At 37.2% G+C, this 72,089-nt stretch overlaps 1 protein-coding gene across 2 annotated transcripts; it reads right to left on the bottom strand.

The window, feature by feature from the left end:
• Positions 1-28,979: 28,979 nt before the first annotated feature.
• Positions 28,980-59,606, bottom strand: LOC134848421 (uncharacterized). Of its 2 annotated transcripts, XM_063865862.1 has the most exons (8): positions 59,567-59,606; positions 58,547-58,949; positions 56,467-56,610; positions 55,646-55,924; positions 54,174-55,063; positions 48,634-48,774; positions 35,341-35,599; positions 28,980-30,483 (listed from the first exon to the last, which is right to left on the bottom strand). In XM_063865862.1, the coding sequence occupies exons 2-8, from the start codon at positions 58,830-58,832 to the stop codon at positions 30,251-30,253; spliced, it is 2,232 nt and encodes a 743-aa protein (XP_063721932.1). In that variant the 5' UTR covers positions 58,833-58,949; positions 59,567-59,606; the 3' UTR covers positions 28,980-30,250. The 2 variants fall into 2 exon arrangements, with proteins under 2 accessions (XP_063721932.1, XP_063721931.1); XM_063865861.1 differs by lacking the exon at positions 59,567-59,606 and having other exon boundaries at positions 58,547-58,968.
• Positions 59,607-72,089: the final 12,483 nt, after the last annotated feature.

Genomic DNA, 72,089 nt, shown 5'->3' with positions numbered 1-72,089 from the left:
GGAAGATTATCTAAATGCAGTCACAGCAAATTTAATCTTAAATATAGGACCTGAGCCAATCAATACGCCACTCCATCAAAGTTGGATACATAGACGCACAGCGTTAATACAAACGACACTAGATGGCGCAGCTCAAAAATGGTTTTCAGTACTACCCATAGAAATAAAATCAGATTGGAAAAGATTCACACAAGAATTCTCAAAAATGTTTGATCCTGAAAGAAACAAACAGCATCAAAGAGTTTTATGCAACGAAACTCGCAGATTACCAAATGAAACAATTAAACAATTGGCACTTAGAATCGAAACACTAGTTCGCAAAGCATATTCCACTCAATACACATGATAACAAAAACACAAAGATGACAGAAACTTTAATGATGACTTTAACATCTCAACTAAGGAAAATAGCTATGAAAAAGAGAGCATCTCATCCTTCTTCAATCCGAGAACCAGATTTAGATTTTAGAAAATTAGTAGATAAACTAGAACAGACAGAAATCACAATGAAACTTGAAGAAAAAGAAAATCTAAAACTACAGTATGTTAATCGGATCGAAACAAATACTACACATATAAATAACATACAAGAATCAGATATAGATCTGATAGAAAAAAATCACTGAAAGTCTAAACATCTGTGAAAAGAACCCAAACTTTAAAGGTAAACCATCTTTCAAAAAATTGTGTAATTATTGCCGAAGATACGGACACAATATTGCCGAATGTAGACAAAAACAACAAGATAATCAGAATAAACCTCAAAAGCACAGAACCAAATAAATCATTCTACCAGTACATGAAAAAAGATCAAAACCTACCAAACAAAAACATACACAGTAATAACAGCTCTGGAAAACCACTTCCAGGCAACTCGAATTACTCAAGAAACCAATCACCATTTAACTCAAGTTATAGAGGTAGATCACCAGAACAAAGAAATTCAAGAAATTCCTCACAAAATAGATTAGTCGATCAAATAGTTAAAACAATCAATATAGAAATAATTATTCACGATCGAATTCAACAGAAATGTTTCTGATACCAATTCCTAATCACACTGAAGGAATAGACACTATTCCAACAATAGATCACGAAATTCATCATACAATAAAAATAGAAACTATTCTAACAATAGGAATGGAAGTTAATCAAACAATCGAAATCAGAACTATCCAAACAACAGACCAAGAAACAATTCATACATTAGATCAAACTATCAAAGACCCAATGATAACTACCAAAACAGATCACGACATAATTCACAGAACCGAAACTCAAGCTATAACAATAGATACAGAAATTATTCCCAATCTTAACATAGGAATAATAGCCGTTACCCCCGATTCTCAACATAGATACAGAGGCAAAACACCAAAGCATCAAATACAAATTAATCAAGTACATTCAAATGAAGAACAACTTCAGAATCGCCAGGTATTGATAACACAGAAAATAACGAACTACAATTAAACCACATTAATTGTGAATCAACAGATACTAAAAGTGATTGATCCTGAAAGAAACAAACAGCATCAAAGAGTTTTATGCAACGAAATTCGCAGATTACCAAAGGAAACAATTAAACAATTGGCACTTAGAATCGAAACTTTAGTTCGAAAAGCATATTCACTCAATAAACATGATTACAAAAACACAAAGATGACAGAAATTTTAATGATGACTTTAACATCTCAACTAAGGAAAAAAGCTATAAAAAAGAGAGCATCTCATCCTTCTTCAATCCGAGAACCAGATTTAGATTTTAGAAAATTAGTAGATAAACTAGAACAGACAGAAATCACAATGAAACTTGAAGAAACAGAAAATCTAAAACTACAGTATGTTAATCGGATCGAAACAAATACTACACATATAAATAAACATACAAGAATCAGATATAGATCTGACAGAAAAAATCACTGAAATTCTAAACATCTGTGAAAAGAACCCAAACTTTAAAGGTAAAACATCTTTCAAAAAATGGTGTAATTATTGCCGAAGATACGGACACAGTATTGCCGAATGTAGACAAAAACAACAAGATAATCAGAATAAACCTCAAAAGCACAGAACCAAATAAATCATTCTACCAGTACATGAAAAAAGATCAAAACCTACCAAACAAAAACATACACAGTGATAACAGCTCTGGAAAACCACTTCCAGGCAACTCGAATTACTCAAGAAACCAGTCACCATATAACTCAAGTTATAGATGTAGATCACCAGAACAAATAAATTCAAGAAATTCCTCACAAAATAGATATAGTCGATCAAATAGTTATAATAATCAATATCGAAATAATTATTCACGATCGAATTCAAACAGAAATATTTCTGATACCAATTCCTAACCACACTGAAGGAATAGACACTATTCCAACAATAGATCACGAAATTCATCATACAATAGAAATAGAAACTATTCTAACAATAGGAATAGAAGTTCATCAAACAATCGAAATCAGAACTATCCAAACAACAGACCAAGAAACAATTCATACAATAGATCAAACTATCAAAGACCCAATGATAACTACCAAAACAGATCACGACATAATTCACAGAACCGAAACTCAAGCTATAACAATAGATACAGAAATTATTCCCAATCTTAACATAGGAATAATAGCCGTTACCCCGATTCTCAACATAGATACAGAAGCAAAACACCAAAGCATCAAAGACAAATTAATCAAGTACAATCAAATGAAGAAACAACTTCAGACCCCCCAGGTATTGATAACACAGAAAATAACGAACTACAATTAAACCACATTAATTGCAGAACATAAAGCAGAACATAAAGCAAAATCGGAGGAAGATTCAGATGAGGAACCACAAACTTACTTAATTTATGTAAGCAATCTACTACATTCTCTATTCTCCAACTGTGAAGTTTATTTTAACAATACAATGGTTTACAATGCCAATGGGTTATATCCTCATAAGGCACAGATATCGAACGAATTTAACTCGTCAGCAGTGAGTAATAAAGGAATTCTTGCTTGTCATGGATACAGTTTTGAAGAAAATCCTGATGCATTTGATATGTATCCATTCACTGATAGAGCAAATTCCTTAGGAACAGGGATTATTTTTTCACTCTATGGGAGGCTCGCCATTGATTTGTTTACTTGCGAAAAACTGTTGCTACCAAATACCAAAGTTCGAATTAAACTTATTCGAGCTAGACCTAATTTTTACATGTTATCTGATAATCCAAATGTCAGTCTGAAAATAGTTGACTGTTCACTGTTTACAAGAAGAATTTTAGTAGCTGAACCTAATCATCAATATTTGCAATGGAATCTGGAAAGGGAACCTGCTCATTACAATTACATGGAAACTATAGCAAGAACCTTTATCATTCCATCTCGTCAAAACCAGTTTATTCAGGAAAATGTTTTCAATAATGCCCCAATCAGAAGGATAGCTGTTGCAATGAATACAAATTCGGCTGTTGCCGGATCTTTTTATGAAAATCCTTTCAATTATCAACAATTTCATTTGAGAGAGCTTAGAATTATTCGGGGTGGAAGAGCAATTATTTCATTAGATACAAGTTCTCCTTGTCGACCCTATGTTACAACAATGAAAGCAATGCAGTTTAACGAAGATTTTCCAGCTCTTCCTATGGAAGATTTTCGAAATCACTATATTCTAGTTTTCGACTTGACTTCACTACAGGATGCCGCTGAACACTTGAATTATCCAGAACTTAGTGGAGAAAGCTTGAGATTAGAAATGGTTTTCCAATTTCCCTTGGAGCAAGTAATGGAAGTGATAGTCTTGGGAGAAAGACTATCAAATATTCAAATTGACAAATTCGGAACAGTCGCTAAAAATGTTTAATTTTTTTGAGTTTTCAGGTTCCAATAAAAAAAAATATTTAAACTTTTTTGGGACTTTTCTTTGTTATTATCTCTGTACTATCTATATTGTTTTTCTTCAGATCTAAAGCTCTAAAAAAAATTAGAGAAGGAATGCTGTTTAGTTGAAAACCCGAGACACTTCTTCAACCTAGACTGTAAAACAGTGTTCAATAAATTTTGCCCATTACATAAGGTTTGTGTATGGGACTTTGTTGATTCAATTCCTAAATGTGTGTAAGTCATTATTCTTTTTTTTCTTTTTTATCCTAAAGTACACTATCAAACTATCAATTTCTTTTTTAGTTGTAAATCAGCCTACAATTGCAAAGATGAATAATTTTTCTCTTTTGCAAATTATTGAAAGAATTCCAGAGCTCAGGTTCAAGTACATGGGATCATACCCTTCTGACACAGTACCTCAACTAACAAAATACTCTTTTGCAATTATTAACTCAGCCCCAAGCAATGATAGAGGAGAACACTGGATTATGATTCCTCGACTGGATAAAAGCTACTACTTTGCTGATTCTTTGGGAAGAAAGAGATCAACTTACTCTTTTTTGACAAAAAAGTTTCGACGAATGGTTCCTCGAAAGCTACAAAAAACTGATAATTTGTGTGGTTTTTACGCAATTTATTCAGCATTTCTCCTTTTTAAATTCTTCCAGAAGAACTTGAATAATGTTCATGATGTGTATGTTTTGAATTTTATCAGTAGTTTTATGTAAAAGTGATTTTTTTTGTAAGTGTAAATTTTTGCAGTAATTTTACTATACGATATAGTGAATTGTTTGATTATTTGTAATTTAACTTTTTAAACTCTTTAAATTTTTTTACAAAAAGCATCTTAGCAACTCACCCTTTGATGAAATACGGAGAATGATTATGGAATATGGATGCTGTAGTCCCCCAATTGAAAGAATTAACGATAGAGTAGATAAATTTACGAAAATTGTAACCAACTTCTAGTAAATTGTATAATTTTCTTAAAAGTTTACTCTGAGAAAGATGGAAAAATTATTATACAAAAATATCAGAACCAAAAAAAATATGATACTATGTTTTTCTCAGTGTAAACTTTAACCGTGGCAGAGCAATTGATAAATTTGGATGATAATTTTTTGGAAAATTTGGAAATTTCAAAGAATTTTTTAAAGATTAAAGACAAAGTGATGAAAGAGAACTGAAATGAATTGTAGCTAGATATATGACAGAATAAATAAACCAGTTGAGGTAAAAATAAATGAGATAATTAAGTGAAAAAAGATCAAATAAGTCATAAAATTAATAAGTGTAATGAACCTGTCATCCGTTCTCCAGATAACCTGGGGGAAAAAGATTAAGTGGGATATAAAAGTAATCAACCGTGAGGAGCTGTCAAGATTATCCTGATATCCCGTGGAACGGAATAACTAACCTGTCAAAGATAATTCCCTCTTGACATTTTTCCCCAGATAACCTGAGGGAAAATAAATAACATGAAATAAGAATTTAAAAGATTCTTTCGAGAAAAAAAATATTCTGTGATATATTAGTTTATGATCCCATACTCTAAATCGAAACTTAATTTTCGTCGAAACTTACCATCTGAAACTTACCATCCAAAAAATTTTTTTCAATTTTTTAATATAAAATTGTTTTTTCAAGATAAAAATGTATTTGCAAATAAAACTTAAAAAATTTTCAAAAAATTTTCTGAAACTTACCTTCTGAAACTTACCATACCGAATTTTTGTAAGAAAAGATAGTCCTTACATATCACAAATCGTAGAAGTCGGCTAAGAAACGCAAGTATTGGCAAAATCGAACTCGAAAAATTCGGGCGCCAAAAGATTTTCTGAAACTTACCATCTGAAACCTCGTATCTTAATACATTGGGAAACCTATTCCCTGTCCTAATACATTGGAAAATCTATAACCTATCTTAATACATAGACTGCGGACCGGATACTCTATAGCCTATGTTAATACATGGGAGTCCGCAAACCCCCCCCCCCCCCCCCCCCCCCCCTGATCAGCTCACTCATATACTACTCTCAACCATCCCAAAATGTGAAGATTTACCCACAAAACCAAGCAAATATACAGAGTCAACAACCAATGCATATACAGAACCCAATTAACACACAATCTTTTCAACCTATACAATCACAAATCCCAATGACTGTGCATTCTTATCAACCAACTCAAATGCAAAATGAAATACCGCAACCATATTATCAACAACATGAAATAACAAAAAATCAACTTACAAATTTCTCGCAAATACCAAACGCCGCAGAATCACTCCAAATGACGACGAATCCACACCTAAAGGGAGTATCGTCAATAACATCCAATAAACCATTAATGGTATTTACAGGAACAGACCCTGAATATTCAGTAGAAGATTATCTAAATGCAGTCACAGCAAATTTAATCTTAAATATAGGACCTGAGCCAATCAATACGCCACTCCATCAAAATTGGATACATAGACGCACAGCGTTAATACAAACGACACTAGATGGCGCAGCTCAAAAATGGTTTTCAGTACTACCCATATAAATAAAATCAGATTGGAAAAGATTCACACAAGAATTCTCAAAAATGTTTGATCCTGAAAGAAACAAACAGCATCAAAGAATTTTATGCAACGAAACTCGCAGATTACCAAATGAAACAATTAAACAATTGGCACTTAGAATCGAAACACTAGTTCGAAAAGCATATTCACTCAATACACATGATTACAAAAACACAAAGATGACAGAAACTTTAATGATGACTTTAACATCTCAACTAAGGAAAATAGCTATAAAAAAGAGAGCATCTCATCCTTCTTTAATCCGAGAACCAGATTTATAATTTAGAAAATTAGTAGATAAACTAGAACAGACAGAAATCACAATGAAACTTGAAGAAACAGAAAATCTAAAACTACAGTATGTTAATCGGATCGAAACAAATACTACACATATAAATAACATAAAAGAATCAGATATAGATCTGACAGAAAAAATCAGTGAAATTCTAAACATCTGTGAAAAGAACCCAAACTTTAAAGGTAAACCATCTTTCAAAAAATTGTGTAATTATTGCCGAAGATACGGACACAATATTGCCGAATGTAGACAAAAACAACAAGATAATCAGAATAAACCTCAAAAGCACAGAACCAAATAAATCATTCTACCAGTACATGAAAAAAGATCAAAACCTACCAAACAAAAACATACACAGTAATAACAGCTCTGGAAAACCACTTCCAGGCAACTCGAATTACTCAAGAAACCAATCACCATATAACTCAAGTTATAGAGGTAGATCACCAGAACAAAGAAATTCAAGAAATACCTCACAAAATAGATATAGTCGATCAAATAGTTATCATAATCAATATCGAAATAATTATTCACGATCGAATTGAAACAGAAATGTTTCTGATACCAATTCCTAATCACACTGAAGGAATCGACACTATTCCAACAATAGATCACGAAATTCATCATACAATAGAAATAGAAACAATTCTAACAATAGGAATAGAAGTTAATCAAACAATCGAAATCAGAACTATCCAAACAACAGACCAAGAAAAAATTCATACAATAGATCAAACTATCAAAGACCCAAATATAACTAGCAAAACAGATCACGACATAATTCACAGAACCGAAACTCAAGCTATAACAATAGATACAGAAACTATTCCCAATCTTAACATAGGAATAATAGCCGTTACCCCGATTCTCAACATAGATACAGAAGCAAAACACCAAAGCATCAAAGACAAATTAATCAAGTACAATCAAATGAAGAAACAACTTCAGACCCGCCAGGTATTGATAACACAGAAAATAACGAACTACAATTAAACCACATTAATTGTGAATCAACAGATACTGAAAGTGATTGATCCTGAAAGAAACAAACAGCATCAAAGAGTTTTATGCAACGAAATTCGCAGATTACCAAATGAAACAATTAAACAATTGGCACTTAGAATCGAAACATTAGTTCGAAAAGCATATTCACTCAATACACATGATTACAAAAACACAAAGATGACAGAAATTTTAATGATGACTTTTACATCTCAACTAAGGAAAAAAGCTATAAAAAAGAGAGCATCTCATCCTTCTTCAATCCGAGAACCAGATTTAGATTTTAGAAAATTAGTAGATAAACTAGAACAGACAGAAATCACAATGAAACTTGAAGAAACAGAAAATCTAAAACTACAGTATGTTAATCGGATCGAAACAAATACTACACATATAAATAACACACAAGAATCAGATATAGATCTGACAGAAAAAATCACTGAAATTCTAAACATCTGTGAAAAGAACCCAAACTTTAAAGGTAAACCATCTTTCAAAAATGGTGTAATTATTGCCGAAGATACGGACACAGTATTGCCGAATGTAGACAAAAACAACAAGATAATCAGAATAAACCTCAAAAGCACAGAACCAAATAAATCATTCTACCAGTACATGAAAAAAGATCAAAACCTGCCAAACAAAAACATACACAGTAATAACAGCTCTGGAAAACCACTTCCAGGCAACTCGAATTACTCAGGAAACCAATCACCATATAACTCAAGTTATAGAGGTAGATCACCAGAACAAAGAAATTCAAGAAATACCTCACAAAATAGATATAGTCGATCAAATAGTTATAATAATCAATATCGAAATAATTATTCACGATCGAATTCAAACAGAAATGTTTGATACCAATTCCTAATCACGCTGAAGGAATAGACACTATTCCAATAATAGATCACGAAATTCATCATACAATAGAAATAGAAACAATTCTAACAATAGGAATAGAAGTTAATCAAACAATCGAAATCAGAACTATCCAAACAACAGACCAAGAAAAAACTCATACAATAGATCAAACTATCAAAGACCCAATGATAACTACCAAAACAGATCACGACATAATTCACAGAACCGAAACTCAAGCTATAACAATAGATACAGAAACTATTCCCAATCATAACATAGGAATAATAGCCGTTACCCCGATTCTCAACATAGATACAGAAGCAAAACACCAAAGCATCAAAGACAAATTAATCAAGTACAATCAAATGAAGAAACAACTTCAGACCCGCCAGGTATTGATAACACAGAAAATAACGAACTACAATTAAACCACATTAATTGTGAATCAACAGATACTGAAAGTGATTGATCCTGAAAGAAACAAACAGCATCAAAGAGTTTTATGCAACGAAATTCGCAGATTACCAAATGAAACAATTAAACAATTGGCACTTAGAATCGAAACATTAGTTCGAAAAGCATATTCACTCAATACACATGATTACAAAAACACAAAGATGACAGAAATTTTAATGATGACTTTTACATCTCAACTAAGGAAAAAAGCTATAAAAAAGAGAGCATCTCATCCTTCTTCAATCCGAGAACCAGATTTAGATTTTAGAAAATTAGTAGATAAACTAGAACAGACAGAAATCACAATGAAACTTGAAGAAACAGAAAATCTAAAACTACAGTATGTTAATCGGATCGAAACAAATACTACACATATAAATAACACACAAGAATCAGATATAGATCTGACAGAAAAAATCACTGAAATTCTAAACATCTGTGAAAAGAACCCAAACTTTAAAGGTAAAACATCTTTCAAAAAATGGTGTAATTATTGCCAAGATACGGACACAGTATTGCCGAATGTAGACAAAAACAACAAGATAATCAGAATAAACCTCAAAAGCACAGAACCAAATAAATCATTCTACCAGTACATGAAAAAAGATCAAAACCTACCAAACAAAAACATACACAGTAATAACAGCTCTGGAAAACTACTTCCAGGCAACTCGAATTACTCAAGAAACCAATCACCATATAACTCAAGTTATAGAGGTAGATAACCAGAACAAAGAAATTCAAGAAATTCCTCACAAAATAGATATAGTCGATCAAATAGTTATAATAATCAATATCGAAATAATTATTCACGATCGAAGTCATACAGAAATGTTTCTGATACCAATTCCTAATCACACTGAAGGAATTGACACTATTCCAACAATAGATCACGAAATTCATCATACAATAGAAATAGAAACTATTCTAACAATAGGAATAGAAGTTAATCAAACAATCGAAATCAGAACTATCCAAACAACAGACCAAGAAACAATTCATACAATAGATCAAACTATCAAAGACCCAATGATAACTGCCAAAACAGATCACGACGTAATTCACAGAACCGAAACTCAAGCTATAACAATAGATACAGAAATTATTCCCAATCTTAACATAGGAATAATAGCCGTTACCCCGATTCTCAACATAGATACAGAAGCAAAACACCAAAGCGTCAAAGACAAATTAATCAAGTACAATCAAATGAAGAAACAACTTCAGACCCGCCAGGTATTGATAACACAGAAAATAACGAACTACAATTAAACCACATTAATTGTGAATCAACAGATACTGAAAAAGATATAGATAATACCATCTCAGTAAATATGATAAGTCGAAAACGACTATGAACCTATCATATATGAACAACCCTTCAGTTCACACATATACGAAAATCAATTGGAACTTCTTCATGATTATTACACTAGACCCATAAATAATAATTCACCAACTACACAAGAAGTAAACGAAATTAACACTGTAATTAAACCTGACAAAAACGACGAACTACAATGCTCAAACACAAAACATATGTATCAAAACATACAAAAACAACAACCAAGAATAAAAATTTGGACAATTCCATTTCTCTTAGAGAGCCCAAGAAGTAAAGAATTTCAACCACCAGATCTTGAAATTGATTTTTTAATCGACTCAGGAGCAGAATTAAATATCATTAATATTCACACATAGAATGAAATCAAAACACTGCATCCAAATTTAACACCTCTCAAAACAGCTAGTAAATTAGCAACAGCACAAGGATCAACTTTAGTAAATTATGGAAAAATCCAACTATCCCTTGTTCCCACAAGAACAATGGAACAAAATAAGAGTTCGAACAAATCATTTAAACAAACATTTCATATTACTGATATCAAGCACAATATCATTGGCATACCGTTTATAACTAAATATATACCAACGATAAACATCTTAAATAGTTAAATCCATATAAAAGACAAATATACAAGAATGAAAAACACAGCCCTAACATTCTTTCAAAGATTAAACAAACAACCACCATTTTTCTCAAAATTCTACCCTATTTATAATCAAGAACGGAAACACCTGAAACCGCTATCAGGTAATGTATAAAACTTTTCAATAAAACAAGTTCATCAGTATGACAAAAATCAAAACAAACAACAACTTTTCATGTCAGATTTCGAATTTAAACCCATTCACAAATTTTTCAGAATAACAATCTCATCCATAAAATACTTGAAAAACACAAATTCCGATATTATTTCACTACACGTGTATAATAAGACACCATATCAAATAACATTACCCTTAGGACTATTAGGATATTGTGAAACAAATGCTACAACTTCACCTATAAATGAAGTAGCATATCGAGTAAATAATATATTACAACTAATAAATATTTGTCACTCAACAATTCTTGACGAAGAATTATCCATAAATAATATAATAAGCAATGAAAAAAGAAATACAGATTACTTCACAAAAACACCATATTTTAAACCAACAGTTAATATAACAAATTATACAGAAGAACAGCAAAAATTTTTAACAATGTTTAATTTCCAACATTCTCAGATAACACAAAATGAATTTGACAACTTAGCTAAACTACTAAAGTACTCAATAGTTTATGCAGCATCAAAATTTGACGTTGGAAAAATTATTTCATCACTACATCTTCCATTAAAACTTGACGCAATTTTCAAAAAACAAAGCGCAAGTAAAGTACCGATTCACTTACACGATAAAGTAAATAGATTACTCAATATTTTAGAACAATACGAAACTATATCACCGGTAATAAGGAAGAACAACCCAAAAGCAACAACTTCACCAACCCAGTTATCATTCTAGCTAAAGGAGAATCATTAAAAAGACTTTAGACGCTAGATATCTCAATTCACTAATTGATGAATCAAAATGTAATTGGCCCATTGAACCAATCCAAGTCATCTTAACAAAGATAAATGGTGAGTACTTCACAACCGCAGATATGAACAGTGCTTACAATCAAATGCCACTAGATTAATGGTCACGACGATTAACACAATCCGTTACTGGAAATCAACAAAACGAATTTAATCGATTATTCTATGGAATATCCATAGGACCAGCAGCTTTTTCAGCCTTCATGAGTAAAATTTTTGGACCACTTATACTCAAGAAAAATGCAATCACATACTTAGACGATGTTTTCATGCATTCACAAACTAAAGATGAAATGTTTACAGTTTTACAACAATATCATCAAATACTCCAATGCGAAATTCTGAAAGCAGCCCCAGATAAATCACATTTCTTCTTAACACGAGTTAAATTTCTAGGACATATTATTGAACGAAACACTATCACTCCATTAAAATCACGCATTGATGCAATTCAAAAACTTCAACCACCTACAAATAAAAAGAAAATCCAAGAATTCCTTGGAATGTTGAATTTCTTAAGTAAATATGTTTACAAAACGCAATTATACTTAAGACCTTTCTATAACATCCTTATACAACAAAATAATTTTGAATGGACCACTGAACATCAAACACGATTTGAAGAAACTAAAAAACTTTTACCAGAACAAATTTCGAACACAATTCCAGATCCAAACCAACCATTCTATGCAATGTGCGATGCTTCAAATTTTGGCATCGGCGCAGCATTATTACAATCACATAGTGGAACAAATAAAATGAATCTCATATCAGCAAATTCACGATGATTCACGCAAGCCGAGCTACGACTCTCTACTCTCATGAGAGAATGTACAGCTATAAAATACACACTCACAGAATACGAATTTCTGATACTTGGATCAAAACAACCAACAATTATATTGACAGATCACAAACTAATTATACTTCTTTTTACGCAGAAATCAAACCATAATCAAAGAGTTTATAGTATTCAGTTTATCTTAATGAAATTCCCAAACTTACTTATAGTTAGGACAGCAGGAAAAAACCTTGCATTACCAGACACATTAAGTAGAAATACTCCACCTGACCTACTTACACGAAAAACTACAGTTGAAATACCACAAAATATCAAATTCTATTTTGCAAAAGATGAAACATCACCCCGATTAGAATGTAAATATGCAGTAAAAACTGACGTTGAGCAATCACAAATAGACAATCTACAACATTTTCCATTCTATTTAGATTGCCAAAATGATCACTATGAAGTTGATTTATTAGGTACATCTACATTTAAACCAATTCCATGCTCACAATGGATAAAAAATAATACTCAACAAAAGAAAATAAAACAACAACCACACAAAAAAGACCTTTTTCCCCTAATTGAAAAAGAAAGTTTGACTAATAAAATAAACTTATCAGGACCACAACCAAACGATTAAAAATACACAATAAATCAAATTTTTAACCGCCACGACCCACTTGACACAATTCCCCTGTCACAACTAGAAATTGATAATAATTTTCTCCCACCAAAAGAAAAAATTACACTTGAAATTTTAAAACAAAACCAAAAATTTGACCCAGTGATAAGACAACTTGAATCAGGGCACAAATATAAAACAAAACCAGCAAAAGCTGATAACACAATTTTAGGAAACAAAACACTCCTCCGATACTTCCGAAAATTCAATAAGACAACAATAAATGAAAATACAGATCTTCTAGAATATCACTTAGATGATTCTGAAGTCCCCTGTTTCCCCTTAAAAATGATGTTGATAGCATTCAAGATCTCCCATACACAAAATACCAAAGGACATTCAGGATCAGAAAAGACATACTCAAACTATACACAAAATTTTTATTTTCCAAACGCCCCAATTTGGATGAAAGTATTATGCAACGATTGTATAATATGTCAATTAACAAGCCTTATCCAAATCAAAAGCAAATAGCACAGAAACAAGATTTTAAAGGACAATGTCTATATTTCAACCATAGAATTTCATTGGACACAAAAGGACCAATTTCACCATCCTCTGAAGGAAATTCCTATATTATGGTCATTGTTGATGCATTCACACACTACGTAGCACTCAACCCAGCACCACACTGTAATGCCTTTTATGACTACACAACACTTTACGAACACTGCATAGCTAAATTCGGACTACCCGAAATCCTAGTCACAGACAACGGTACAGAATTTATAAATAACGAAATCAGCACACTATGCCACTTATCTAACATTAAACATAAACCACGTACATCTCATGAACCTTAGACAAACGGTTTAGTCGAAGGTATGAACCGTTCATTACAAGAATATCTTAGATGTATCATTAATGGAAATGATACACGATACACAGAATGGTCAGCAGATGTGAAACTATTTCCCTTATCATTTAATTCACAAATAACGACAACTTTAGGAATGTCACTATTTGAAATGGTTTTTAATCGAAACCAAGAGAACCGATTATGTTCACAGCAAACGCTCACAGCAAACGTAAGCCAAATAAAGATTCAATATGTTATAACCTACCATTACACACATATGATGAAGACCATATTCATCATCCACAAATTCTCAAATTAGCCTCCGGAACACATACCGAATGGAATTTAAATAGAGGTAAAAACACAATGAAATCTACCAAAAAGTAACAAAGAAATTGTTACAAAGGCAAAATATAAACAGCCAAATTAATTCACGTTTTATGCCAGCCACAGAATTAAAAATTGGAACATTTGTCTTAATACCAAATTTTAATACACAAAAAGAAATCTCTAAAAAATTACAACCACTTCGGAAAAAACCATACCAAATAACTGCCAAACCTACTGAAGTAACATACAAACTCACAGATTTAACTAAGAAAGAAATTGTTCAACATCGTAACAAATTATTACCTTATCACCCGAAAGACTACGCATTACGCGAATTAACTCAATTGTATTCTTTTACAGGTTTAAAAAATGTTCAAATCAATACACAAATAGAACAAAATACAACCGTACATGACGACATTCATCATGAACAAAATCAACAACAAAACGCAACCCATCAAAACACAAAAGAACCAAAATTATCTCAAAAAGAAAGAAAAAATAGAAAAATGATTGAAAAAATCTTACTACCAGAACAAAAAGAAAAATCAGTACATAGAGAATCATCACGACTTAGAAATCAACCACGTAAAAATTACAAAACATTCATCCTGCAATCTAAAATATTAAAGAAGTTGAATTTCAAAAACAACTTTAATTTTCAAATCAAAAATTTATTCAGCTTTCATTCATTTTGAACTTTCACATTTTCAAGATAACATGCTGAAACACACGCAATAATTCTACTTCAAATTCAGCCAATAAGGTTCACTCAAATCCATCACCATCAAATATCTCTAACACAAACTTATTAGCCGACAGATATTAACCTCCAGGCATATCTATAAATATAACTTTATAACCTCCAGGTTAAAAACAAGCAACTTGCTAAAACTTGACAACAAATAAACACCACCATAATATTACAACCCTCCCTTATCAAATAATGCAAAGATCAACTATATTTTCCCAACTCAGACCCCGCAAACCCTCCAACCAAAAATGGCAAATTGGCCTGAACTAAAAAAAAAGGACCATGATCATTTGGCCTAAATTACAAAAATTTCAAAAATACCCCAGATTACCCAACAAATAAAAACAAAGCAGAGAAGACCTCCCGAGCACCATAAAAATAGCCTCCAAAAGTTTTTCACAAAACTCAACACACTTGTCAAAAAATGAATAAATAATCCGACAACACTTGAATTCCGCCCCAGAAGTTCAAAAAATTTTCGACGAAAGAATCATTTCTTAAATGCTTCTTTCTTTAACAGTCCATACTCTCAAACATATAATCATAAATCTTTTTATAAAGTTTTTTATTCTATTTAAACTTTTGCTAATATTTTTTTGAAACTTTCGAAGCCCTAATAATCCTTTTGATAATTTGTTGCAATAATTTTTGAAGTTTCTACTCCCTATTTGAAATTTACCTACAACTTTCCCAAATCAACGACCACATTCACAGGTACGATAATTCAAAATGTATTTAAATGATTCGAACAATTTTTAGTAGAACATATCTTTTTACTGTTCGTAATTTTCATCACATATTTATCATCCCTAATCATGACAATGTGCAAATGTGTAAAAAAAGGCAATAGTCACATTCGCCTTAGCAACAATCCTTTTAATTCTTTTTATCGAAGAATATTACAACAAACAAACCTTCCCAATAAAAAATAAATTAATCAGACACATTTCCAAAATTGCTAGCCACCAAAACAGTCCCCACCAACATCTTCCCAAGAAAAGCCAATAATACCTACAACTACCCAAAACCCCCAAACATCAACACGCATTTCTTTTCAAGATAACCCGAATACATTTGAAGAACGACACGCCCGCTTATCCGAACCACTAGAACCAGTACATCGACAAGCACCTCTAAGTGAACCAACATATAATTTGTACCCCACCTTACAACAAGACTTAAATCGGACAAGACAGTCAAAAACAAAATACACTTGAGGTCAATAGACAAATTATACACCCAAGACGAAACAGAAACTTTCAAACTCCCAGAGTTCATTTTAGCATACCTCAATCACCAACACCATCAAGCTCAGAACTCTCTAGTAATACATTACCAGACACTCCTACGCTTACTTCACAACAAAGCACATCAAATATTACGTCAGACTATCTAGGTCCAACACCAACATCCGAACAAATCCGTGGAAATCCTTTTAACCAAGCCCCCCCCCCCCACCCCAACACCACCGAACGACTACCATGTTGGACAACACAACCATATTCACAAGGAAAACCAATATTGGTAAATGAACTAATATATATTTCTTAGATGATTCTAAAGTCCCCTGTCTCCCCTTAAAAATGATGTTGATAGCATTCAAGATCTCCCATACACAAAATACCAAAGGACAATCAGGATCAGAAAAGACATACTCAAACTATACACAAAATTTTTATTTTCCAAACGCCCCAATTTGGATGAAAGTATTATGCAACGATTGTATAATATGTCGATTAACAAGCCTTATCCAAATCAAAAGCAAATAGCACAGAAATAAGATTTTAAAGGACAAAGTCTATATTTCAACCATAGAATTTCATTGGACACAAAAGGAACAATTTCACCATCCTCTGAAGGAAATTCCTATATCATGGTCATTGTTGATGCATTCACGCACTACGTAGCACTCAACCCAGTACCACACTGTAATGCCTTTTATGCTTACACAACACATTACGAACACTGCATAGCTAAATTCGGACTAACCGAAATCCTAGTCACAGACAACGGTACAGAATTTATAAATAACGAAATCAGCACACTATGCCACTTATATAACATTAAACATAAACCACGTACATCTCATGAACCTTGGACAAACGGTTTAGTCGAAGGTATGAACCGTTCATTACAAGAATATCTTAGATGTATCATTAATGGAAATGATACACGATACACAAAATGGTCAGCAGATGTGAAACTATTTCCCTTATCATATAATTCACAAATAACGACAACTTTAGGAATGTCACCATTTGAAATGGTTTTTAATCGAAACCAAGAGAACCGATTATGTTCACAGCAAACGCTCACAGCAAACGTAAGCCAAATAAAGATTCAATATGTTATAACCTACCATTACACACATATGATGAAGACTATTTTCATCATCCACAAATTCTCAAATTAGCCTCCGGAACACATACCGAATGGAATTTAAATAGAGATAAAAACACAATGAAATCTACCAAAAAGTAACAAAGAAATTGTTACAAAGGCAAAATATAAACAGCTAAATTATGTTTTATGCCAGCCACAGAATTAAAAATTGGAACATTTGTCTTAATACCAAATTTTAATACACAAAAAGAAATCTCTAAAAAATTACAACCACTTCGGAAAGAACCATACCATATAATTGCCAAACCTACTGAAGTAACATACAAACTCACAGATTTAACTAAAAAAGAAATTGTTCAATATCGTAACAATTTATTACCTTATCACCCGAAAGAGTACCCATTACGCGAATTAACTCAATTGTATTCTTTTACAGGTTTAAAAACTGTTCAAAACAATACACAAATAGAACAAAATACAACCGTACATGACGACATTCATCATGAACAAAATCAACAACAAAACGCAACCAATCAAAACACAAGAGACCCAAAATTATCTCGAAAAGAAAGAAAAAATAGAAAAATGATTGAAAAAATCTTACTACAAGAGCAAAAAGAAAAATCAGAACATAGAGAATCATCACGACTTAGAAATCAACCACGTAAAAAATACAAAACATTCATCCTGCAATCTAAAATATTAAAGAAAGTTGAATTTCAAAAACAACTTTAATTTTCAAATCAATAATTTATTCAGCTTTCATTCATTTTGAACTTTCACATTTTCAAGATAACATGCTGAAACACACGCAATAATTCTACTTCAAATTCAGCCAATAAAATTCACTCAAATCCATCACCTTCAAATATCTCTAACACAAAATTATACCCGACAGATATTAATCTCCAGGCATATCTATAACTATAACTTTATAACCTCCAGGTCAAAAATAAGCAATTTGCTAAAACTTGACAACAAATAAGCACCACCATAATATTACAACCCTCCCCTATCAAACAGTGCAAAGATCAACAATATTTTCCCAATTTCCCAACTCAGACCCCAAAAACCCTCCAACCAAAAATGGCAAATTGGTTTAAACCAAAAAAAAGGACCATGATCATTTGGCCTAAAGTACAAAAATTTCAAAAATACCCCAGATTACCCAACAAATAAAAACAAAGCAAAGAAGACCTCCCGAGCACCATAAAATTAGCCTCCAAAATTTTTTCACAACACTCAACCCACTTGTCAAAAAATGAATAAATAATCCGACAACACTTGAATTCCGCCCCAGAAGTTCAAAAAATATTCGACGAAAGAATCATTTCGTAAATGCTTCTTTCTTTAACAGTCCATACTCTCAAACATATAATCATAAATCTTTTTATAAAATTTTTTATTCTATTTAGGCTTTTGCTAATATTTTTTATTGAAACTTTCGACGCCATAATAATCCTTTTGATAATTTGTTGCAATATTTTTTTAAGTTTCTACTCCCTATTTGAAATTTACCTACAACTTTCCCAAATCAATGACCACATTCACAGGTACGATAATTCAAAATCTATTTAAATGATTCGAACAATTTTTAGTAGAACATATCTTTTTACTGTTCGTAATTTTCATCACATTTTTATCATCCCTAATCATGACAATGTGCAAATGTGTAAAAAAAGGCAATAGTCACATTCGCCTTAGCAACAATCCTTTTAATTCTTTTTATCGAAGAATATTACAACAAACAAACCTTCCCACTAAAAAATAAATTAATCAGACACATTTCCAAAATTGCTAACCACCAAAACAGTCCCCACCAACATCTTCCCAAGAAAAGCCAATAATACCTACAAATAACCAAAACCCCCAAACATCAAGACGCAATTCTTTTCAAGATAACCCGAATACATTTGAAGAACGACACGCCCGCTTATCCGAACCACTAGAACCAGTACATCGACAAGCACCTCTAAGTGAACCAACATATAATTTGTACCCCAAATTACAACAAGACTTAAATCGGACAAGACATACTAGTCAAAATCAAAATACACTTGAAGTCAATAGACAAATTATACACCCAAGACGAAACAGAAACTTTCGAACTCCCAGAGTTCATTTTAGCATGCCTCAATTACCAACACCAAGCTCAGAACTCTCTAGTAATACATTACCAGACTCCTACGCTTACTTCACAACAAAGCACATCAAATATTCCGTCAGACTATCTAGGTTCAATATCAACATCCGAACAAATCCGTGGAAATCCTTTTAACCCCCCCCCCCCCAACACCACCGAACGACTACCATATTGGACAACACAACCATATTCACAAGGAGACCCAAATTTGGTAAATGAACTAATAGATATTTCTTGAGATACAACATTATCATCCCTACCTGAAACATAATCACTTCTATCGACACCATCAATAAGGGAAAAATCACCAACATTTTCAAGATAACATGCTGAAACACACGCAATAATTCTACTTCAAATTCAGCCAATAAAATTCACTCAAATCCATCACCTTCAAATATCTCTAACACAAAATTATACCCGACAGATATTAATCTCCAGGCATATCTATAACTATAACTTTATAACCTCCAGGTCAAAAATAAGCAATTTGCTAAAACTTGACAACAAATAAGCACCACCATAATATTACAACCCTCCCCTATCAAATAGTGCAAAGATCAACAATATTTTCCCAATTTCCCAACTCAGACCCCAAAAACCCTCCAACCAAAAATGGCAAATTGGTTTAAACCAAAAAAAAGGACCATGATCATTTGGCCTAAAGTACAAAAATTTCAAAAATACCCCAGATTACCCAACAAATAAAAACAAAGCAAAGAAGACCTCCCGAGCACCATAAAATTAGCCTCCAAAATTTTTTCACAACACTCAACCCACTTGTCAAAAAATGAATAAATAATCCGACAACACTTGAATTCCGCCCCAGAAGTTCAAAAAATATTCGACGAAAGAATCATTTCGTAAATGCTTCTTTCTTTAACAGTCCATACTCTCAAACATATAATCATAAATCTTTTTATAAAATTTTTTATTCTATTTAGGCTTTTGCTAATATTTTTTATTGAAACTTTCGACGCCATAATAATCCTTTTGATAATTTGTTGCAATATTTTTTTAAGTTTCTACTCCCTATTTGAAATTTACCTACAACTTTCCCAAATCAATGACCACATTCACAGGTACGATAATTCAAAATCTATTTAAATGATTCGAACAATTTTTAGTAGAACATATCTTTTTACTGTTCGTAATTTTCATCACATTTTTATCATCCCTAATCATGACAATGTGCAAATGTGTAAAAAAAGGCAATAGTCACATTCGCCTTAGCAACAATCCTTTTAATTCTTTTTATCGAAGAATATTACAACAAACAAACCTTCCCACTAAAAAATAAATTAATCAGACACATTTCCAAAATTGCTAACCACCAAAACAGTCCCCACCAACATCTTCCCAAGAAAAGCCAATAATACCTACAAATAACCAAAACCCCCAAACATCAAGACGCAATTCTTTTCAAGATAACCCGAATACATTTGAAGAACGACACGCCCGCTTATCCGAACCACTAGAACCAGTACATCGACAAGCACCTCTAAGTGAACCAACATATAATTTGTACCCCAAATTACAACAAGACTTAAATCGGACAAGACATACTAGTCAAAATCAAAATACACTTGAAGTCAATAGACAAATTATACACCCAAGACGAAACAGAAACTTTCGAACTCCCAGAGTTCATTTTAGCATGCCTCAATTACCAACACCAAGCTCAGAACTCTCTAGTAATACATTACCAGACTCCTACGCTTACTTCACAACAAAGCACATCAAATATTCCGTCAGACTATCTAGGTTCAATATCAACATCCGAACAAATCCGTGGAAATCCTTTTAACCCCCCCCCCCCCAACACCACCGAACGACTACCATATTGGACAACACAACCATATTCACAAGGAGACCCAAATTTGGTAAATGAACTAATAGATATTTCTTGAGATACAACATTATCATCCCTACCTGAAACATAATCACTTCTATCGACACCATCAATAAGGGAAAAATCACCAACATTTTTCCCCTTAAATTTTCAAAATAACCTCGACGCTCGATACAGAGAACAATCATCAAATATACCCCGAGGATTAGATTGGAATACATTCTTAGCACCTCCCCCACTATTTGGACAACATCGAGAAAGTAACCGACTTCACAGTTGGGCACTTAACAGACTACAATATAGACAAAATATCCACGAAGATATTCGAGAACACAACGTTCAAATACTTCAACAAAACAGTCTTCAATTAAAGTTTGTTATAACAGTCAAACTTAATAATAATGTACAACAACCCTATCCATTAAGCCCACCAAATATAACAGCTCAATCGCTACCCCCACCATTTATAACAATTGAAGTAATTTATATATACGATAGATACACCAAAAACACAATTGGATACATAACATTTTATAACCCATACTCCGGGTTATCATACACATGTATATTCTAAAAATATTACCATTTCAACACATCCTTTTTCTAAATTCTTCCGACCAAAACACAAATCCATCTCGCACAGGACCTCAGTATTTATTAGTAGCACACTATGATTGTGAAGAAAACGAACAAAAACACTACACAAGTATGCAATAAATCAATAAACACAATGCGAAACAGAACCACAAGCTATATAAACTACATATGTAATAGCAACATTGTATTCAAAAGCCCGAGCAACAACAGTCACAGGATATAATTTTACAGCTACATTTTCCGAAAAGAAAGTACATTGTTCACAAGTTTCCAACGGAAATAAAAACCGACTTGATCACGAGTCATTTTACCAGAGTAAGATAGAAAGACTTTTACATATAAATCCCGACGATTGTAAAATGGAATTACTCAGGCTAAATCTAACTAAATCTAACAAGAAACAAAAACTCGAACAGAAAACTAGCAAATTTTCAAATTTTTGCCGACCCTGTACATCAATCAGAACTTGAACGATATCATGGACATGTTAAATTAGACAAAAAATACCCATATGATGGTGCAGACGGACGATTAACTTATGATTTACACGATAAACACTGGATACCACATATTGGAACAAATAATCCCTCAAACTGCAAAGCAGATACAAAAAATTAAGGATATCAAGAAATAATGTTTTTCGATTGGAAAATACAACTTGAAAAAATACAACTGACACGAGATTTAACTGATAACACCATGATCTATTAAAGAATTAGATTACTTTGCAAAAACGATCAAGGTATTGTGACCCTACAACAAGAACCCAAGCAACAATTGTTCGGTTTCCCGAAGATACATGTACAACATTTCAATTAGCAAAAATACACGCTCGAATGATAAAATTTCATGTAAAATATTTTATTGAATCTATTCCATACGAACAAGTGAACCCTTCTCACAAACTAAGCAATGATTTCAATAAACATTCATGATATAGAAAATAAATTGACACGTTTTCAAATCTATCACGAATACAAAATCCACTTTACAAAACACAATACTCAGAAATACTAGTCGAATACGAAAAAGATTTCGACATGACCACTGGAAAAATAAAATTTGACCCTTACGCAACAATTCACCCTATTAACGAAGGCACACCATACGTCCCAGTGAACCTCTTTAAAAATACAGGTAACCCTGGTGGAAAACTAAAGCCATATGATAGTAAAAGCACACGTTTACAAGAATTATACCTATTTCGGCGCAATACATTATGATATTCACTTAGCTATGAAATTAGACTACACGATTAGTAGAATTTTCCAAGAAATGTTACTTTCTGCATTAGAAACACTTCATCAACTATGCGAATTAGAAAGAACACAAATTTTACAATGACTCGTATTAGCAATATTAAAAATACCCTACACAGGATATTTATTATCCGGAAAAAGATCAATTTTCCTGAACTACGAAGGAAACATTTTATGGTTTTAACTTGCACCAAAAAAGTATCACCACTATATGTTTTTGAAGATAACCGTTGTTAAAAAAGAATCCCCATATTCTACAAAAATAAAGTACATTTCGTCAACACACTTTCAAGACGAGCATATTTTTGGGATACCGCAGTCCCATGTGGATCAGAAAACAGCCACCACGTCGTACAATTAAACCCTGACGAATATTAGTACTACCTACTTACACCATACCCTACATTAATTCAACCACTAAAAAAGTTTTCTCCAGAAAGTATTCGCGCTATCACTCGTAACCCAAACATTGATTTACAATCAATAGGAATATAGTCTAAATCTGATATACAACATCACATTAGAACACAACAGTTCCAAGAACTACTAACACAAATGGACACAAAACAGCGACAATCAATCGACCAGAATTTAAGAAAACTTGCCGAAACCGCAGGATTTTCAGACATTTATACAAAAGACTACAGCGGATATTTTAAATATATTAAAGATTATATATATTTAAACGGTGAAAAATATAGACCACAAGATATTTCACCCATAAATATTTTCAGTTTTGTAACCTTAAAAAACGAAATTCTCGCCTTTCTAGGCGAGAATTCCTATATGTTTAACCAGGATTTTTTTTCTCACTTTTAAAAGGAATCTATAAAACATGTGCTATACATACACACGTAAACCGACAAGCAAGCGTAGCACGTATATTATTTGCAGGATTTTTTGGAATATTCTCATCAATAAATAAAATACTTCTCGATGCACAAATTAAAGAATATAATACAAAAATATCCACAAGACCAAACACATATGACGAAGAACATAGTAATTCAAATATAACACCTACAGCAACACAAACACCAACCCTACCACAAAACCACCCATTATTATTAGTTCCCCAAAGTTTTCGAAACCTAACAATCACAAATACTCCAAATTTCAGACTAAATATAACACAAAGCCCCATTCAACACATAATGACACAAGATCCACAAAATGACAATACATATGAATAAATTGTCAAACAACCCCATACCACCACTCTCAAAATTATCTTTTTTTTAGCCCACGATGAGCAGACAATTGGATCCCTCCATCGCTCAAATTCCCACCCAGCCAACCTCCAAACTCAAATCCAAATTATCCCAGTTTTTGCTTTTCCGCCAACCGACGCACCAGTTATTAATGTATCATCAAGCACGGATTCTGATACTAACTCAGATACTTCAGTTTTTCACACCATCCCCAATTTAATAACTCCAATGTAGAAACTCCCGATGAATTAGCAGACTCCGAATCATCGCCCCCTACCCATACCCAGACCAACCCTTCAGCTTTTTCAAAGCCCCCCTTTCGACCTATTCAAGCCAATCATCTACTCTTATTCCTCTCCACCCTCTCTCATGCTTACCCAAGAAACCCCAACCTATTCTCCATTTAATTCCGAAAGATCGAATAATAACTCCCCAGATAACACATCAATTTTTGAAGAACTTGAAAATTTTATTAGACTACAACAACAATTAACATACCCCCACACACTCACTATACACTAACTATCATCAACAGCAACATCAACAAATCCACCAACACCTACACCACTTTCAGATTATACTCCATCATTAGCTCAATCGTCCACATCAACAGAAACATCTACCAGCACTAACCGAGCTTACCGCACTTTTAAGAGAAAGTTTCCAAATCACACTTTCACAACCAAACCCGGAACAGCCAAAGAATATCTCAATCATCCAGACCACACCAACACCGCAAACTACATTCAAATAACTCTACCCTTATTTCCACAATACCCTAAATCAATCTGACACTAACGCAGAACTACATAATTTTGTAGATGAGAATGTTTTAATACCTACACTTCATTGGACCGCTTATTACAACTTCACTAACCCTCTTTCTTTACCACTTCAAAACACCACACACGATATCGAAAGAAACAAGAATGAACTATATAGACTCACCACATCACTAACACCCCGACAATTTACGTATGTTGGATATAAAAAATTATTAAAAACATTCACCGCATCCCGAGCTAACGATTACTCAATTGAATACTACGATCATAACATCATCCGCCCTAACCACGATCAATTTTTAGACGACGACTGTTTTGCAAACCCGCAACTAACCGAAAATTTTTTTTATTGAAACCCCATACTTATTTACACTTAATATCATTGATAAAAAGCACGATCATATAATTTCAGAAGCTTTTGATAAATTCCTGTTATTTTCACTAACCTTTAACTTCCTTTCATCACAGGAACGCGATTTGCACTGTTCCCAGGATATAATGTTACGCACTAAACAAACGGACACCTACACATATTATCGTTTTATACAAAATCATTTTGATTTGCACACACCATCACGACAACCCCACCATCGTTTAACATTTATTAACTCTAAATACGCATCACCATTTTTTCTTCACTTTACATACTGCATTAAAAATACTAGCCTCCAAGGCATCCTCCGCAACTATGACCCAGTTACCCAAATGTATATATTCTGTCCCATCACGAAGACTTTCAACGATGAAGAATCCCGACCCTTCATGATTCCGCATGAATTCATACAACCTATCGAAATACCCATACTAGAATTTACTCATAATACTAAATATAATCATAAAATTTACAACCTAATCCAAAACACGCCACATGAATTCGCAGTAGGCACCGAAGAACTAAACACCATCAACGCACTTCAATTGCTTTGGCCACTGCAACAAACTAAAAATGTCATACGCATAATAGCCAAGTTACTAACAATATCAGACATGATTCACGACATCTTCCCACATGGCTTTTTCCCAGATGAATAAAGTTAATATGAATTAAATAATTTTAACTAATAAATTAAAAACTGAATTAACCATTTTCTATAACTGTTTAATTTATTGTTTTAGTCTTCACACTACAGTCATCTACAAAAAAGAAAAAGACAAATAAAAATACAAACTTGTTAAGTTATAATAAAACTCCTCAATCTTTCGCACTAAATAATGTAGTAAAATTCATACCCAATGGAGTAATTTTATTTATAAATTATTTCCCCAAGAAGTAGTAAAATTAGATACGATGAAAATTTATAATTTTTAAATTCCCCAAAAGCAGTAAAATTCAATTTATAAGCAATAAGTTCGTAAAAATGAGAAGGCAGTACTAACCTTTTCAATATTTTCATTCATTCGCACAGGAATGCTATCCAAAACTCGCACAGCTCGCCCACGAAGAATTGTTTAAAATAATGATTTTATGTTTCAAGTTTTCACTAACAACAACTCAAACATGCAATAACAAGTTTCCAACTTTTCTTTAACCCAGTTGGAAAGGAATTATATAGTAAACCACAATAACCAACGCAGCTTACTAAACACCATAAATCATAGAATAGCAGCATGACTAAGAAAAGAAAACCCACGTTACCCAAACCGAATTAACCCAGCTTAAAACTGGATAATTTATTCTTTTGAAGACTATTATAAAGTCTAAGAAAGATATAGTAAAACACAAAAATGTCGTAAGACAAACCCAAACCAAAAACAATTTGATTTTTGAAAAAAGGACACAACCAAAGTAACATAAGAAAAACCAGAAAAAACCAACATAAAATGTTATCACATAACAGGACCTCTCAAAGAAACAGCATGAAATCATACTCCCACTCCTGGCCTAACCCACCAGAGAGGAAGTCCTGAGCATGCTTATAGCCGGTCTAACCCACCACGCTACACCCACGCTTTGTGACCACAATATAATTTTTAATAAGAGGTACTCTAGGGTGAGTAACTCTTCAAAATTACTGAACTAAAAGAAAACGCTTTTGTGAAAACAACTAATCAAGATCGTAATTAAAAAACCAAATCAACTAAAATTTATAAAAACTAAATCATAATATGCAGTATATAGATCATACACAACAACAAAGACGAACATCCAAAGGCAAGACGATCCCATCACACTCGACCTAAAGAATGGCTAAACAACCGACATGCCGTCCACAATCACAACTCAAAGGATTTAGAGTACGACTTGACTTCGCAGAAAAGGACTTCATTGAACTAGACCAATGACCACCTCGATGTTCAAGTATACGTACAGATCCGAGTTACAAGGCATTCCTTCCAAACACGATCTTCACGCCATTCCCAGACGAGGATGAACACAAAACAGTTCTCTACTAATACAGAAAAACCTGACGTAGCAAACCATTTTGAAATCGGATTGATTTCATTGGGGATCACAGTCGTTGTCGAATGACAAGCAAACAACTTCGAATAATTCCAGCATCCTGGAACGTTCTTCTTCAGGAGGAACCGGATAAGAAAATGATGTTCGCCAAATTTTAACGTTCATCATCCATCCTTCAATTACAAAAGAAAAGATAAAAACTCAAAACTCTGTAAACCCCAGATGGGTGGAACCTGATCTAACCTACATTCTATTATTGGATATAAATTAGATATTTTATCACTATAAAACATTTAAAATTAACCAATCATGATCCATCTAACTAACAAATCACTTATTTGTAAGTGCTGAAATTACTTGTATTTTCAGCACCAGAGAGATTTGAACTTAACTTAGAAATTAGTTACATCTCCAAGCGAACTTCAGCAATCGCAATAAACCAGTATACTCTAGATCTATTGAGCCTAGCAGAGACTAGTTAAACACCCTGAGACTAGTAGATATAAGAGTAAGACTAGGATCGGTATTAGACTAAGAAGTTGCACGAATCTATCGGGCCGAAAATAAGATAGCGTGACGAGCAGACGATGTACCCTATCCGAAATTACTCTATGAGCTAAGCATAAAACTTAACTCATTTTCCTGAAAAAAAATCAGCAAGACCTATATAAAGAGTCTTCACAACGTTCATTACTCTTAATTACGGGATAAAATTCAAGTACCCGATTGCAACGCACTTGCAGTCGCAAGTGTAATTTAATATCAATATAATCATGGCTGGTGGGCTTTATAATCATACATCACTCTACTTCTACGGCGCGTCTTTGCGGCACCAGAATTTGTGTAAAAAAAAACACCCTAAATCAGTGCTCGAAACAAAAAAGGAGCACTTCAATTCGGCTGCAATTCTAAGTTTGGTATACTTACGCTATACAAACAAGTATTCTTTCACAACTGAGGCTCTTCCATTTGCTAAAAACTATGATTTTTTAACAGACTTTATTGTTGAAATTTTAATTCAAAAAGAAAATAAGAGAACCTGAGAAAGAAATGCAGGTAACATGTAAAACGTATTAGCATCACTGATTGCTTTCTTATTTCAAATGGCACGAAATAGTAGCATTAACGCATCGAATTTAACTTGCAGATGATCATTAACAAAAGTCTATTACAATTCTACGCCCTTTGATAGCGAATATACTTGTCTGTCAAATAGGCGATGGAAGTTAAATTAACAGAATTAATTAAGTTTTTTGGTAATTGTGAAAAATTATCAAACAGAATATGCAAATAATGCGATGATGGTCATAACTAATACTGAAGTAGTTGTATAGTAGCGCTAACTCACTGAGCATGGTTGTTTCGTAACTTCGGAAAACTCATCGAAGATACTACAGCTGTTTAATATTTTCTGCACTTAATAACAAAGCAATGAGACTAAACGAAACCTGCTGAACAATTGAATGTTCACATTGATTATTATGTCTGCAAATTGAAGGTATTTATTTCAGTATCGGAGGAACGATCAAAAAGCATCAGGAAGAGCTGGTTAAAAACCAGACAAGGAAATCTAAAGATAAACTACAAAATAAGGAAAAAAGCAAAACAAGATAGCTTGGTTACATACAATTAATCAGTAGCTCCATAATCCCAAAACTGAATTTGGGTCTTATTTTTTAACTAACACTAAGCGACGCTCAGATTTGAAATTATAATAATCAGCTGTTACTAGTACAGTTTTACTGCAAACTAATCATTGTTGAGTTTCTGACGTTTGATGCCCGCTGATTATGTTTCAAGAGATATTTGAAGCTTTTGAGCGTCAAAAGTCGTTAGAACTTTGAAATTATTTGATTGAAGAAAGTATAAACAAACCGAAGACAAAGACGAGTAATATTTGAGGTAAATTTAGAAGACTTTCGAAAATTTACATCTTCAAGATGTGGTCATTAAAAATTTGCATTGCAATTTTTCTCTGCAGACTGGAACATAAAAGCATAATTTAAGGATTTTTACATTCAAATTAACAAAAGACGGTACATATAATTCTCTTGCATGTAACATACAATTTTAGCCACCCATCTGATAAGAAAACTATGCGCTCATGAAAAAAAAACACAATCACTATTGCACATAAATTATTAGCACATATTATATATTAAACTTATTAGCTTCTATCACATAAGGCACACATTTATGGACAATTTTTTTTGTCCGCTTTTCAAAAATTTCAGTTGAGTGTCAATTTTTGTAATGTTCCACAACTTTTTACGTTCAGAAGAACCCACCTTCAGCAGTGCTCCAAATCTGCCGCGGTTAAGACTCAAAAATCGAGTCCTCACTATCCTCTGCCAACAGTCGCTTCTCAGTGGCCTCGGCCAGCAAGGCGTTTATACTAGACATATTTGACTCTTGGGCCACACCGTTGCTGTGATTCTGGATTTTCTGGACGGCCTCTCGAGTGAACTGCAGAAAGAACCATTGCATTTTCCTCGCTTTTCGAGTGATTTCAGCCAGTTCCTTCACCGCTTGACCCAACGCAATTCGGTCTAAATGCAAAAACTTAGCAAATAGACAGTAATTGGCAAAAAGGCCATGATTTCAAGAAAACCAAACATAGCCAACAGACAGTTGGAAAGGAGTTAATAAACGCAATGAAACACTAACTTGTTTCTGAAAAAATTATAATTTTCGAATTCCGAAGTAAAAAATAGAGGCCATAAAAAGATCTGAAGAGCTAGCAAGCCCACTGTAGCTAAAGCTGCTCCTGAAATATGATAATATTTGTTTCTCAGAAAAATATGTTGGATGGATGGATGGTTAGCAGGTTGTGAGGATGGATCAATGGATGTATGGATTGATGGCTAGACGAATGGATGAATTGAAGGAAGGATGGACGGACAGCTGGAAAGATGGATGGGCGCAAGGAAGGCTGTCTAATGAATGGATAGACTGCTGGTGGAGGGATGGATGACTTGACTGATCGCTGGATAGAGAGATTACTGGTTAGATGTACAGTGCTGATTTAATTTAACCGGACAAAACGCGTTAAACTTGAAATTTCAAACGCATTTTTCTCAAATTGGGTTGAGTTTAGGTGAAGACTTATGAAGAAAAAACTTGCCTAAAAATTAAGCAGGATTAATATGGGGTAATTTGTTTCGCGAAATTCGGGCCAAAAATTTTACCCCAAAATGGGTCATTTTGGCTTTTCTTAGTTTATCAAAAATTACGCCAAAAATACCCAGTCGATCATGGACATAATTATATCAAAGGGAGCCTCTTACATAGCCCAACAAACTTTAAGAAGGGTATAATCTCCAAAAAATTGTATAAGTTAATTTATTTTTGTTTGATAGACAAAAAAGGTCGTTTTTACTATATAAAATACCAACTTTTTATTTAAAAACAATTTTTAAACAATTTCCAAATTTCTTTTGGAGAGAATACCCGTCATAAAGTTTGTTGGGCTACGTAAGAGGCTCCCTTTGATATAATTATGTCTGTGATCGACTGGGTATTTTCGGCGTAATTTTTGATTAACTAAGAAAAGCCGAAATGATCCATTTTTGCGGTAAAATTTCGGGCCCGAATTTCGCAAAACAAATTACACCATATTAATTCTGCCAAAATTTTAAGCAAGATTTGTATTCAAAAATTTTCACCTAAACTCAACCCAATTTGAGAAAATGGGTTTTAAATTTCAAGTTTAACGCGTTTGTCCGGTTAATTTAAATCAGCACTGTATAATGGCTTGATGGATTACTGGTTGGATGGATGGCTGAATTGATGAGATGATGAATGACTGGATGGTTAGATCAAATAAGGTCTAGAAAGATGGCCGACTGGAAAACTAGATGGATGGATGCATGGATGAATGGCGGCATGGAGGGACCACTTAATGGCCAGGTAAACTAATGGCTTGTTGGAACAATGAGTGGATGAAGAAATGGCTAACCAGACATGGCAGTACGGATTAGTGATGAGATGCACGGCTTTATGGATGAATAGATGCGGGACGTATGGATGGCTAGATCGATGATGAATGGCTGATATGGATGGATCATTGGAAGGATGGCAGGATGTACCGATGGCTAGATTAATAGCTGGGTGGCCGTTTGAATGGTAAGCAAGACGGATGAAGGGCTAGATCGCTAGATCGAAAGGTTGGTTGACTGGATGGATGGATGGCTTCATAGATGGCTGCTTGGGTGGGCAGATAGCTACATGGATTGATGGCTGGATCAAAGTATGGCTAGACAGATGATTGATTGTTTTGATGCATGGGAGCATGAAGTGGGTATAGACGGATTGAGGGATCGATGGATGCATGAAAGATGGCTGGTCTGAATAATGGATGGCTGATTCGAGTAATGGATGGCTTGAGAGAGGGCTGAATTGAAGGATAGCTGCTTGGATGGATAGATGGCTGGTTGGTTGGAGAGCAAGATAGACGAAAAGACTGATGGTTTAATGGATGGCTGGTTGAATGGATCAAAGAATGGGGGATCGATACAAGGCTGAATGATCGATGGATGAATGAATGGATGGTTATCATACTGGATGGATGGCTGGATGAATGCATAGCTGTTTGGATGGCGGGATGGGTAGCTGGTTGGATCGATTGATAGATAGATGACACGCTAGAAGAATGGTTCGATGGATGGCTGTTTCGTTGAATGGATGGCTAGATGTATGAATGCTGAAAATATTGACTGGATGAAACCATACAATGAACGTCTTGATAGACGGATGGCTGAGTGTATGGCTGGCTGGATTGATGGATGGAAATGTAGATAGATGGGTGGCTATATGAATGAAGGGACTGATACACGGCTGGCTAGCTTATTCGATAAAAGGATGAAAGAATAGCTAAATGGCTGGTTAGATTGCTAGACGAATAGATGGATGGATTGATAACTGCGCGGGTTGGATCTCAAAAATGAAATGATATCAGCAGTCACATTTGGAGGCAATATCTGGAATCTCTGGGAAAGTTAACAAGACTCCGCCATAGGATCGAGAATTTTGAAATTTGAGAATTTTTTGATGGCTGAAAGAATCGTTGATTAGATGGATTCATAGCTAGATGGCTTGACGGATGGCTGGTTGTACGGATCGCTTGATGAATGAAGAACTTGACGAGTGGATGGATATATCGTTGTATGGTTGACAAGATCGATGGATGGCTTGATGAGGGGATAGTTCGAAGGATGGACTGCTAGACGGAATGATGGCTAGTTATATAGATTAAGAGATAGTTGAATCTGAAAAAAAAGGTTCCAACAATCCATCCTAACTTGTTTCCATTTTTGAAATATCAAAAAATTCATAACTCGGAGGTCATTAGAGTTAGAGCAACCATTTGTATGCAGGCCATATCAGCAACCCCTGAGTTTACCCTGACAGCGTGCAAATATTGGGTAGTCAATTCCAATTTAAATGAAGTTTTTTTAATCCAAAAATTATGAAATGTTTACAAAACGCCATAAAAAACAAACATCATGTCTCGAAAACTAAATACATTTGAACAATAAACTTGAAGGCAAATTTTGCAATTCATAAGAATACCGCTATAGAGTTGAAAATCTAACCTTTAAAAAACAAAAATTTCGTAGGCTAAAAAAACCTGTTTAATCATATTATGGTATTAATCATAGGAGGGAAGGAGGAGCGCAGCCCAGTGTAGTGTGAAGGTGGGAATCATCCATCTATACAATGTAACGGGCGTTTTCGTTCAGCGTTTATTTCAACACATTTCAAACAAACAACCCTATGGTGGCGGCTGTCAGGGTTCTCCAAGGGGTTGCGAAACTGTTAATGCAGTAAGGTGTTTATTACGCTAGCAAAACTGAAAATTGAGATCGTGAACTTTACAATTTTGCTGTTCGATAGTGAATTCGCCTTCATTTTAACCACAGAAATGAACTGAGCAAACTTTTCCTGAAAAAAAAATTATATGGACCTTTATAAGAAAGTTCGCTGTTTAGACCTATATTTTCAACGACTTTTGGCTTCTAAGCGTTTTCAGAATTTTTGTGATGAATACTTTTTTGCTAGAGCTGACCCAATTCGAATAAACTGGACCAATAAACAAAACTTTTATGCCTCTGAGATATCTAGGATTTGAAAACTTTGAAGTTTAGACATCCCAGCGGAACCAACAATTTGCTTTTTGATCTAGTTTTCTCAAATTAAAATAACATCGTCTTTTGACCCTAGAAATCAACTTTTTCACGCCATTTACACTATTGCTTTGAGATAGCGTAATTTGCTATTTATTTTGCTCATGAATGTGAAATAAACTTATCAAGAAATCCAAACATGAAGCGCGTAAAAAATAAACTTAACTGAACATTTTTTCAAATTTTCCTGTGAAAACTATAATACAAACTACCCGACTTAAACATATGGTTTTTGTATTTTGTTTATTGACACTGACAAAACATCGACACAGAGGCGAAGCAAACACTTGCGAGAACATGAAAAAAGCAGCTCTAGAAATTGCAATAAGAAAAAATCAAAAATAAGCCTCGAATTAGCAAAAATTCGGCTAGGTATACAAATCGACCTGCCACCTACTGCAATCAAGACATTTTCAGTATCACTCAAATAGACACAATTTTGCAAGTAATAATTTGAATCATAACAAACTGAAGAAATCCACAATAACTTTGCATGTAAATCGCGAAGCATAAAGCCACATTATGTATAAATTATGCATTTTTTAAAAATTGTGAGATACATTGAGTTAGAAATTTTCTCAAATCGTGTTTTCCCAAAATGTAGCATTGATTCAGTGTTTTTTGAACGTGATTACGAAAGTGCTACACAAACGAAAGTGCTACCAAAATTGTGAGGAACAGTTAAAAATTCAATTCAACTAGGAAACGCTACAGGTCAAAGCACATGCTATCAAAAAGCTGTAAAGGTGCCCCAAAACTGGCACCAATATTTGCAACTTAGATTAGAAAAAAAGAGGGTTCTTAATAATACAATAAGCTGACGCTAGTGTAAACACACTATCCACTCAGCCACGGAAGCGTAATAGGCACAAAACACTAGCGACAAATAAAGCTGAGAACAGTTGCTATGCAATTTCCAATGCTACAATGAAATTTCCAAATAAGTGAACACTTTTATTTGCGAGTTAGGTTAGAAAAAAAAGAAGGTTCGTGATCGCAAGTGTAGATAGTTCTATCAAGGTTCCCAATGTTATTTCATTTTTGCACAATCAAGCCCCCAAAAATGTAACATTGATTCAGTGTTTTTTTTAAACGTGGATTACGAAAGTGCTACACGAACGAAATTATTACCAAAATTGTGAAAAACATTAGAAAAATTCAATTGAACTAGGAAACGCTACAGTTTTGAAAACCCAAGCCTAAATTTCAAACAGATCCCACCTTTGACACCGTGTCCGCGAGATGAATTGCCACCCTGCATGTTATTCATACCAGGCATGAAACCATTCGCAGGAACCACTGTCAAGTGTCTCTGACGATTGGCCTGGCTATTAGTGTCCTCTCGATTTCTGGCCTGCACTTTGCGGATGGCTGCCAACCACTGGTCCATGGTGATAATGACCTCTGGAGGGATCGGCTGAGAAACTATGTCTTGCCATTGTCGCAGCACTTCGTCAGCTTTCGAGATCAGCATCAGCACCTGCGTAGATAGAATTACGTAAAAATTGATGCCCTAAACTAAACTTTTTGTTTTTTAAAACATTTCTGAAGATTTACTATTCCCCTCACGATTTGTATCCCTTCATCAACCAAACCTTATCCCTACGGAAGAAGTTGAAGCTATCCATGAGTCGCCGAACGAACCTATTATCAAGGTTTTTTAATGAGGGCAAAAAAATTTGCACGTGCTGGAAACAAACTGCAATAAACTTGAAAATTTCACGCCAATCTTGGGGGAAGCAACATTTTCCAGGAAAAATTGAACCCTTGTAAAGTAAGTTTAGTAAATACACAAAAACCTTGGTGACCTACAAAATACAAAAACTTCACTTGGCCAGAGCCATGGCATTTTATATTACTTAAATGGATAATTTTTTCTGAGTCACAAGGCAGCACATAATGCACTTTGTCAAATAGGATAGCTATAAAATGCTGTTCAACACAGATACAAAGCTGCACTTCACATACACCAGAAAAAAATACCACAGACACAGCTAGTGAAAATTAAGTCTTCGTGTGCAATTTAGAGATTCTGACAAAAAAAACGCAACATATTTTGACAGAGGTAAAGCTGCAATTTCGCGAACAGAAGCAAAAAAATTCCAAACAGTAGCTCCCGCAAGGGTGAAAAAATGGAAAAAATAGAACTACAAAAAATCAGCTGTGTGTCGGAATCCTCTAACCCTAGCATCTTTGCCATAGGCGAGCAAACAATCTTCAAAATCCCTCAAAAAAATGTTTATCAGGAAATTTTACTAAATCACCATCTTTGTACTTCCGATTTCTCTATTTTTTTTGTGTGACTTGGTTAATAGTTGAGTGTAAAAGAATTCAAGGAAATCGAAAAAAAAATTGATATCAAAATTTTGAACATTTTTTAACTTTCGAAGAAAATAAACTATCAAGTTAAAGCTCTTTTAATTGCAAAAGTTTATCAGGAAATCTCACTAAATCACCATCTTTAAACTTAAGGTTTCTGTAACTTTTATTGTGTGATTTGGTAAACGGTTGAGTGTAAAAAAAAACGTTGAGTGTAAAAGAACTCAACAAAACCGAAAAAAAAACATAGCCAACTGACAGTTGGAAAAGAATCATGAACGCAAGGAAAGTAAAAACTAACTTTTGAATATCAAAGAAAAAAAATACATGGCCTGAAAGCTGTTTGAAGTTTTAGAACAATTTATGATGGACACTTTTTAAATTAAAAAAAAACTAACCCAATTTGAGAAAAGTTATTCAATAGGTAAAACTCTTATTTCGCTGAGAATTCTCATAAATAATTTCCATTTTCGAAATTATACGTCGATCACGTTATTCGGGACCTTTACACTTTTGCCGTTCGATTACGGAGTTTGTCCTTCTTTGAACAATGGAAATGCACTGAAATTTTTTTTAAAAATCACAAGCCAAGCCGCAAAAAAATTTCACGTTTTTACACGCTTTCAAATTCAGAGAGCGCATTTTGCCTACCTTTTAGCACATGAGCTTGAATGTATCTCAAAAAATTGCACATATACCTAGGTGCATTCATTAAAGCATTAATATGTATGAAAGCACTTCTATAGTTATTAGAGCACTTTTACTGAAAAAAAAAGAACAAAAAAAAATCACCAAGACCTATATAAGAGTACTCACTACGTTCATTACTCTTAGCTAAAATTTGTACTTTTCTCAACTTTTGAAGAAAAAAATACGTCATGTTAAAGCTCTTTGAATTGTACAAGTTGTTCATGATTAGCACATTTTTCTTTAAAACTAACCCAAAATTTTTAATACTGCAAGGAGATCTGAAAACTAAAATCCCTTTTCGAAACTAGAAATCGATCACGTTTTTTCCGCGCCCTGTCCGCTTCCGTAATTGCAAAGCGTAATTTGAGTTTTCTTTTACCAAAGAAACATGAATTGAACTCAAAAATTACAAATATACCTGAGAACATTCACAAATGCATTCACGCATTATTCAAGCATTTTAAGACCTTTTGTGCAAAAAAAAATAACAAAAAAATCCTCAAGACCTGATATTTATGATATTCAAATATCAGACTCTTTTTTTTCTTTAACTGATTGTAATTTCAATGAAAAAATGAGCAAAAATATTAGGATGAGAGACCATATATGCATCCGCTGTTAGTAAACTGACATCATACCACCAAAAGGTCGACTAACTTCAAAATTTGAAAAGTATTTATTTGAAAAATAAAACTTTTGAAAATTTTCAAAAAAGATGAAAACGCCAAATATAAGAAAACAGAAGACGCTGAGCAGTCACAATAAGCGTCCAGTCAAACATCCAGAGAGGACATTGAGTGCAGCTTGCCATAGTCTTGAGCATTTCGAACTTTGAAAGTATTGAATTAATATCTTCAGTTTTTAGAAACCAATAACGGCATATCTCAAAAACTAAGATGCTTTGAGCAAAAAATTGGAGGCAAGATCTGCAATCTTGGAGAGTACCGAGAGAACACCCCACTGTAAGGCTGCGAATTTCAAATTTTGTAACGTTATTTTCTTTTAATTCAAGTTTCTTTGAAAAATTAAAAAAATAATGAAGCCCGCATTTAAATATATAATAGATTACAGCATTATAGGAAAGTGTGCTGAAAAAATTGAGCATTCATATGGTGAGGCAAAATCTGAATCACCTGAGAGTACCCTGAAAGCACCCAAACACAAGACTTGAGAATTTCAACTTTTGCCATGTTAATAAAATTTCTTTGAAAAAATTTTTGAAAAAAAAATCATACAAGATGTCAAATCTCGGAAACCAAAAAAATTGACCAGTCAGATTTTGAGGCACAATCTGCAATATCCGAAATTATACTGACAGCATCTCACATTATGGAGTTAAAAACTTCATTTTATGTCAAGTTTTGAAATATAAGTCTTTTGAAATTTTTGAAAAAAGCGTAAAAAAACGTCACATATCGCAAATTAAATGGATTTGAGCAGCCATATTTTGAGGCAAGATTTTTTTATCCCTGAGAGTACACTGACAAACTGTAACTACAGGGTTAAGAATTTCAATTTTTGTAAAAATTTTCAACTACATGTTTTATGAAAACTTTCGAAAAAATCGAAAGAATCTTCGTATCTTGTAGGCTAAAAAAATTGGTACTTAAATTTAGAGGCCCAATTTGCAAACCCTGACAGCTTCCCACTTTTGGGTTGCGTTTATTCAATTTCGACTAAAAAACACTGAATAAAAATTGTAAATCAAAAATCAATCTTAACCATTGCAATATACGATTTGCTTAAACTAAACGTGCAAAAAGAACATGCAAAAATAATACGATGAAAAGCTTACGCTTAGCAAGATAATGAAACCCGTTTTTTATCATATAATAGAATGGAAAATCAAAAAATCTTAACCATTGCAATATACGATATAGCTTAACGTGCAAAAACTTTTTTTCGTTAAACATGCAAAAATAATAGTAGAAAAAGCTTAAACATGGCAAGATAGTGAAGCCCGCATATAAATATATTCTATATAACGCTTGAAAGAGCGTTAAAATGATAATTAAAATGAGAAGTATTTTCTTTGAAGTAGTCAAAATCGGGCAAAAACAAACGCCCTGGACCTCTGCGCCATAACTCCTTCGTCATGCCGAGAAGTGGCCAGAACAAAAAATGAAGTTGCAGAAATTGCAACTATTGGCTAACATGCTCCCAAACTAGACTCCACGCTTGAAAAACTCTCCTTTACCGCTCCGATGGCCAAAACGAAACCACCACCCATACAATTTATCACTCTGACACAGATGTTTATACAGCTGATGCGTAAATCAGCTAAGTCATGCAAGGTTATCCATCACAAGATGATCAATTAGTTTTTGAGTTTGAGTCTGTTTTAACAGATTTTGGATGTCTAAGTTTCATGATTTTTCTGTTAAACTTATGGTTAAGCAAATTTCAAGCTATGAATTAGTTAGAATTAAAGAATGTTTGGTTAAACACAATAACAAGCATGATGGTTCACAAACTACACACTACTACATACCTTTCAGAGTCAAGTTGACCCATCCCATGTCGACTTTGTAGAATCGGTAATTCTACTGTATAACGTACATGGCTTTTTCTTTGAACCTTGAACATGCAAACTAAGTAGTAGTAGAGCTGATTCGTTGATAGCGTCTGGTAAAGATTGGTAAATAATAGAGTGGTTAAGTTAAGATCGAACTAAACGTGTGTTTGCTTAAGTTCATGGAATTAATCCCCCTCTTTAGTGAAAATAGTGAATGCAATAGCTCCCGCCAACTCCCCCCAACTTGGGAACTACTGGGGCGAACTTTATGAAATTTAATGGAGTGATACTAGAGATGATTTGACCCGGGCATGCAAAGCGCCGGACCCGCTTGACCCCCTGGGGGCCGAGTGATAACGGTTCCCGGAAGTGCAAATGGCCCCACCGGAAACCCTTAACTAATGATCCGATTGAGCTCATTTTTAAATATGTGGTAGCCCTGGATGAGGGAAGCTTAAGTTTGGAATTCCAGATCTCCAAGGTCACCCCGGCCCGATTTATGCCCTAAACAAACAAACCCCCACACGATTCCCGGAGGCTACTTCTCGACCCCCAATGACCCTAGGGAGCTGAAACTTGGAGGGATGGTAGATAGTGACATGGTCTATCGTATATTAGGATGATGACCCTACTGGGTGACAATGGCACGGGCTATTAGCACTTGGGAATATCACCCCTTTTAGGTGTTAATGGGCTATTTGCGAAAAATAATGCGCGAGGGCATATCGATTTTATGGCTTATATGTGTAGTATAACCCACCCCGGTAAAAAGGACCCCTATAGGTCTCAGCTCCCGGTTGACCTTTCTGGTGCTAATTGACCTTTCCCGGGAAAAGTGATAATGAACCTTAAAAGTGGGATAACTTGAAGTATTTGTCGGATATGGATGAAGCTTGGTAGGTACGACCCCATGTGACCTCGAACCGATTATGGGAGACTTGACCCCGGGTTGACCTTTACTTGACCTTTTGGAATTTTAGCCCCGAAACCCCTAAAATTAGCACCGGAAAGTAGCCCAAATCATATGTCTCGTAATCAGGGGAGTTAATAGAGATATGTTATTGATATTGGGTGACAATTTGCGTGCATAGGAAATTAGTTAGGCATTTCCTGGAATTCGATGGAATATCTTGGCTTAATGTATAGTGGTATATTGTTGGATTTAATACGAGTTAGTTAAATAAACATTGGGTTAAATTTTGACTTGGCGAATGAACCATTAATAGAAATGCGTCAATGGCACAGAAAAGTAGTCACATATTAATTTGGCAATATGACAGAGGGAATAGGGAATTAATTAACATAAATATTAGAAATGTACCGGATATTCCATTGGCTTCTGGGGAATGTTTTATTGGCTCAATTGGACCCCAGTTGAGGGAACGGCTTACCCTGAAGGTCGATTAGGCTGAAATTTGAATAGGTTACGTATGGGAATTTTTGGATTGCGATAATTAGGAAATTAAGTTCACTGGGAATTTATCCTAGTCATGGGAAAAGGGAAAAGTTACGGGATAATTAAATAAAGTCCTTGGGTATTTGGATATGTAAACATAGCTTGAATTAAGTTGAAGTTGCACTTGTTATTTGTTTAGCATAGCTTTGATTGGCATTTTGAACTTGGCATTTAAATTAATGTGATCATGCGGGATTTATGAACTGGAAAGCTGCGTAGGAGGCATATAGGTAAATGTTAAGACCTATACGGAATGACGGATCTCTAACTAAAACTAAGAGTAAATAGACATAAGGCACGGATGTTGCGGAACGGCCTTTAAGCGTCAGAACGATTGTGAGTTTATTTGAAACTAGTCGGGTCTCACAGTGTTAAAGCGAGAACAATTCGGGCTGCAATTGAAGGTAGTCGCTTTATTCTCGCTGAGAACGGGTTAAGTTACTCGTTAAAGTAAGTTAGATTAGTTAGTGAAGTTAGTTAGGCTATCTAGAGGATAGCGGAATCGTTGTCAAACGATTGATAATTGATAGAAGTTCTCGAGGAGAACATTAAATATTAGTTAGGCGTTAATTGAACTGCAGGAGACAGTTGGTTGAATAATAGTAATCGCGGACCCATTCCTTTGGTTGAATGATTAATTTATATTCCAGCCACTTATAGGCTATTCTGTATTTGGATTGATTATTTCTTAATTCATTATTATTATTGGAATTGTTGTTGCGATTGACTATTGATTGCGAGCGAGATACAGTCGAAAGAGCACAACCAAGGGGCGAGCAGCATAATACGATACAGAACGGCTATCCACCAAATCAACCCTTTTGGGATTGTAAACAGTACTGGGATTTGGTTGCCCCACCGACCCAGTGCTAAAGGGAAACATATTGCGGCGACGCGGAATAGAGTGAGAGGTCGGCCTAGAGATACTGTGAATTTCCCCACGTTTACAGTGGCGCTCCTGGGTGGGCGCTATTCTGGATTGTAGTTGCAACGACGATTTGTGCGAATACGACAAGAGCGGACGATCGACGAAACAGTTGCGATGGCGATGAACGATCAGGAAAGACAGCTCATGGCAGAGGCTGCAGTGGCAGCGGCGAATGCTCTTGATCGACAGCAGGGAGTGTTTGGATTTGGTACGATACGACCAGATCGGTTCCCCTCGAGCAGTTATCAGAACTGGCGAGACTGGAGGAAGCACTTTGCTTGGATAGCAGACGCCAATCGATGGGACGACGAGCAGGCGAGGATGGTGCTGCCGACTTGCTTGACAGGCTGGGCATTGGATGAGTTCACCATTATGCCAGCTCACTTTCGAGAGGAAGTGGAAGGGTTCGATGAGCCAACTTTAGGCAGAATGCTGGCCGAGCTCGATCAGAGGATGATGCCGTTTCAGACGAGATCGACTGCGAGGGCTGAATTCAAAAGCCTCATTCAGGGCGAAAGGGAGGATCTGAGGGAGTTCTCCCGGCGAGTGCAATCAGTGGGTGAAGTGGCGAATGCAAATATGCCAGTGCAGATTCGAGACGATATGAATCGCGAGCAGTTCATCGATGGGATATTCGATGCGGATCTACAGGAGTTGCTCCTACGCGAAGATTTCGATAGTTTTGGTCAAGCCGTGGCTCGAGCCCAAGCACTAGAGATGGCTAGTAGGACAGCCAGACTGCGTAACCGAAGACGTCCAAATGCTGTTCGGGAAATGCACGATATTCCAGAGATAGAATCCGGAGTTATTGGAGGCGAAGTGCAGGCAGACGGGGCTCAGCACTTGCGGACGGACTTCACGAGATGGCAGAAAAGTACAGATCAGTGGTTAGAGCAGCTCACTCAGCAGATGCAGATGCAGGGGGCGCGCCAGAATCAGCTGGCGAAACATGTGGAGACGCAAAACTCCAGGCATGACGAGCTGTTGACGCAGATGCACTCGCAAAACTCCCAGATACAGAATATGACGACCCAGATGCAGAGCATGACATCTATGATGAGCAAGTTAGTAACTTCTTTTTCCCCGGCTCCCCAGTACGAGGGCTTGCCCCGAGATGAAGCGGCACCAAAGTCACGGCAGTCATTTGAGACGGGAGGAAACAGTCAGAACGGTGCAGAAAATGGCGCTGGACGATACGGCTTGAGGACTCCATGGACTCAGGGTGCTTGTTTTAATTGTGGTCAGGTGGGCCACATTGCGAAAAGATGTCCCCAAAGAAGTGCGAACCATTTAAACTACCAAGGGCCGGGACAGTAGGGGAGTTCGAAGGAGGATTTGTCCCGGCCGAATTCAAGAAACAGCTGGCGGAAAGGCGAACGCAAGCTACAGGAACTCAGTCATGCCAGCGTTACGATACGAATGCGATTGATGACGAAGAAAGGCAGAGCGAGAAGATAATGGAGTAGGAACAAGTACTATCGATATTGGAACGACTACCCAGGATCAGAGAGAGTTGCGATGGTTCAAGAGACCGATGTGGGCGATGAAGACGACAGCGACGCGATTCGATGGGAACGAACGAAAGAAGAAATTGCGACGATGCAGAAAGAAGACGAAGCGATTGCGCAAGTATTCTATTGGGCGGAAACAGCAGACGAGACGAGCGATATGCCTTCTTTGGGAACGAATCTTATTCCGAAGGGACAGGCAATTCAGTACGGACCTGAGGCACTAGCATACTGGTCGAGATGGGATGAGCTGAGTATTCGAGGTGGAATACTCTATAAGAAATGGTTCCAGAGAGATGGGTCAAAGCCGACACTTTTGACGGTTGTTCCAGCAGCGGGACGAAAGGAGATCCTCGGACAGTTTGACTCGATGGAAACTGGGGGAGGACAACTTGCGACCGAGAAGATGTTGGCGAAGATACGACGACGATATTGGTGGCCGACGATGAGGACGGATGTCGAAAGAAAAGTCCAGTGGTGCTTAAGCCAGGCAGCACATAATGTCAGCGGGAAGAGAAAGCGAGCTGCGGTCCAGGCTCCGTTTGATCCCGGAATCAGATTCAACACAGTGGCAGTGGATGTACTTGGTCCGATGACAATGGCGTCTCAGACGAAAGCGAAGCACGTGCTAGTGATGACGGATATGTTCACGATGTATGCGATAACGGTTCCTCTTGTGTCAACGGATGCAGCTGATGTGGCGCAGGCAATTGTGGAACATTGGGTACTGAAGTTTGGAACTCCCAATGCTTTGCGTACGGACCAAGGAAAAGTCTTTGGCAGTGAATTGATCAAGGCGATGTGCCGACTCTTGGGAATCGACGTAACTGCGACATTGCCCTACAAACCGGAGGGCAAGGAATTGACGGGGCGATATAACGATAAGATGACGAAGGTGATTTCGAAGTACTGTGCGGAGAACCCAAAGACGTGGGATACAATGTCGCCGTATCTGGGCTTTGTGTATAACACGACGACTCATCGGACAACGGGAGCTACGCCGTTTAGTTTGGTCCACGGTCAAGAATGCCAGTATCCCATTGATTTGTTCTATGCGAAACCTCATGATGAAGTGTTGACGAAGGATGGCTTTGCAGAGGAACTGGATGAACTTTTCAGAGATGCTCATAGCAGTGCGAGAGAACTCGTAGGGACGGATCAACGAAGACAGGAGGATCAGTACTGGAAGAAAGTTCATGGTGAACCCTATACAGCTGGCGATAAAGTATGGGTGTGGGCGAAGGAAAAGTTCAAGTCGAAGAAGCACTTCGATCCGTGGGAAGGACCTTATGTTGTACTGGCGAGAATGTCGGAAGTGAACTACAAAGTTGCGAAGGAATCAACTCCGAGCAAAGTGAAGTTCCTGCATTTCAACAAGCTGAAACGAGTCAAAGAAGAGACGATCCAGTCAGAGGAGGCCACAGCAAGTAAGCGACCGGCACCCTATCGGTCGGTTAACTTTTTCGATGACCCGGAGATGCGTGATGAAGATGAGTTGTTATGGCAAAACAACCGGGAGGGTTTTAGTCATGACCCAGGCCCACGAGATGGACCAGTGAGATTGTTGCCTGTGAGGAATCGAGCAGTGGAGCCACAAGCTAATCCACCTGTGAGAAACGTGCGAAACAGGGCAATGCCCGAACACTTTGCTGATCCACCACGTGTGTACGAAGTAGCTAGGAGGGAAGAAGATGCAGTAGAGACCTACGATGCGACGGAGCTCGAGGCCAGAAGGGAAGAGGAGCCTGCAAATCTACCGAGTGAGGCGGAAGGCAGACCACCCGGAGAGATGGTGACGGCTGAACCAGTGATGGAGAATGCGACAACAGATGATGGCGGTCGACCAACTCGAGTAAGGAGACAACCTGTGAGGTTTGGAATCGACGATTTTGTGAGTTAAAACTTACATTAATAAACTTACTCCTTTCTTAATCTCATTAGTTGGTGCTTGTTTACATTGAGTGCGATCCCACCTGAACTGCTGTGCGGACACATTGATTGATAGTGATTATTACGAATGTGAAGGGGTTGGATCGTACCATGAAGAGTAAAATTATTGCAGTTACGTCCCTCTTAGGTCATTCATTGTGCTATATCATTGTTTGTTTTACGGGGACTAACTGATGGGTCCGCGATCTTTAAGGGTATTGTTTTAAAGGGTGGAAACTAAATTAAGACGAGAGTACGGCGTAGCGGAGCGAAGCGTTATGTAAGTTAACCTTAGGCTTTTTACGAGTTACTTTTTCATTATTCGGGAGAATAATAGACTAGAAGGGAAGACTGTAGAATCGGTAATTCTACTGTATAACGTACATGGCTTTTTCTTTGAACCTTGAACATGCAAACTAAGTAGTAGTAGAGCTGATTCGTTGATAGCGTCTGGTAAAGATTGGTAAATAATAGAGTGGTTAAGTTAAGATCGAACTAAACGTGTGTTTGCTTAAGTTCATGGAATTAATCCCCCTCTTTAGTGAAAATAGTGAATGCAATAGCTCCCGCCAACTCCCCCCAACTTGGGAACTACTGGGGCGAACTTTATGAAATTTAATGGAGTGATACTAGAGATGATTTGACCCGGGCATGCAAAGCGCCGGACCCGCTTGACCCCCTGGGGGCCGAGTGATAACGGTTCCCGGAAGTGCAAATGGCCCCACCGGAAACCCTTAACTAATGATCCGATTGAGCTCATTTTTAAATATGTGGTAGCCCTGGATGAGGGAAGCTTAAGTTTGGAATTCCAGATCTCCAAGGTCACCCCGGCCCGATTTATGCCCTAAACAAACAAACCCCCACACGATTCCCGGAGGCTACTTCTCGACCCCCAATGACCCTAGGGAGCTGAAACTTGGAGGGATGGTAGATAGTGACATGGTCTATCGTATATTAGGATGATGACCCTACTGGGTGACAATGGCACGGGCTATTAGCACTTGGGAATATCACCCCTTTTAGGTGTTAATGGGCTATTTGCGAAAAATAATGCGCGAGGGCATATCGATTTTATGGCTTATATGTGTAGTATAACCCACCCCGGTAAAAAGGACCCCTATAGGTCTCAGCTCCCGGTTGACCTTTCTGGTGCTAATTGACCTTTCCCGGGAAAAGTGATAATGAACATTAAAAGTGGGATAACTTGAAGTATTTGTCGGATATGGATGAAACTTGGTAGGTATGACCCCATGTGACCTCGAACCGATTATGGGAGACTTGACCCCGGGTGACCCCGGGTTGACCTTTACTTGACCTTTTGGAATTTTAGCCCCGAAACCCCTAAAATTAGCACCGGAAAGTAGCCCAAATCATATGTCTCGTAATCAGGGGAGTTAATAGAGATATGTTATTGATATTGGGTGACAATTTGCGTGCATAGGAAATTAGTTAGGCATTTCCTGGAATTCGATGGAATATCTTGGCTTAATGTATAGTGGTATATTGTTGGATTTAATACGAGTTAGTTAAATAAACATTGGGTTAAATTTTGACTTGGCGAATGAACCATTAATAGAAATGCGTCAATGGCACAGAAAAGTAGTCACATATTAATTTGGCAATATGACAGAGGGAATAGGGAATTAATTAACATAAATATTAGAAATGTACCGGATATTCCATTGGCTTCTGGGGAATGTTTTATTGGCTCAATTGGACCCCAGTTGAGGGAACGGCTTACCCTGAAGGTCGATTAGGCTGAAATTTGAATAGGTTACGTATGGGAATTTTTGGATTGCGATAATTAGGAAATTAAGTTCACTGGGAATTTATCCTAGTCATGGGAAAAGGGAAAAGTTACGGGATAATTAAATAAAGTCCTTGGGTATTTGGATATGTAAACATAGCTTGAATTAAGTTGAAGTTGCACTTGTTATTTGTTTAGCATAGCTTTGATTGGCATTTTGAACTTGGCATTTAAATTAATGTGATCATGCGGGATTTATGAACTGGAAAGCTGCGTAGGAGGCATATAGGTAAATGTTAAGACCTATACGGAATGACGGATCTCTAACTAAAACTAAGAGTAAATAGACATAAGGCACGGATGTTGCGGAACGGCCTTTAAGCGTCAGAACGATTGTGAGTTTATTTGAAACTAGTCGGGTCTCACAGTGTTAAAGCGAGAACAATTCGGGCTGCAATTGAAGGTAGTCGCTTTATTCTCGCTGAGAACGGGTTAAGTTACTCGTTAAAGTAAGTTAGATTAGTTAGTGAAGTTAGTTAGGCTATCTAGAGGATAGCGGAATCGTTGTCAAACGATTGATAATTGATAGAAGTTCTCGAGGAGAACATTAAATATTAGTTAGGCGTTAATTGAACTGCAGGAGGCAGTTGGTTGAATAATAGTAATCGCGGACCCATTCCTTTGGTTGAATGATTAATTTATATTCCAGCCACTTATAGGCTATTCTGTATTTGGATTGATTATTTCTTAATTCATTATTATTATTGGAATTGTTGTTGCGATTGACTATTGATTGCGAGCGAGATACAGTCGAAAGAGCACAACCAAGGGGCGAGCAGCATAATACGATACAGAACGGCTATCCACCAAATCAACCCTTTTGGGATTGTAAACAGTACTGGGATTTGGTTGCCCCACCGACCCAGTGCTAAAGGGAAACATATTGCGGCGACGCGGAATAGAGTGAGAGGTCGGCCTAGAGATACTGTGAATTTCCCCACGTTTACAGACTTCAGGGAAATTTTATCCTCCGTTAAAAGCCCGTTTATTCGGGTATTGCAGCTAAGAAGATAAAATATCACAGTTAAACTGATTGAGCTAAAAACCACAATTGATATTCCACGTTAAAGTCGGAATAAACTACGTATTTGCTGAATAAAAAAGAATTTATTCCTCATGATCTAAATCATTTTAAAATCAACCTCGCGAAATTGTATAATATTTTTTCATTTTGATACTAAAATTTCTAGAAGCCATTCTTTAATATAAAATCAACCATCAAATTTTAATATTTGCCGAATTCATTGAGTTACATTACAAAAGATCAGCTTTCAATTCAGAAAATAATATTTTAATAATCCATATTTTTGGATAATGAAGGGCTTTTCAAAGGATAGTGATTTGCTGAGCTCTTCGACTTACTTTTGGATATTCCTTCTGCATCTCACCCACTAGTCTGTCCACCCTGGTGGGGTTCGGGGGCACTGGAGGGGGCTGATTGGGACGTCTGTTGTCGCTTCGCATGTCGTGCTCGGGGAAGAGGTGTGCCAATGATACCTCAGTCTAGCAAAGAATAGCAACAGTGTTATCATTATTCCAACAGAAAGTCGCAAACAATTCACGTTTTTCGCTGCAGCAAAAATTTCCCCTCAAAGTTTAGCTGATTCTTAAAAGTTATGCTTTTAAATTAAACAATATATCTTTGAAAAACGTTACCAAGCCTGCTGTTAAACACCAATTGAATTTAAAGAAATTAAAGATGCTATTCATCAAATGAAGAATTGAGTGGAAAAGAAGCGTATCGACCAACAGAAGCAAACGATCTTCAAACGATGGTATAATTTTTAAAATATACCAATTCAAAGCCAGAGGCCTATTTTTCATCAGGTATGCAACTTTTTAAGGCTTATTCCCAGAACAAGCTCAGCCCAGTAATTAGGCATTTTAAAAGCGTGTCATTTGCTGGGTACAAGGGAAATGAATGATATTAACAACAATCGTCATAAAATTGCTCCAAAATTTGGATCCCTTGGGTTTAAACAAAATCGTTGTTCGCGCGAGTATTTAATCATTTCAAATCAAAACCAATTTTTACGAAGGAGCTACTTTCTCCAAAACAGCGTCAATTAGATTGTCAAAAGGCGAATGAACAAAACCTAAAATCGTCGAATAGCAATTGTCAGGTGAAAGTTTTTCTAAAAAATGTTTTCTAAAAAATGAAATTATTGAGAAATTAATTTAAAAGTGTCGTAGCTCAAGCTAACGCTGCTGAAAATATTTGAAACACAGAAAGAGGAAACGGGATATAATTTTCCAACCAAATCCAATCACGGTATGGATTATTATCAAGTATTTTTAAGAAAATTGCTCCAAAAAAAGTTTTTAAAAAACGCTTTACAAAAATGCACTAGAGGAAGGCCAACTTAGCTCTATTCTCAAGCCTGCAAAAGCCGTGAGATAAAGAAGTCGGAACAATTTTGCTCCCATTTCGAGAAAATGGTTTATAATCCAGAGAACAAAGAACATACTATAGACAAATTAAATGATGAAAACACAGTTCACGGGCGTTGGGTAGTGGATAGTAATTGTTCCGACTTTCGATACGAAAGTAACGGAATGTTTGTGCTCGGGGTGGGTTTTTTTTCTTCAGACAAATTTCGACTTTTTAACTAGCCATTTTTGACGGAATTTTTAAATATAATTCTAAAGGTATTGTTGTCCTGAGCTCAAATTTGAAAAAAATATTTCACCTGTGATCATTTTTCGGAAAGTTATGGGGGTTTAAAGATTGCCATTTTGGCCAATTTGGGACAATTAACGCGCGATATAATTCGCGCTCTTAACGCGTAAGCGGAGATTTAATACGTCTTATAAATCGTTCCAAATTGGTTGAACGAAGCTTATTTGCCATAATTGAATTGTTACAAGGAGCAAAATCTATTCTTTTGTTCTTTATATGGCGTGTGGGGAGATGATTTTCATAAAAAATTTGAAACTCGTTTTGTTTTATTTAATTCAATTTTTTAATGTTATCACTGTTCCAAAAACCTTAATTGGCAGTCGGAACATTCAGGGCTTCGCCCTGATACGAGCAGTCTTGTTATGTTTTCTTTCTGAATGCTACAATCTCTTTGATGCGATCACTGCCAACTAGCGAAATGAATGATATTAACAACAATCGTCATAAAATTGCTCCAAAATTTGGATCCCTTGGGTTTAAACAATATAATTTACTACAATCCAATTATTAAGAAAAATTGCTGACAGTATTGCTATATGAAACCTTTAATTTGCTCAGATCGTTGCCTTTCAAACATAGCCTGATTAAATAAGTCCATCGAGAAACTTAATTCTTGAACCTGATATGCTCATAAAATTAATATCCAAAACAGTAAACAAAATCGTCAAAAAATATTCAGAATCATGCAGAGATCACTGCTTGCCTGAGGTTTTTCCTCTCACTTTCATTCTGCATTATACTTCGAGAGATAATTGTGGATCGCATGTTGTAATTTTAAAAAAATTATGTGAGCAGAAACAGCATGACTCAACGTATCAATGAGCTCAAGGAAAATAGAGATGACTGACTTGTTTAACTTTGGAAATTTCCTATACCCAGGTTACTCACTAAAAAATCACATTTATCTCACCAACTGATCTCGCAATCAGTTGGGAAGACAGACTTGACCTTAATGTTCCCAAAGAAAGTCCCAAGTGCTTTAACACCCACACGAAAGCAATCGCTTCATTTTTAAATGCCCAAAAGTCTACCCCATTGAATACTTTAGCACTCTGATGCATTCCAGTCGAGGCTTATCCTTCCTGAGATTGGATCAATAATCAAGCACATCATTTGAGCTCACTCCTAAGGGCCAGTTTCGACTCAACACTGACTCAAAGCCTCGACTTTGAATCGACAACCTCTCACTATGGTGTCCACTAATATGGAAGAAACGATAGTAAGACACCATAGCAGTGATATTAAAAACATATCCCCGTTTGAAAGCTTGGGTTTTCACAAAAAACCGGCGGCACTTCCAGAACTTTCGGACATCTCAGTTATTAGAACACTGGTCCCCCTCTATCCGGAGGCACTCTTGCGGGAGGGGGGCAGTGTTAGCCATTGAAGCAACGACGCAACAAACAACTTTCACCAGAAAAAAAATTCAAACTAAGGCAGCAAGCTTCAATGCACATAATTACTCTTCTAACATGTCAACAAATTTGGAAGAACACATTTACTATTCCGCACAACATACCAAAAAAAGGAACAAGGTAGTCAACAGACAGTTGGAAGAGGGTCAATGAACGCAAGGAGACTAAACAAAGCTGACTTGTTTTTTTTTTGAAAACTTCAACTTTCCAATATCAAATTATATGGCCTTAAGACTCTTTGAAATTCAAGAAGAAATTGACACTTTTGGTATACATTTAACTCAAATTGAGAAAACTGGATCAATATGATATGTTTTCATTCAGCTGGGAATTTAAATCTACTATCGAAATTGGAAGTCAAGCACGTTTTTCGATCAAGCTTTTATAGAATTTTCCTTTTTTAAAAAAGGTATTGAACTGAACTTGAAAAGAAATCAAAAGTCAAACTACAAAAAAATTTGAGCCTGAACAAATTTCAAGACTTTTGTTTTGAGCAAATTTCAAGACCGAAAAAAAATGAAAGAAAAAAAATTAATCACGATCTATATAAGAGTCTTCACAGCACTAATCGACTGTAAACAAAGCGCCCACAACAAAACTTTAACTACGAATTACAAAGGAAAAATATACGATCTTAAGCTGTTTAGTTTAAAAAAATCATGGTTGACACTTTTTTGATAATAATGCAACTAAAAAAAAAACTAGATCAACGGGGAAATTTTTTATCCCGCTGTGAAATCTATAAATTAATATCCACTTTCGAAAATAGAAATTTATCATGTGTTTTTCGCGCTATTTTGCGTTTGAAAATGGAGAATGTAACTAATCGGCCTGTTAGCAAATGAGTTTGAATTGAACTGAAAAAGAAATCAAAAGCCAAACCGCGAAGGTTTAAATTTGGAGTAAAAATACTTTTTATTCTGGAAAAAAACTAGGCTGAAAAATCATCTGGATTGCAACACGTCTTCTTTGGCATAATTCCCAAATGGCATAAAAACAAAAAAAATATCCCAAATGGCATAAAAACTATAAACCAGTGGCATTGAAATTTTGGAAGAAATTTATTCATTCCTAATCCTCTTGAAATGTTTTCGTTCTCGGATGAAAAAAAAAACATTCGTTGATTGATAAACAGCGCTTCTTATTTCATTTGGAAATTATTTATTCCATTTGGAAATTTTTATTTTGAGCAATTTGGGTATTGAGTAATTTAGGACGAAGACAATTGGGAAGTTTGCAACTCGACCTATATTAGTACCTTCATTACGTTGATTATCAATTAGCGAGAAAAACCTTGAAACAATTTTTCATTGCGAAAACGATCACGGCCTATACTGTACAACTTGCACATCAACTAGCTGATTTTGTAACAAGTGAAAATTGATCGCTGAAGTATCAGGAACTGAAAATAAATTTCGCAAAATTGAAGAAAAAATTTGAAAACAATAATTTCAAGGACTTACTAACACGAAATAACCGGGGCTTGATACAGATGCCAAGTTGCTGTGTCACAAGCTACAATTGTTTAAGATGATATTAGCCTTCACTTTACTTTAAACACAGAGGCGCAGCTGAGCTTCGCATCAATTGCGATACATATACGGATGACCATGAAAAACAAACGAGAAAATTCAAAAAATCGTTTTTGTCAATAAGACTGCAACAAAAGTCAAAATATCCTGAAAAATTTGCCTGCACCATTAGAAACTCTACATAGAGCTTTGGGAAAGCTATAGAGAAACCAAGTTTTTAAAAAGTCCTTTCTGCGGAACTAAGCAGACAAAAATAAGCAGACAGACAATCTAAATTAGCCGAAAAACCTCTATTTGAAAAAAGGTCTCAACTGGAATCGAACTCCCGGGCTTTATCGTCTCAAGCATATGGATTACAGCAACTTGGAAAAAAGTTAAACCATTGAGCTTCGGGAACTAAGCCGACAAATATAAACAGACGTGCGATAGTCCGAAAAAGCACAAAAACTAGTTGGTAAAAAAAGGCCCAGCCGGATTCGAGCCGCAAATCTTTGCCGTCTCAAGCAGTTTATGTTTACAACGCGCCAGATGCTTGATTGGATTTCAATTTATAATGACCAAGCGGTAATAAAGCCAAAAAAAACTAAGCAGAAACCATTCATGTCGAAAAGACATTTTTTCAAAATACTTAACTTATTTAAAAATACTTTAAAAAATGCTAAACGTAAAGAGGAAATAAAAGGTCACTAAGTCGATGTTAATTAGGCCGACGTTTATTAAGCCAATAAAAAAAGACGAAAAAAAATTCAACAAAATGAGCTGGTTAAAATACAACCAATACGAAAAGCAAATTACGATTCGGGCCGGATTTTTAAAATGCTGAAGATGGCTGCAATGAAAATTGTTTACAGCTAAAAAAACGATTGTTAGATAAGGCAACTAAGCCGACAAAATATAGCAGTTAAATAGTAAGCCGATTTTTTTTTGAACCAGAACATTTACCGTTTGAAAAAAAAACTGGTCCTGGTCAGATTCGAACCCAGTACCTTAGCCATCCTAGGCGTATTCGATACCACCAGCCTAAGTGTCCAAGAGACAATCTAAAATTTTAATATGAACCAAGGAAGGTACCACCAGGAGTCCAATGCGTCTGTGGACAAGTGTTTACGGGAAAAAAACGTCTAGTACCCGATTGCAATACCATTGGTATCCAAAGGGTAAAAAATTACTGGAAGCAATGAATCAGCTTTAAATGAGCAAATACATATCGTTCAAGGAAACTTGCAATTTGTAGTGGAAAAAAATATGTCGCTGAATGTGGGAAAACAGTTAGACCTTTTTCCGCTCATTTTCGATAGCTTTGAATTGTTCAACAGCAAGTCCCACATTTGCCAGCAGCAAGTTTGTCGCCCGGCTCCACGATCGCCGCTGGTAACCTTGATGTCTCCCATGTCCATGATGTGAGTTATTACCATGCATGCCTCCACTAGCCCCACCCGCTGAGTCATAACTCTGTTTGAAACGGTTGCCATTATTGCTCCTGTTCTGCATTTGACCCCCGTGATTTCCACGATTGGCTGACATCTTCGTCCCTCCGTTTGACAAATTCATCCAGTTATTGGGCTGACTCTGGACTTTGAAATTAACAGCCGAACCAAAATTGTGACCTCCTTGCTCCAAGATATCTTTTTGACTTGGAGCCATGAAAGCGGAATTTTGCATGATACTTGGTTGCATACTATTCTTCATACTTTGATTTCCGGACCCCATAACATCCTTAACCATTTCCGATGCCATGGATGCCAACATCGTCATGTATGCATTCAGATCAAATTGGTTCTGGTCAAAATGGTTAGAATTGCTTGAACTTGGAAGATTGTATTGAGTCGTTGCTAGAGTAGGTGTGACCGAAAAAGGTCGCGGACAATCCAACTTAAGCTCGTCTTTATCATCGACTAAATTAATGTTTCCGATGGGCAAAGTTTGTTTGTGATTGCCTTGGAAAATCGATTGTTGTTGACTAAGCAGCTCGTTGAAAAGAGCATAATTGAAATTGACATTGCGCACAAAATTATTGGCTCCATTGTTTACGTTGGCTTTTTCCGAGACGTTCAGAGGGCTCTGCGATGATGCATTTTGAAAGAGTTCAAGTGGCGTACTGGCGCTTGTCGCGGGATCTGAGGCCATGTTGAGTAGACTTTGTTGATTTTGCAGCATGAGTAAAGCTAAAATCATAGCGATGAGTTACTAAATTGAGGAAGCAATGAGGAAGCAAAACTCACGCCAAAACTCCTACAAATTCGTAACTTTATTTCACCACGAAAAAACTTTGCCTATTTCTCCACAATGACAATACCCCTCAGTGTCAGTATATACTAACTAAAATTAAAGCACTATTTGAAGGATTTTTATATTATAAGATTTAATTTACAAGCCGCCGCCCAGCTCCCACCGTTCTACCCTGGACCTTTCTTCCGAGAAGAGAGAGATGTCATCTATTTAGCCGCAGCCGGTACCACCTTGAGGAGGCGGATGACACTTCCACTCCAACTGTGACAGAAGCGGGATTCGAGTATAATTTCGGCACCTTTTTTCATTTGACCCAAATTACCCTCAGCCCATTTTTTTAAAATCAAATTGGATTGTAACAGCAGGAGGTCAAGAGATCAAAAACTTAGTCATCAAAAGTTATCGTAGTCAAACGTCAGACCTTAACTTTTTGAAAACCGCAGAAAGACGAAACAAGAGGTATAGCGCAGAAATTTTGCCGATTGACTTTTCTAAAGACAGATAGGTCTTTAATTTACCTTGGAAATAAGGAAGGTGTGCGTAGAGCAAGGAGGCCAAATTAGGGTTCATATCGCTGCTATCATTCAAGTTTGGTTTGACTGGATCCGACGCCATCCTACTCGGCATCTTTGGAACACAAAACGGAAAATCCATCAAGCCAGACGGTTGTTTATTCTTGTCGAAACATTTTGCATTGTCGACCTGAGATGACATAGTAGATCCGTTGCCAAGGGAAACTACGTTCCGAGTCAGGCTATTTTTCAAAGCAAGATTGTTCAGCATGCTTTGCAGTTCATCTAAATTAGGAATTAAAATAATGAGAATGAATTTTGTTTTGATAGTAAAAAAAAACATAGCCACAGACAGTTGGAAAAGAGCCAATGAATGCAAGAAAGCCGAAAAAAAACATTATTTACGAACTTTCGAAAAAAATAGATAGCCTTAAAGCTCTTTTTAATTCCAGAAAAGTGTATGATTGATACTTATTTGATCAATAAACCCAATTTAAAAAAACTGGAGTAATAGGCAATTTTTTTTTAGTTCACTGAGAAATCTGAAAATTAAACTCCATTTTCGAAACTAGAAGTCGATCACGTTTTTATGAACTTTACATTTTTGCTATTTGACAGGAGTTTGCCTTTGTTTTAAAAAAAGAAATGAATTAAACTTGAAAAGAACTCAAGTCAAACCGCAAAAAACTATACTTGAGCCTCGTGAACAAATTTTAAGACCTTTCCAGAAAAAACTACATTCACCGACTCTTTATGAGAATGATGTCTGCGTTTGAAATAATGAGAATTGTTTCGATATTCTAGTACTTTATTTATTGACTACTGACCTTGCGATTGTATATAAGACACAACTGGAGGCAAAGATCCGTTGATATTGCACTGGGGAAGTGGGGAATAGGGAATGAGATCCAGAGCACCTGGACACAGTTGGTGCGCAACTTCGAACAGCTCCCTCTCTTTGAAACTCATGTCTAAACAAAATTGAAATGAAAAAGATAAACAATACAGAGGCGCCTCTGAGGCACCAATACCCAATCTGTATGGTTATTCACGTAGCCAAAAATTCTTCAAAAAAATGATATTTAGGTATATATATTAGCTTAACTTTTATTTCAATAACCTAAGTTATAAACACCAGGCATACATCAGCGAAATTTTTGTTGTCAAAGAGTATAGTGATTCACTTTACTAGCAAATAAAACTTTTTTTAAAACGCAGAATCTCAAATGGAATCGAATTTTAAATGCCAAAATATTTAGTCCATAGAGAGTAGTATGGTTCAGAAGTTTTAGCAGTCATTACTTTTCAATTTGGCTTCCGCAATTCGACACTACCTCAAGTTCGGATAAATATATGTGAAATTATTCAGGAGAATGCATTAAAAACAATTAAAGAAAACGACCTTGACCTTTGGTAGCCAGAACTATTCAATATTTTCTCACTTATGAAAAACTCTCAAATCAAATTTTATCGAAATTAGATTTTATTGAGGATACCTGTAAACCAGAACTCGGGACCTAATCTTATATGCGGAAAACATTTAATTCGTTCGTCAGGTCCAATAGGCATAGCAAAGAACGCAGGAAAAAAAGGAAATCAGAATTACATTTTTTGCAGAATGACAATATCTATATACTCGTTCCTATTTATGCGTTCATGTACTTCGATGGTCCTAACATCCGTTCAATTAGGCCCATTGATGAATTAAAACAAGAGGAAACCATCAACACATCTTAGCGAACGGCCGGAAACTAATAAGTATGCATTAACAAAAACCCATTAAAAGACCTCAGCTTTACCCACAACAAAAAATTAGGCCCATTGATAAATTTAAATAAAACAAGAGGCCAAATTTTGATATAAACTCACTAAATAGTTTCAGATCAGTGCTGCGGAAAAGTTCACTATATAGGGTCTAGCCCTCTTAATCAACTGAATCATCACTGGAGCGACCAAATTGTAACAAGCTTCCTCGAATATCAACTTATATCTCAAACTCTCCAGAAAACCAACTCAGAGACGCCTCTGAGAATAGTACAAAATCTGTTCAAGAGGTGCGTTTCAACAACGAAAAAAGCCTAATAATCATGCCAAAGGATAAGATTACAATTTCACATCAACTAAAAACAGTAGCGACAATGAAACGGACAACGAAAAAAACAATGAAAAAACAAGAAAAGCTGAGAGAGGAGATCAGAAATGACCAGGAAAGAAAGTGATCCAGAGCCGGCGAACTTTTGAACACCAAGGGTAGTTGTTCTTTGAATTAACCTCAAATACACAAGAGAGAACAATCAACGGCGAAAAAATCAACCCTAAAAAAATTAGGAAAACCATTCAACGGCGAAAAAGTTCGATCTTCAGTCGCTTCTTTTCAGAGCATTCCAGTCCAGTTGACAAAAACTTTTTGGATATCGAACGTTTAAAAACTTCGATATTACTTTGTACAGGTCTTGAAAAAAATGACTAGAAAAACAAATCATTCAAAAAAATTTCCATTTTTAGCAGAAATTTTTTGAGTGTTTGAAGTTTGTGATTCCCAAAATGGCACTAGAAATCTCCAAAAACTAATTTCAATTCAGTTAAAATAAACTTAAGCATAATGTTCGAATCACGACTGATATATCACTCAACTCTCTCCGACAATTATTTGTGGTAGCTGAAAACAAACTGCACCCAGCTAGTTTGGGGACTAGGACCGGTCAGCCGTCCTACAGCTCCTGTTTATCCTGGACAAAATACGCGAAAAATTAGACAAAACATACCATGGCCTAACTTTTGATAAATCTAGATACGAATAAAACCAAAAATTAATGAAAGAAATGAGATCCAATCTATCTAGCATTCTTTTTACCGTTCTATACTCAACTTAATTCAAAGGCAACCAACTGACTTTTTTCGACTTACGTCTTATGTAACTTTCGAATTCGTCAAAGGAATTACACTTTGTTTCCCTCAGAACTCGGGAAGGTATTTGGAAACACAATGCTTTCTGAGTGCTTTCAACTGCTTTGTTTCTAGCTTGATTTAAATTCATCTGCTGTCGTTTTAAATAGTTTTCAAACTCTTTTTTGAACGAATACTGCGAAGGAATAAACGATTCGGAAGTGTTCGGAATTGTGAAACCCTGAACAGTTTCTGGTAAGGCCAAAACTGCATTATGGTCCGTCATCTTTGAATTAGCACGTGACATGTGGTCCGTCCAGCTTTGATTCAAGTTAAAATAATGATTTGGGACACCTTAAGCAATCAATTCGCTATGACACTCGTTTGACTCCATCTCCGGATCACATACTGGCTGGAAATGTTCCTGGCAATTAAGCATATGTAATTCTGGATTAAAATCGTTAAGGAAAGCCTTGTTGAAATCAACTCCAAAAAAATTAATCATTTTTTTTCTGATAAGTCGATTGTACTTTTCTTAAAGGTAATCAGAAGGTCAAAAGTATCATAGTAACCGAGGTTACAGTCATGAGTCCCTTCATCATGTATTCCAGTCAAAATCCTTCGAATTTTCTAGATATGGAAGTGATAATGATAAAAGAAGATGTCAAGTGTTTAAGTCCTTTTCAATTAAATACTACCGTTTGTCATTTATTGTTCCGAGTACGCAAGCCGCGTTCGCAATCTGTATTGCCAGGGAGATTCTCTGTTTCAAAAAGCTGCCTGCTCTGGGTTCCTCAGTGCATATGCTTAGGTTCTTACAAAGCTTGCTCAAAAAAAAATCTGTGCTGGGGCCGGCCGCGCCCTGAATTTCAAAAGCTAGCGGTTGAAAAAGATATCCATCATCTACAAGATTTTTATACTTGTCTTTTTTTTGCTCTTCCGCTTCAGCGGCAGCCGTACCAGGGTTACAAACCGACCCGTCATTAATCCTACAAGAAGCCAAGGAGTCTACTACCGTTACATCCCACAAGAGCTGCTTACCAACAGCCCATGGAACGAGCGTCAAACCGTCTGGTCGCTTCTATCGGTCCTGTAGAGGTGTCGTGGTTCTAAAACAGACGGAATGTGAGTAGTAGATAAAGTCTGCTTTATAAGGGCATTCAGGTTTGAATGCCTAGAGAATCTCCGTGCATTTTTGAGGCATGAAAGACCATGCCAACCATCCTCGGTAACGTCTTTTCCGCACACGCATTTATGTCGTTCGCATAATTTTAAGCCTAATCGAAGTCCTATCGCAAATCTGAGTTGTTTTTTCGATAGTTTTAATCTTAAATTTTTGCACGGGATGACGTTCAACCATTGGGAGCCAAATCTATCTTGGAAATCGTTGAATCTTTTTACGTCTGTTGGTTCGAGTCGTAAAATCAAACGTGCATTTTCGCTGTCAAAAATTGGCTCCGTCCAACTTTTTTGGATTTCATTTTCCGGAGCTACTTCAATTTTTCCCAGTTCAAACCACCGTTTGGGCGCATCATCATAGGTTCCATCCACATGCTCCAAACCAAAGATTTCGCTCAAGGCATCTTTCGCTCCTACTGCTGAGGCTAAGAAAGCGGGTAAAGCTAGTAGACGAGCGAATGAAACGCCCAAGCTACCTTTGGCTGCCGGGAGAACTGCTTGTAAAAACTGGTTATCATCCATTTTCACGTTAGTGACCTTGCATAACGAATTTCTTAGTAATTTGTCGTAGCGTTCCAAAAAATCATTTTGCAAAAAAAGCAAGAAATTTAGGAGTTTTGGCTTGCTAAAGCAATTTTTCAGGAGGTAAAAACCATAATGGGCGTCTAGTTTGCCAATGACATCCGATATTTTTTCAAGCTCCTTAATTTTTTCGTCGAGTAATTCTTTTCGGCAAAGTTCGCCGATTGGAGATTCTAAAATGAGGAGTTATTCTTTTGTTTTAATTTTTATTTTGGGGAAAAGTTTTCAAAATTGTGTTATAATTGAATTATACTGTGTACTAGCAGTCGGTCCCTAAAAACAAAGTTCGCACTTCTCAGTGTTCAAGCTCAGGCCGTAAATTTGCTCCAATTTCAGAATGTTTTTAAGGTCCCGGAGTACTACCTTATAGTCGTCGGCCAAATTTCCGTCATCTAAATACCAAATGTTCTTTTTCGACTCCAACTGTTTGACTAGTGTATGAATTGTTTCCGCAAAAAGGGGTGGGGCTTCAGGATCACCTTGCTGAGTTCCGTCTTCTGACATTATGACAGAGCTTCCGTAAAAAAGGTAACTAAGTTCACCATACGCGCCATGGGTGTAATTATACAATTCGGGACGATTTGAATAAATATGATTCAACATTGTTTCTCTATTTAGAGAGTCAAAGGCATTCTTAAAATCTAGTTTTAAAAGAACAGTGCATTTTGGATTGTCGTCGCGTTCAATTAAGTTTCGAAACGAGTGTGCAGCTATTTCTGCTCCTCGTTTGGTACCGCATCCTACCTGTAAGTTTCCGAAAAAAATTTGTCGCTCGGAGAAGGCCTTGCTTCCAGCTGTGCCAGTCTCTCATATTTGGAAGTTTGACCTTGAGGAACACGAGATACATGGTTTTGGGAGTGAAATTTAATTTTTAAAAATTTCGAATTGAGCCTGTCATGCTCAAGTTTCTCGCAGCAACTGAAAATAGGGAAAAAAAAACAGAACGACCAAACTTACAATTGCGGGAAAGTACTTAAGAAAGCAGCGGGAAACTGCTATTCACAGTTTCCAGATACAAAATAAGACACGAGTAGAGCCGTCTTATCTTGAAATAGGAGACGAGATAATCGCGAGAGAAGAGTACAATTATTCGAACTGAGCCAGAGTGAACCTTCAGTGGAAAGGTGGACAGCTGGAATGTCCCAATGGTTCAGACTAAAACTGCAATTCTAGAGTCAAAACTTATTTCCTTTATTAAAACTGATTAGTATTGAACTTCTCAAGTTATTGTATTTATTTCTCGAGCTGCTCATCAATTTAATTACTCCCGATTCTCAAGTGTGTCGACATATTTGTTCCAAATTTAGTTTTTTTGAGTGTGTTTTATGATTGTTATGTTAAGATAAGGCGAGTTTTAGGTTTATCCATCTGAAATGGCTCAAAGTTCTACTGTCTAATAAAAAGTAACTTAACGCATTGTTCCGACCCGGTTTTTAACGGCGTTCGTGTATTTTGGGTATTTTGAGACTTAAGTATGGGACGTTCTTATTTCTAGATTGGGGGATATTTTGGTAGTGGCCTTTAAGCTGTAACGGGTCGTAGTCTCATGTCGCAAGTGAACCGAATTGGCTGCGACCGTTTTGAGGTAGAAAAACACAAGAGATAGTGTCCCTGACTCTTGAGCCAATGGTTATAGGGCCTATTTTTCTTAAGCCTCATATGTGACCGAAGTAGACGAATGTTTCATAGTGTTTTTAAGGCGCTCCCGGGTGTTGTTACGACATCAAGACTACGGAGTCGAACCCACTTGGCAGAGAGCTCCGGGCTGCATGCCCATTCTAGAGTACCGGTGGTACGGTTCGGCTGGAACGTGCAAACCTTCCGGTTGTACCGTGATAGCTTTTTAGGAAACTCGAGAAAAATTCCTGGTACGCTCTCCGAACGAGGCTTAGCTAACCGAGTAAGGGGGGTGACTAGGGGGACAAAAACACGAGCAAAATGACAAAAAGCGAAACAAAAAACCAAAATAGAATAGAAAAAGGAACAAAAACCATAAAACCAAAAAAGACAGTGACTTTGACACCTAATTAGTTGGATCAAACCATTATAATAATTAAATAGTATACCTATACTGTTTTATAAGTTCGATCGTTTCGATCAATCTAGCAATTTAATCCAGCAACCTCAAAAAAGTTCCCGAGTGTGGGGCGATGTCAAGGGTTTTCAGATAGCTTGCAACTTAGCTGGACAACTAGGAGACTTGACTGGAAAAGGTGACCAGCCGAGTGGGAAAGTGGTTCACAAGGGGCTGGGCTGATCCACTAGGAGACTTGACTGGACGAGGTGACCAGCCGAGAGGGAAAGTGGTCCAGGAGGATTAGGCCGAACCACTAGGAGACTTGACTGGAAGGAGTGACCAGCCGAGTGGGAAAGTGGTCCAGGAGGATTTGGTCGAACCACTAGGAGGCTTGACTGGAAGAGGTGACCAGCCGAGTGGGAAAGTGGTCTAGGAGCATTTGGCTGTTCTAGAGTTCTCAAGTTGGTCAAAACAGGTATCGTTAAAATCCACTTTACTTTATAGGAGATAAGTGTAAAATTGGATAAGCAAAATTCCCCAGTTTTGAGGAACGTTTTTGCACAAGCAGGCCTGGAGGCAGTTCTACGGTTTTCTCTCAAGAGGTTTAGCACCCGGCGCTTAAGGTAATTTTTGGCTTAAGAGGGGGGCTAAAGAGGGGGGAGGTTAGAAGGGGGGCTGGTTAGGTTAGAGGTTAGCGGTTAAAAATTGTAAAAAGGGAGGAAATTAGAGTAACTAAGTAACTAAATAATCGACATCGTTGATTTAGTTACATTAGAATTTTACACGCGTCAATTATAAGAAGCGGATATCCAAAATAAGATCAGGTTAAGGTGGGCACCACAGTCGGATCAGGTGGGGGGCACGAAAACGAACCCGGATAGAAAATACCCCATAAGATCGTTAGCAGGGGGAGGAAAACGCGTGGCAATCAGGTACCAGACATTTTTTCGATGGAAGGTAGACATCTGTCACGTTTGAATTTTAGGTGGGTACATCTCTCTGTTTTTATTACTTTTTCCTGTTTAATTTTTTTTACATTTTGGTAAGAATTTGTGATTGGTTTTTAAACGAACAGGTGATCACAAGATACCTGCGTACAAGTTTTGGTTTCAAGTTGCTTGAAACATCGAAAAGGAGATAGAAAAGAAGGGTCGGTATTTGAAGCTTTTGGTCATTAAGAGAGGGTTTTTGGGAAAATTTTTACTAGAACTCAAGTGGTGGTACAAGATACAGTGATTCAAGAAGTCCCTACAACGAAGAAGAAGAAATCCTACTGTCCAGACACTTGGTGACCGTCTTGGGACAAAACGAAAGAAGTCTTGGGACAGTGCAGTCTGGGGACGGTCTTGGAACAGTGCAGTCTTGAGACGGTCTTGGGACAGTATAGTCTTGGGACAGCCTTGGGACGGTGCAGTCTTGGGACAGTCTTGGGCCAGAGCAGTCTTGGTACAGTCTTGGGACAGTGCAGCCTTGGGACGGTACAGTCTTGGGACAGTGGTCTTGGGACAGTGGTCTTGGGACAGTGGTCTTGGGACAGTAGTTTTGGGACAGTGGTCTTGGGACAGTGGTCTTGGGACAATAGTCTTGGGACAGTGGTCTTGGGACATTAGTCTTGGGACACTAGTCTTGGGACAGTAGTCTTGGGACAGTACCCTTGGGACAGTAGTCTTGGGATAGCAGTCTTGGTACAGTAGTCTTGGGACACTAGTCTTGGGACACTAGTCTTGGGACACTAGTCTTGGGACACTAGTCTTGGGACACTAGTCTTGGGACATTAGTCTTGGGGCAGTACTCTTGGGATAGTACTCTTGGGACAGTAGTCTTGGGACAGTAGTCTTGGGATAGCAGTCTTGGGACAGTAGTCTTGGGACATTAGTCTTGGGACACTATTCTTGGGACAGTAGCCTTGGGACACTTGTCTTGGAATAGGGGTCTTGGGACATGGGTCTTGGGACACTAACAAGAAGTACTGGGACAGTACCGAGCAGTCTTGGGACAGTAGAGAGAAAGCTTGGGACAGTTCAAAGAAGAGTAGGAACAGTAACTGGAAGACTTGGAACGGTATAAAAAATTGGGGTAACGGTACAATAAGAGTTCTAAGACAGATTGAAAAACTAATCGCAGAATTAAACAAAATAGGACTAGTCGGAACCCGATACGGTTGTGATCACGAATAGTGAAAGTTTTTCAAAAGGTTTGAAAGAGAACTGGGAACATTGTTTTTATCACGTTGTATATTTCCTTTTAATAATTTTTTCAGAAGAGATTTTATTCTTAGAATAGAATTGTGTATATAGTAATACTGTAAATAGGAACAATTTTAAATAAAAATAATGAGACGGAGTAGGGTACCGGTGGCTGAAAAAAGATCAACTGAATCAAAGACAAAGTATAACTCGTCGCTACGTAAAACGACATCAATGGGCCCAAAGATAACAAAGCAGAACTTTTCAGTTAGCATGGTCAACTCGAGGAGTAATGCAGAAAACAAGACGAAAGACGGTGCTAAAGAGAAACAGACGGAACCTGCTATTGAGATCGATCTAGAGACACCAGGCCAGAGCGTGGATGAGGTGGAGAAGAAAATGACCGAGTCAACACCGATGCCGAATGCGGAAGAACCAAATCCAGAGCCCATGGAGTTCTCGCCGATAGACGCTGTGGAAGAGACGACAGGCAACACGCCAGAAACGGTGAAGGACGACTCTCAAGCAAAAAGAACGTCTTTTACGGAAAGATTGGCGATGATGGTCGGAATGAAGTCGAGAGACACAGCAGCAGAGGAACCGAAAGCCGAAAGAGGCAAAACATTTGGGACAGTTCTCACGAAAACGACAGACGCCGACCAAAGCAAAGACCAGGTCAGACCGGGAGCAGCAGTCAATTACAGGGCAACAGATGACCATGAAATAACTTCTCTTGAGCTGGGCGATTTGATGGCAAAGTTGGATCAGATCGACAAGAAACTTAAGCACAGCGAGGAGGATAGAGAGGTAATAAAGAAAGAACTAAGATACAACAAACACGAGTACCTGAACACCTATTTCAACCTGGCCAGGGCAACGGAGGAGAAACTCCAGCAGATGTCAGACAAGGTAGATGCCACTGATGGGAAACGAGAAAAGAACACCAAAAAAAGACTTACAAGAGATGAAACAACGATACGATGATGTCAACAGCCAAGTGGGGAGTCTGGAGACGAGATTGGACGCAATGAGCAGGAATCAGGCTGAAAGTTTAAATGCAATACAGTCAAAATTGGACGCCATCTTGAGAAACTCTACGTCACAAGACAGGCTGGCAGCGGATCGCACGCAAGGCAACAGAGTTGACTTCGTGGAACCACAACGGAGCAAACGGCAATCGACACCATTACCTTTTACCCGGGAACGGTGAGCGGAGCACCGATGGGGGCCAAAGCAATAATGAAAAGTGGAACAACAAATACAACGAGTGGCCCAGGAGACTCTACGACTCACAGCAAGGTAGGGCCGGATGCTATGACGTGGGCAAGCACCTGGGAAATGATGAATAGGACACTGGAAGCCTTCGCCACAAGGAACACTGACTCGAGCGATAGAGGAGGAGGAAAATCCAGAAAAACTTTCAAGAGGCCAAAAGAATTCAAAGATGACTCGGATGGATGTATTGACACTTGGGTAGAAGTGATGAGATTGCATTTAGAACAGGATAACTTGAATGACGAGAGACAAGCCTGCACAGCGATACTCAGCAATTTAGAAGGGACAGCGTTGAAATGCGTGGTAGCAAAGAAAGAAGAAGAACGCGACACAGCGGATAAAATCTTCGAGATACTGTTGAATCGGTTTGGATTGAGCATGAAGGATCATCAAGCAATGATGCGATTTGAAAAGAGAAGGCAAAGGGACGATGAATCAATTGGTCGGTTCCTGGATGACCTCGAGAGCCTGAGACGAAGGAGTGACCCTGAAGAATCGACAAACAGAAGAAAATTTAGCATCGCCTCGAAATTCATTGATGGGGTAAAAAGTGATTACTTGAGAACAATGTTAGCGACATACTATACATTATCGAAAGATAGTGCACCGACTCCAGAAGAAATGAGGCAGAAGTCAAGAGAGTACATGCTAATGAAACCAAAGAAATACGCGTATTCAGATAACAGGAATACGCAAGGGGGGAGCAAACCACAAAGGTCGTCATGGTACAAGCCTAGAGATGACATGGACAAACGTAGATCATGCGCGAATTGCGGATCAGCTGATCATCACGTGGCTGATTGCAGCACATCCATACAGGGCATGAAAAGTCTAGGATACGCACCAGATGAGGAGGACGTGAGCCAGATGGAAGAACACGAGTACTATAGTGGCTTAATCATCAAGATAGATGCAAGGTGCTTCTTCTGCAATCAGGAGGGGCACTTCAGGATGGATTTTCCTCTGTTTTGGGAGGCAGTCATGACCAGAGTCACCCCAAACAAAAATTGGCATTAGCGGCGGTGCAGAATCAGCGAAATAGACAAACCGAGTTTGAGACAAAAAACTTAGGAGCACCGAGTACAGAACTGCCAACGAAAACAGTGAAAGCTGTAACCCAAGTTAATAGTGCAATAGAAGCCACGGCCAGGAACGCCCTACAGATAAATTATGAGAAAGCGGCGGCGGAAGCTATAAGCAAAGTGAAGCAGGGCCTGGCGGCGAACGAGATTGAACAACGACTAAAGCAAGAAATCGAAAGACAGAAGTTGAATGAGGCATTAGGTTGCTCGCAGCCAATACCGGAGGCTGTAGCGGGGTCGACAAAAAGTTGAGACTGCAACACTGTAAAAATGGTGACGGGAAAGCCATTCGGCATAACGAAAATCGGGCGGCCATGAGGTGACCAGAAACTTGAGCGAACCCAGCGACCAGACGATAATGAACATTGATGTGTATGCAGATTAGTTGATGGTATAAGCCCACAAACGACTTCTGGAGCATTGAAGGCACTACTCACAAGAGGGGGTAGCAAGTCGGTCCGAGTTGATAATAGGTACACAGAAGCTTATGGTCCGCATGAGGTTATGCTAAATATAGATGGGATCAATATCTATACGAAAACAATGATAATTGTGATGAAGATCTAATAGAGCAGATCTACGTAGGAAAAGAAGAATTAAATGTGAGATCGATTGGACCCTGTGCCATGCTGAAGGAGGATGCAATGCACATTGGGACAGAGGCAGACGTATCAGCACACGTGCTTGACATAAGTGGCAAAAAGACTCACTTGCGTGGGTTACTCGATACTGGCGCGGTCTTAAGTGTAATACCGATCGAAACTTGGGAGCGAATGGGCTTCAACAGAGATGACTTGATAGATTCGAGAATACGGTTGTCGGCAGCTAACAAAAGGGCGCTGGGGGTGCTAGGCAGAACACCAATAATAGCACTAAATCTGGGGGAACGCAACCTGTGGATGAGCTTTCTTGTGGTAGAAAACCTAGATGAGTCTGACCAATTCATTTTAGGCAGAGACTTCATCAGGAACTTCGATGTTATGATTGATCTAAACAATGCAATGTTCAGGATACGGAACCCGGATAGGAGGTACGCAATTAAACCGGTATTTTAATAATGGCGAATGAAAATAAAGCACTGGTATTCTTGAGTAGGAGGGTGAGGCTGAAGGCGAACAAAGCGGCGATTGTAAGCTTGCTAATGAAGAATTACAATGAACTAAGTGATAACAAGCAAGTATGCATAGTCCCGAATCCTAATAGTCAAAGTGCTGCTGTTTTAGGAAGATCCTTCTCGATAACGAAGAGCGGTCTCTCCGTCAGTGTTTTGTTGAATACTCTTGATACACCCATCACCATACAGAAAGGGAGGAAACTGGGATATGCTTTACCCGTTAAAACTCGATATGAAATGACTGAAAACCAAAAACAAAATGAAGATGTCGATTGTTCCAATCATAGTGACAAAACTTGTATCTTGAGACGATTGAAGAAAATAAAAGGTTCGTCAGGTCTTGTGAAATCGCTTAAGTCACAGACATCCGATGGGCTATCGAGCTGTTCGAATTTTCCGGAACGGTCCACACTAGATGAAATGCAGAGTGATAAATCGGTTCTACCGGAGATTGAACATTTAAGAGACAAGACAACGGACGAACAGCTCGAAGCCATCAAGGACGTACTAGAGCGGAACGACGAAGTTTTTTCGAGACATAAAGCAGACATCGGGTGTTGTAATTTTGTTGAGCATGAAATAGAACTTGAAGAGAATGCGGTACCGCGCAAGGAGGGGGCGAGGCGCATGACTCCACACAAATCGGATGCATGTAGGAAAGAGATAGAGACATTACTAGAGTATGACATGATAGAACCATCCAAATCACCGTGGCAGACGTATCAGCACACGTACTTGACATAAGTGGCAAAAAGACTCACTTGCGTGGGTTACTCGATACTGGCGCGGTCTTGAGTGTAATACCGATCGAAAATTGGGAGCGAATGGGCTTCAACAGAGATGACTTGATAGACCCGAGAATACGGTTGTCGGCAGCTAACAAAGGGGCGCTGCGGGTGCTTAACAGAACACCATTAATAGCACTAAATCTGGTGGAACGCAACCTGTGGATGAGCTTTCTTGTGGTAGAAAACCTAGATGAGTCTGACCAATTCATTTTAGGCAGAGACTTCATCAGGAACTTCGATGTAACGATTGATCTGAACAATGCAATGTTCAGGATACTGAACCCGGATAGGAGGTACGCAATTAAACCGGTAATTTTAATAATGACGAATGAAAATAAAGCACCGGTATTCTTGAGTAGGAGGGTGAGGCTGAAGGGGAACGAAGTGGCGATTGTAAGCTTGCGAATGAAGAATTACAATGAACTAAATAACAAGCAAGTATGCATAGTCCCGAATCCTAATAGTCAAAGTGCTGCTGTTTTAGGAAGATCCTTCTCGATAACGAAGAGCGGTCTCTGCGTCAGTGTCTTGTTGAATACTCTTGATATACCTATCATAATACAGAAAGCTGGGATATGCTTTAACCGTTAAAACTCGATATGAAATGACTGAGACTTCAAAACAAAATGAAGTTGTTGATTGTCCTAATCATAAGGCCAAAATTTGTATCTTGAGACGATTGGAAAAAATAAAAGGATCATCAGGTCTAGTTAAATTACTTAAGTCAGAGACAGACGATGGGCTCCCGAGCTGTTCGAATTTTCCGGAACGACCCACAATAGACGAGATGCAAAGTGATAAGCCAGTCCTACCGGAGATTGAACATTTGATGGGCAAGATAACGGACGAACAGCTCGAAGCCATCAAGGACGTATTAGAGCGGAACGAGGAAATTTTTTCGAGACACAAGGCAGACATCGGGTGTTGTAATTTTGTCGAGCATGAAATAGAACTTGAGGAGAATGCGGTACCGCACAGGGAGGGGGCGAGGCGCATGACCCCACACAAATCGGATGCGTGTAGAAAAGAGATCGAAACGTTACTAGAGTATGATATGATAGAACCATCCAAATCACCGTGGGCGTGCAGAGTAGTGATGGCCAAAAAGAAAGGGGACCAATTAAGGTTTTGTTGTGACTTTCGATACCTCAACTCCGTCACGGTGAAGGATGCCTATCCCATACCTAGGATTGATGAGAGCCTCTCGAAATTAGGTGATGCAAAGTTTTTTACGACTCTTGATTTAGGTTCGGCCTTCTGGCAGGTACCGCTGAGAAAATAGGACAGGGACAAGATAGGGTTCGCCTGCGAGTTGGGTCTGTTTCAATGGAAACGGATGCCGTTTGGTCTTTGCAATGCCACCGCCACATTTCGGCGGTTGATGGCACACGCGCTGATAGGTGTGACGATGAAGCACGGCAATCTGGTAATGTGCTAAGTGGATGACGTGGTAATAGCGACACCCACACTAGAAGACCACATCGAGAGACTAGACGAAGCGTTTGCATGTATGAAGAGGTCGGGGCTAAAAAGTAAACCATCAAAGTGCGAGATACTCAAGGATTCGATAAAGTACTCGGGCAGAATGGTAGACAAGCACGGCATCAGACCAGATCCAGATGCTGTAGAAGCATCCTAACTTGAAAATCGCCAAAAACGGAACACCAGTTAATGAGCTTCCTGGTTTTTGCTAACTACTATAGAGAGTTCATCAATGGCTATGCGGACAAGGTATACCCGATGCAACAATTAATGAGCCTGAAGGGCAAGAAGTTCACGTGGAACAACGCAGCAGAAGAGCCATTCCAGAGAATAAAAAAAGAGTTGTGCGAGGCACCAGTACTAGGGATGCCAACAGAGAAAGAGATGTACGTGCTGGACACGGATGCGTCGGTAGTTGCGATTTCTGGAATTCTCCATCAGGAACAAGAATGGAACGGAAAAACAGTCTTGAGACCAATAGCGTACGGGAGCAAAGTCTTAAGCGACACGGAAATGAAGTACGGGACAGCGAAAGCAGAGATGTTCGCGGTGGTTACCTTTGTCGAGAAATATAGAGCATACCTAGGCAGCGAGCCATTCAAGCTGAGAGTCGACAACAGGGCACTAAGCTGGCTGAAGACGCACTCAATGCACCAAAGTTACATCGGGAGGTGGATAGTTCGCCTGGATGGGTACAACATGATAATTGAGCATAGAACACGGGACAAACATCAAAACGCTGACAGCTTGAGTAAAAAGACGGAATTCTACGAGAGACAAGAACAGAGGGAGGCACATAGACCTGAAATCAAGGATGGCGTGTCTTTCATGGATAAGGAAACGTACGACAGTCTTTCACTCACGAGATGGCAAGATAAGTCAGGTAAACCAATAGAAGATCACCCGAATTACCAAAAGAACCTCCGGAGAAGGCAATCTTGAAGGAGAACAGAGGGATGCCGATAGAGGTAATACTCAAGTCGAAGATTGTGAGGGAGACGCTCAAAGCAAAAGGCTATGACGTTAAACAGATAGAAACGGGAGATGTACAAATAGATGATGACTTAATGAGGTTACTCGAGAAACTAGCAGATGATAAACCCGTGATCCAAGAAAAGGGTCAAGAGGAACCGGAAGTCACGAAACTGCGAAGGAAGGAAACAGTTAACAATGCAGACTTTCCAAGAGGAAGCGTTACTGATGGCAAAGATGTTGTGCGGTCACTAGTTGACAAAATCCCTGAAATTATTCTTGAGCAAACTCAGGTTAGGAAGAAGACAGTGGCGTTCAAAGAAGAAGCTGAACACCTGGGACTAAGTCAAGAATCCGGGGAGTTGTCCACATCCACGGAAGAAGAAGAAACCGGAGAAGAAAAATTTTCCGGGGAGTGTGAAGAATGGGATGAGGACTCGGATGAGAGCAGCGACAATCAAGATAGTCTGTGCATGATATTGGCGGAAGAGAAGATTAGACACCGCGACAGAGAATTACAAACAGATCCATCCTCAGGAACGCACAATTTGGACGTACAAGAAATACGAGGAGGTGAAGAACTTGAGATAATTGCGGTTTCGAGGAAACCATTCAAGGAACTATCATGCAACTCAAATGTCAGAACAAATCTGGTGCCAGAAGTTGATATGAAGATCATGAAGAGGATAATATGCGTGAAGCTGAAAGATGACATCCACAACCCTGTTCTACAAAGAAAAGAAAGATTTACTCTATCACACAGACAGCTGACGGGGTGGTAGCGTGCAAGAGAAAAGATGAAGAAAAGATATTACACAAGCACAAACTCATCATATTACCACAATTGTATCAGACAGAGGTGCTATTCAGATCGCACGATCAGATGG

Source organism: Symsagittifera roscoffensis, chromosome 6 (assembly GCF_963678635.1).
Source record: "Symsagittifera roscoffensis chromosome 6, txSymRosc1.1, whole genome shotgun sequence".
Taxonomy (NCBI): domain Eukaryota; kingdom Metazoa; phylum Xenacoelomorpha; order Acoela; family Convolutidae; genus Symsagittifera; species Symsagittifera roscoffensis.
The sequence above is the reverse complement of the archived record's forward strand: the minus strand, read 5'-3'. Positions and strand labels throughout refer to the sequence as shown.

Coding starts and splice junctions, on each gene's coding strand:
- LOC134848421 (XM_063865862.1), bottom strand. CDS start 58,832: ATGTCACGTGCTAATTCAAAGATGACGGACCATAATGCAGTTTTGGCC. Junction 55,064..55,645: donor ACACCTTCCTTATTTCCAAG/GTAAATTAAAGA, acceptor CTATGATTTTAG/CTTTACTCATGCTGCAAAAT. Junction 35,600..48,633: donor TGCAGAAGGAATATCCAAAA/GTAAGTCGAAGA, acceptor CTATCTACGCAG/GTGCTGATGCTGATCTCGAA.